At 41.9% G+C, this 72089-nt stretch overlaps 1 protein-coding gene across 1 annotated transcript; it reads right to left on the reverse strand.

The window, feature by feature from the left end:
- Positions 1 to 17998: 17998 nt before the first annotated feature.
- utp11 (UTP11 small subunit processome component) lies at positions 17999 to 34290 on the reverse strand. Its single transcript, XM_052036606.1, has 8 exons — positions 34130 to 34290; positions 31355 to 31416; positions 30232 to 30334; positions 29049 to 29162; positions 23983 to 24076; positions 22083 to 22213; positions 21285 to 21395; positions 17999 to 20047 (listed from the first exon to the last, which is right to left on the reverse strand). The coding sequence occupies exons 1-8, from the start codon at positions 34190 to 34192 to the stop codon at positions 19964 to 19966; spliced, it is 762 nt and encodes a 253-aa protein (XP_051892566.1). The 5' UTR covers positions 34193 to 34290; the 3' UTR covers positions 17999 to 19963.
- Between the last annotated feature and the right edge of the window lie 37799 nt (positions 34291 to 72089).

Consider the following 72089-nt stretch of genomic DNA (forward strand, 5'->3'; position numbering starts at 1 on the left):
CCATCAGAAAGCTTATAGGAGATAATATTCTCTTATCGTGATTTTATCATCATAAGATAAATGTCCATTTCATTGACTAACAACATTCATTGTGCTAAACTGTCAGATTATGGATGAGACTTCTGCTTATAGGGTGGAACAAGATCCACGGAAGTTAGTCATAATGATTTGTTGAGTTAGCCCAGGATTTATCCTTCATTCTTGTTCATTCAATTTATGCCTCTGTCTCCTCTTTGTAGGCTGACCCACATTGATAGTGTAATGTGGAACTGCAGATTCTAATGGTGTAGCAGGCAGAGTGAGGTCTACTTATTGTGTTTTGAAGTTGGTTGCTTTGCTACAATTCTTCCATTATCATATCATGATCAAACATGAATCAGCAAACGTGTTCTTAAAGGGAGCACCGTAGGCTGCTGATCCTATACCCATGTGATTACAGGTAAGTATGTTACTCTTCCATTCCTTACAGGCCTTTTGCTGATAAAGTCCCAACATCGAAGTTCAGTCTCAGCCAAGTGGATTCTGTGAATAACATCATCAGTTTAATGACAAACTGGTCAATGGATATTCTACAACTCAGCGACATGTCTTGTAGGATTCATAACTTTTAAACCCTGGGATTATATAAGAATTATTGAGATTTTCGAAGCTTTTGTTAGATCTTTGATTTATTTCCTTGTATGATTAAACTAGTTTACAAAACCTGCCACAAACCTGAGTGTAAAAAAACATTGTTTCTGTTCATTTTGTGGTTTACTTCAGCGTCGTTAAATGCCCTAATATGGGTGGCTTTGGGCACTTGTTTGAAACCACTGTGTCTTTCCTTTTAACGAGATAGTTTGAAACAATTCATGATGAGTGGTGGAGATAACAGACACATAACTATTATTACTGTCACTTAAGCAGAGCAAGGGTTGTGTTGAATATTGTCTCTTCACCTCTTTTCATCATGAACTGAGAGGAAACAAATCTGCTTTCCAATGACTGACAAAGAGGATCCCAAACTTAGTGGTAGTAAAAATTCAATTATTTTAATCTTGCAGTGTTTTCTCATTTCTCAGAGAAATCTCACTGTAGAAGAAACTTTAGTGTGATATATCAGGAATGGATTGAATTTGGTATCTCAGATAAATATTTACCACAGAGGAGAATAGGGTAACAATAAATTGAATTGGAATCATGATTCAGAATCATTCTTTTCACCTGTTTGGTTCTTTAAATGTTATAGGAAAAAAATTCCCTGACAGTTGGTTCAGTGGAATGAAGTTAGTAAACACAGCTTCCTGCACCAGGTGGAGCTGAGCATTTTCAGGTAGAGGAAAACCGGTGTCCATCAGCGATCAGAGACACTTGTGCAGATGTCAAGAGGTGGGGAACCTGGCACTGGTTCTGATCTGTCATGTGATAAATATCCTGCTGCCATTGATTTGCCTCCACCTTAAGAATAAGGAATTAGCTTGGCCATCAAACCGATTCTAATGCAGAACAGGACTCTAAATAACACAGTCAGGATTTCACTCATTCTGATCCCATAACCAGTGTGTTTATTTATCGACCCAGGTTCAATTCCGGCCACTGTCTGTAAGGAGTTTGTACGTTCTCCCCATGACAGCATGGGTTTCCTCAGGGTCTCCGATTTCCTCCCACATTCCAAAGACATACGGATTAGGAAGTTGTGGCCATGCTATGTTGGCACCGGAAGCGTGCCGACACTTGCGGGCTGCCCCTGGAACACTCCACGCAAAAGATGCATTTCACTGTGTGTTTCAATGTACATGTGACTAATAAAGATATCTTATCTTATCATGGAATGTAATCCCAAACATGTCAGAATCCCAGAACCTAATCTAATAACAAATTATGTTTACTAAGGTATTTTCCCATATGTACATAAGAACATCAGAAATAGAAGCAGGAGTTGACCACATAGGCCCACAAGCCCACTCTGCCATTCATTAGAGATATGTGCTTCAAACTTATTTTGCTCCCAATCCTCCTATCCAGTATCCAAAAAGCTATCGATCTCAGCCCTGACCCTGCTCAATCACTGATCAGCCACAGCCCTCAGATGGAGAAATTCCAGAATTACAACCGCCTGTTTAAAGTAATTCCTCTTCATCCCAGCGGCTCCAGGTTGGATTGGGGCAATGAAGGTAACAGTGATGGGAAGAGTATAGTTGAAGCTGTAGAAGGAAACAGCTCAGATGGTAGCCAGCCCTCCCTCTCCCCTGCCCCGATAAGTGGAACAGATCAACGCATGGGTTCAATAGACTCTTAAATACAAATACACCTTTTTTTTCTGATCAAGATATGCACTGAACATTGTACATGGTGTACATAATGGGGAAGGACATGGTGAGCATAGCTTCTATCCTGACTTTATGCTGTTACCCACCTCAGGCAACAGAAGCAATCATTTATTCCTAACTGGCCACAGTAACAGTGGTACAGTTGAGGTATATTCTCTTGGACTGTCAGAACCAGAAGAAAGATAATTCGGGTGCAAAATAAAAGAGTACAACTTAATACTGAATGAACATTGGCACAATTTTGTAGACATTATTTCAGTTTCTAATTGCACAGGGCAGACTGTTTGAGCTTTAAGGTTGAGTGTTTTCTGTTCTTCACTTTCATCACATTTTCTGTTCCCACAAATATTTTGAAAAGTAAAAAGTGAAACATCTACACCCGTTAGGAACCCTTGAAGGCTTCAGTCTGCACTTTATCAAAAAATACGGCATGCACACTTCAAGCAGCCATAAGCTTGCCAACACATTTCTTTCAATATAAAGCTGCAAACAGAGCTTAAATTCCTTTGGTTTGGAGAATAAAATCGGAATGTATCAGGGCAGTGTGTTGACGGGAAAATGGTACTTAAGACCTGCAGCAGAATGTGAAGTGTCCTTTGTATATTCCAGCAGCTTCCTGTATTCAGTCTGGATGTTCGCCAAATTCCTCTGCACCCACGATCTTCATTAACCATGTCAGTCATTTTCCTCCAATCCCAAGGAGTAATTCAAGGGCAGCTTCGTGCTTTTCAGTTCTGCTTGTATGTGTGTATTCATTAAATAAAGTTGATTAACTGGTCCTTTAAACAGCCTAGTACAGTTCTGGCACTGCTAATTAATTGGAAAAGGGCTTTTTGAGCTTCTGAACTGATTTTGTATGTACAAAGACTTGTTAGGTTTTCTACACAACTGCCCTTCATCTCCCAGAGCTTTGGGGAGGGGGGGGGAAGGGGGGGGGGAAATGAAACATCAGATAAGTTGTGTGTTCTGATCGATAACCAGTTATATGGGTCATGGTGGGGGTCGGGGGAAAACCAAGTCAAACTTGACCACAGTGGTTCTCCTTCCTTCTCTTCATCCAAGATCTCCCCTCATCCACCAGTGTGAGTTCAGAAATGGAAATGTTTGTCAATGACTGCTCAATATTCAGTTCCATTCAACAAATTTCAAACAACAATTTTCATGACATATGTCAGCGATAATAAACCTGATTCTGATTCATTCATTATTCCTCAATTAGTGAAGCAACCCATGTTTGCATCGAGCAAGACATGGACTGATAAATGGCATGTAGTAGTTGCTGTACGCCAGTGACAGAATTACCATTCCAGCAAGAACAAGTCAAACAATCTCCCATTGATACGCAACATTATTACTATTGCCAGATACATCATCAATATCCTGAGGGACCTATTGATCAGAAACTCATATGGGTTCCATCAAGGACAAAACATATTTCTTGATTGACACTCAATCCACCATCCTAAGGATTGATTCCTTTCTCCACTCCATGACTGCAGTGTCCACCACTCTACAATATTCACAACAACAACTCATCAAAGCTTCTTCAAAACCACCAACCAAATTCATGACTTCTACCACCTGGAAAAACAAGGGCAACGGGTACAAGGTAAGACCCGCATCCATCTGTTTCATACACTATCCTGACTTGGAAAAGTACTGCCACTTCTCAGTTGTCATTGAATCTAAATTGTGGAGCTCCTTGACAGCACTGGGGAATACTGCCACCACCAGGACTCAGGAAGGCAGATCAACATCACTTCCTCAAGGGCAATTAGGGATGCAATAAATCCTGTCCTTCCTGCTGATGCTTACACCCCAAAATGAATATAGAAGTAGCTGATGGGACCTACGCACCATATCTGCAGTTATATCTGAAGAATGGTTTGATAGATAAATATTGGGGTTCTCTGAACCATTTCCCAGCAAAAGTCAAATCTTCTGGGAGGAAAAGCAGGTTGTGTGACACCATTCCACTCCGACCAATCAACCTCACAAATCTTGCACTTAGTTGAGTCATTATTTGTGGGACTTGGATGGTGCTGGACCTAGGTGCTTTGTTTTCTGATTCTTCTCCCATGACATTCTGATATTCACAATTGCCATAGTCCAATAGCAGAAGTCACTATCTGAAAGATCCAATGACTATTAACTAAGAACAGCACAAGAGAATGTGTCAGGAGCACATTCATGACGGAAGCACCATTTCAAAGCATGAGAACGATATTGTAAATTACTTCATGATTAAAGTGAGAAACAGATACATGAAATATATCTTGAATAAATTACTTGTAATTAGGAATATAATTTGCAATTTAAAGGATTTCAAATTACTTTCTGAGCAAGGCAGCCTTCACAGAAACTATTATTTTCAAGATTACAAATTTGAAAAAAATTATACTTTCCAATAATTACATTGATTTAAGGTGAATAGCGAAAATACCAGTGGGGTTATGTGGAGAATTTTTTTTACACAGCAAGTTGTTATGATCTGGAATGCAGTGTTGGAAGGAGCTGTGGAAGCAGATTCAACAGTAACATTCAAAAGGGAATTGGATACATACTTGGAAAAGGAAAATTTTGAGCACCAAGGGGAAAGAACAAGGGTGTGGGTCTTAATTCCATGGCTCTTTCAGCTGGCATTGGTACAACGGGAGGCAAAGCCTCCTTTGGTACTGGATGATTCTATGAGAGATTACAGCTTTTCCACATAACTCAGTAAGGAAGTGGAACAAGCGATGTGGCTTTAAGCCACTGAAGGTAGAAAGTGTGTGTGTGTGTGTGTGTGTGTGTGTGTGTGTGTGTGTGTGTGTGTGTGTGTGTGTGTGTGTGTGTGTTAGCTAGACTGGCTCCCACAGTCGACCACTGAAAAATGTCAAGTTCAGTTGTCTGCCCCCTCTGCACCTCCCACACCTCAACCACTCCATCTTGGCAAAGTTAACACTTGGCAATATCAGGTGGAGAAAAGTTTGCCTGTAGCCTGGCAAAAGTCACTGTTGAGTTTTACGCAGGGTGAGATACTGGAAAGTTGGTATCACCTGTGCAAACAAAACCCAGTATAAATCAGCATCTTCATGTGAGGAGAGAAATAATAACAAAAAATTCTGTGACATTCACCGAGTCAGACAGCACCCATGGAAAGGAAAGAGAAGCAATATTTCTGTTCAGTGACCTTTCTTCAGAGTTGGAGGACGGAGAGTCAGATAAGAGAAAGCAGTTTTTTTGTGCTTCCTAAACTTTAGTTGTTACGGTGTGGTCACCAAAATGTATATATGTTATGCTCAGTGCATCTTAAAATATTTATATCATGCCATTTTTAATGTGAACCAGGACTACACATTCAATCTGTGCAGGTCAGTTGTATCAATCTTTATTTTGGTAACAGCTCATTGTAGATTCAATTGCTGTGATGCATTCAGAGATGTTACAACGCTCCCACCTAATTACATAGCTGAAGACAAGCAGCCATTCATTTCAACCAGCAACACAAGAGTTTAGGGAATTATTTGTTTTAAATGAATGAAGTGTCAAAGACATTGTTCTAAAGCAGGCTTTCAGTAAGTGTGTATAGAATTTCCCATTACAAACAATACTTTAGCCCTGGAATAGGTTTTGGGAAACTTGTCTCAATGTGGATCTATTTAAATGTTGCTCAGTGTTCTTTGTTCAGCTATGGGTTACAGTCAAAGAACTCAAATCTAAGTTTGACATTGGAAATCACAAAAATTTGCAAACTCCTTTCTGAGTGAGTTTCAGTAACCTCCCCAAGCTCTCCTACTTTGCCTTGTCATCCACTCCTCTGGGGCTTTGAGTTATTATTTCTTCCCCCTTTGGGAAGTCTTCAATGTTAAACTGGTACATTAGTGCAAGTGGTTTTAATTCTGATAGAATTGAGTTCCACACCCTCACTCTGCCAATTCATTAAGTTTGCAAAGTCTTCTTTTAAGAACACTTTCTTCTACTGGGAGTACAAGCTTAATGGAAATTGATTTATATTTTTGTCTCTGATATTCATCAGTATCAGACTTTAATGTTTAGTACAGCATGTTGTGTCAGGGATCTATGCTCTGGTATAAAAGTGTTCGTTGTAACAGAGAATGAATGTGAATTAGAGACTTGTGCAGAAGATGATTGCAACACACCATACCTGGCAAACTTTACACACTTGTAATGTTCAATAAACATTAAATGCTTGTGAGGTATACAAGGTGGGCTGGACCTTAGTTCAGTATGTTAACATTTTGATCAGCAAATCCTTGGTCAAAGTAAAGCAAGGACAGCAAAACAATAATTTAGAAACCATGGCTCCTGTAACTTGTCAGGTTTGGCTTTCTGCCACAGTTGTTCATTCTCACCCAAAAACCTGTCAGGGTTTCATTAGCAACTGAAGTATAATTTATTATAATACAGCTTTTAATTTTCTTGGTTTCCTTTCCAGTTCCTACACAGCATGAAGTATACCATTCAAAATATCTATTAAAATCTGCATAAAGTTATTAGCCATCAGGAAGGATTTTTTTCAGAGGAACCCTATTACCTATTGATCCACTAATCTATTGCAAGGTTTGTGAATCTTGTTTTGCTTGTGCTCATCTTGTTATCCCTTGTTGATAATCCCCACCATTTGGATTTCTTATCCAGACCCATAATCACACAAACATACACATAAAGAAGGAGTTCCATGCATAAAACATTGGTTGTGCCTCTATCAAGACATCTCTAAGCATGTTACAGCTAATGAAGTATGTTTAGAGTGTGTTATTGCTATAAAGTACCAAATAAGGTGGCCAATTTTTTGCTCAGCAAGATCCCACAAACAGGAAAAACTGGATAATGTTTTAATGATATTGAGAGAGGGATAAGTATTCTTTAGAACACTGGAATAAATCTAATCTTTTAAAATAATGCCATGGGATTGTCGGATCTGGTTACTTTCGAATCCACAGGTTCTTTCAGGAGTCCAGGAGTGAGTTGAAAACAACTTGGTGCTTCACAAAGTTTTATTGGAAAAGTTTAAAACAAAGAAACAGTCACAGAGCACATGGCACTGGCTTTGATGAGCCGAGATGAAGGGAACAAAAAATGACCTTGGGCCAGGGGGAGGAGAGCAAGAGAGGGATTAACAAAAAGCAACACCTTTTATACCTGAGATAAGAAATGCTCTTTAGCTAACAATAGTCCAATCAGGAAACCTATTAGATACTTGTGGCCAAACCAACCAATGAAAAAACCACATATTCACCTGATGGACGAAGCAATAAACTAGTAAGCGGCCATTCCTTGTGCAGTCACTTGAGGTGTATTAAACACTATACATGTTAAAAAACGAATTAAAACAGTCGAATCCAACAAGATCTTTGATGTTCATTCATGTGAACAGACAGGCTCAGCTTAATGTCTCATCTGACCACGTGAACTTCCGATGGTGCAGCATTCCCTCAGCAATGTACTGGAATGTCAACCTCGGTACTGTTAAAGCAGTTTATCCAAGGAAAAAAAACTGCATGATATTTTTGTGCTTGTTTGTCTGTGAGGGAAACAAGACAAATCAAGAGCGTGGTGATTCCAGCCTCATGTGGGAAGTCTCTTGCTTCACCTTATTGCTACAGGAATTTCTACTGATATTGGTATTGGTTTATTATTGTCAATTGTACCGAGGTTCAGTGAAGAACTTGTACCAATACCAATTGTACAGATCAATTCATTACACAGTGAAGTTACATTAAGTGTGCATTGAGGTAGCACAGGTAAAAACAATGACAGTACAGAGCAAAGTGACACAGCTACAGAGAAAGTGCAGTGCAGGTCACCAGCCCTGTAAGAAGATTTAAAAGAACATTATTAGTAATAGTAAGTGACATAGAATTTAAATTTAAAAGTGTAGAACAATTATAGTAAAGGTAATGAGTAGATCTGTAGAGAGCAGCTTGCGGTGAGTCGCCACGCTAGTTTGGCTTCCTGAAAGGAATCAAGAGATTGTAATTTCTGAGATATCCTCCAGTTCAAGTTGTTTGCCTTTTATTATGCATCATCTTGTCCAGTAAGTACTTTAAGAAAGAAGTTTAAGTGGTATGGGCAAAGAAAGACATCAGCCCGATTCGCCTGTGCTAGAAACTGAAAATGTATCATTGTAGTTCAGGAAGAATTTATTATGTGAGCTCTTTTAAGATTTTGGCTTGATTTTAATTTCCGATGCAGTTGCAGTTCCTATGGAGTTAAGCATGCTGGCATTATAAGGGATTATCAGGCTGTATTGAACCTTTGGGGAGGGAAAGAAGCAAAACAGTGCCAGATGCTCCAACTTTGAGAAAGTTACTTAACCAGAGTTGTACCTGTCATGATATGTCACATTTTCCCAGTGGTGAAAAAACTTGAGTTTTCAATCAATATATCAGCAATTCCAATCGAATGGTTTATATTTCTTAATTTTTTTTGTATTTTTAACCTTCCAATGTATGCATTGCATACATTGTGCAAACAATACATCTTTGCTCACGTTGCAACAAAGCAAACATACAAGTGTGCATTTGCAAGAAGTAAACATACAGGATGCATTGTGCTGCGATAATGCTTTACATTTCCTGTTCAATATGTGAGTGTTCCCTTAAGTCCCCTGCCTGAACAGAGTTGTTCATTTTTATTAGATGCAATATTCAATTAGATATAACTCTGGAACTATTGGAAAGAATGGTACAAATTGGTGTGATAACCTACTGAATGTCATCCTGGGATTAAATTGCAGGTACAGTAGTGTAGCGGTTAGCGTAATGCTATTACAGCGCCAGTGACCTGGGTTCAATTCCGGCCACTGTCTGTAAGGAGTTTGTGCATTCTCCCCGTGTTTCTGCCTCCAGTTTCCTCCCACACTCCAAAGACGTACAGGTTAGGAAGTTGTGGGCATGCTATGTTGGCACCGGAAGCGTGGCGACACTTGTGGGCTGCCCCCGAATGCTACACAAAAGATGTATTTCACTGTGTGTTTCGATGTACATGTGACTAATAAAGAAATCTAAATCTAATTCTTTACACTGAGCTCCCCTGTTACAAGAAAGGCTAATAACCCAGGAAGGAAGTGAAAATTGAAGCATCATCCCAAACTGGTCTTGTGCAAGTATCATAGAATCATAGAAGCATGTACAGCACAAAGTGGTACCTTCGGGCCTACCTCATCCATGCCTTGTCCATTGATTGTGATTAAAGACAATGCAGCAATAACAGAAAACGTAATTATGCCAGTTCTTGTGTTATGCTGGCTTCTTGTTTGCCAAAGAGAACGTGGAGACCTTTCCTAAATCTGTTCTATTTGGTTTCTTTCTTACCCTCCTCAACTTCCTCCTTGCATGACCATTAATTGCCCGTGAACTGGGATTCTCCTCAGGTTGCTCAACTGGCTGCACCAGATTTGCATTCCTGGTCCAATACTGTAAGTCACAGCTGATAATGAACTTGTGTTTTTCGGAAGGGCTACAATCATAATAGAAGGAATTCAACTCTTGAGTGGGTTATGGATTTTCCAGACAAGGAGTTTCAGGCTGGAATTATTAACTCCGTTTCTCTTTCCACAAATGCTGCTTGATCTGCTGAATGTTTCCAGCAATTTTCTGGTTTTGTTATGGATTTTTCACTTTGTTATATACAACACTCATTATTAGGAATGTGCAGGCTTTATTTTGTAATCTTTAAAGAAAAGACAAATATAGTCTGAAAATTAAAAATGCAACTTAGTAATGAAAACCATTAACCTCAAACTGATGATGTTCCTGAATCAAATATGCATTGAGCATTCTGGTCAGCATTTCCTGCAAGGTATCTTTGAAAGGGTAGACATTAAAAATACATCTATAGGCAAACAAATAAGATGGTGGAAGATATCTGCTGTTTTTCTATTGAATAGTACTGCTCTATATTTGGTGTTAATTATTAGGTAATATTAGTTTGATGAGAAACCACTAAGATGCACAGGGGATAAAGGTTTGAGCGTGGGGTGGAAACCCTCCCTTTACCTTCACGTTTATCCGCTTCAATCTGTTAAAAGTTTTCTTACAATCGGCTGACTTCCTATCGTTCCAAAATCACTGACTGCTTGCCAGTGAGTCACATTGCTTGACCCAGCTGTCCCCGACATAATCCGGGGAATCCAGCCCCCAACACGGTGGTGTGGCTGAGTTTGACCTGCTGCACTCACATAAAGGCTTTGTCAGACAGTGAAGCCTTGTCCCTCGGCTCACCAGCTGCCAGTGTTGTCTTTTAAATGAATATAAACACCAAAGACATTTGATAAAATATGGTGTCTTAACAAATAATAATTTTTAAAATTACTAAAGCCCTAAAAAAACTTTAGATGAGTAAAAACACTGAAACTAACAAATAAGTTATAAAAAATAGCTCAATTTACCTGTCTCCTGGCCAGTACTTCCTCCCATTCATTTCAAGTCATCATCTATGGTCATACCAGGCTTAACCATAAAGAGTGCACTGAAGGACTTCTGGCAGAGTGGAAGATTTTGCCACTGGCACAGGCCCAGTGCAGCACTGAAAACCAGGACTTCTGTAGGGAAATGCGGTTAAGACCCTGGCATCAGAGCCGTATGGAATTTCAATGCCAATATGATAATTAGAAATATTGAGGGTAACCAGTAGCCAACTTTGGGATTTCTGAAGTAATTACAGAGCTTGCCTTCATATTTGCTGTTCTCTTTCTGGTTCTGATTTAGAAATAGCATCGCATATAGTGGCACAGATATCTGAAGAAAAGTATTGCTCAGATCTCCAGTTATCGCTGCCATTGCATCATCCTGGTCATTTTCTATTTTGAACAAACTGCAAGAAGTTTTTGGATGTAAAAAATATGACAACTATATGAACCACATATACCTGTTTCCACTTGGAAGCATTTATTTCTACTTTTGGGAAAAGTCTGTGCTGATAATGCCCCTGTGACAAAATGTTAATAGTTTCCATAAAAATGTAAACCATTGTTGACACATTTCAGTGGTCATGTATACACCCTGTCTACATCAATATTAACTTATAAGGTTTCAGTTAGCTAAAAAGTATTCTTAATTGCTGCATTTCCAAAATAATTGGAACAGGAGGAAGTCGGAGTAATATGGAAAATAAGTGCATCAAATGGCAAGAAAGAAAATGTGAAAAACCGATAAAATTGAAGAAAAAATAAAGGCAAATTCAGACAAAAATGGAGTTTATTGAAACATTTTTACATTAAGAAATTACTTTAAATAATATGGTTAATATCATGATGAGCTTCCCCTAATACTCCATTATCTTTAAACGGACAAACTTATGGAGGCTAGAATTTCTCTGGATTTGCCATTAACCTATTGGCATTACAGACTGGATGATGTATTTCAAAACCATAAGAGTTTATTTTACAACTAAAAACTTCACAGGATCCAACTCTCTACCAATCCAAATCCTTGAAAAGGTAATGAATTCTGCGCATGTGGGTCTGACTACACGACATTGGTACAAACACTAACGGATCAAAGAGTTTGCGTTAATGTAAGCCAGTAAAAATGGACTAGAGGTGTAGGTTATAGTTTAGAGCTTTTCCTCTGGTTCAAAGATAACACAAGATGCATTCTGCAGGAATAATAGTCACACACACAAAAGATGACTTATAAGAAGTATGCAGCCTTGTGACCTGGCTCGTGCAGACTTCAGCTGTTTACTGCAATGAGTGTGGGTTGTAATAAGACATACCACATTATCTCTTAATACATGTGACAATTATACTGAAAAGAGAGGCATTTTGATTTGAGAAAATTGAAAGAATGAGGGCTTGTTTTGAAATATTATGTGCTGGACCCTTGTGTAGGTGGATGGCAGTGGACTAGAAGGAAACATTATCTCTTGAGGCAAGTTCAAATTCATTACTGTACATAAAGCCAAACACGCACAGGCTGAAGCTTTCATTACATTATTCTTTACTTCTTTAACTTATTGTACAACAATTGCACAAAGAGAACTCTCTTGTTCTCTGTATTCCAGCCAATGACCCATTTTTTTGTTTGAGATCAGGGTTACAAAGTTCAGACTGGCATGTACACTGCAAATTAGATCCTTACCCAACCAGCTGCCTCCAAAGTGCTAAACACTAAGCCACATTTTATTAACATATCCCAGGACATTGCATACACAGAGCAACATTCAGGAATGCATGTTTCAAAGTGCGTTCCAGCTTTCAACTTGATTGTAACTGGGGCATTATAGGGACTGTAGGATGATGATGTTAATAGAAGCTTACACACAAAGATTTGGATGCTCCTCATTGAAAAGCTTTAAGAAAACTGTAGATGTCGGAAATCTGAAATAAAACAGAAAATGCTAGAAATTCTCAGAGGGTCTGGCAGCATCTGTGGAGGAAGAAACAGAGGTAATGTTTCAGGTCTATGACCCTTCATCAAAACTCTTAATGTTCTGCTTGACCTGCTGCATTTTCCAACACTTCCTGTTTTCACTTTGGATGCTTCTACATGGAAGAGATGAAGATAAAGTTTTCCCCACATTACCTTCCAGCATGCTGTACTCCACTCTGTTACAACAGCACTACATCTATATTGGGGTTCTCTCTTCTTGCTGCTGTAATTGAGATGGTGCTACAATTCCACCTATGCTCCACTCTGATATTTGTTCTGCATTGCAAGATATTTGTAAAACATGTAATCTCTTTTTAATAATTATTTAAGTATACTTTCCAAATACAATAACACTGAATGACTACTATTATCAGGAAAGTAATAGAAATAAAATGATACAAGTCCTTTGTTCATTCCTTTACTGAACGGAGAGATCATTCTCTGAATACCTTGTCCACTACCATCATAATTTTAAACAAGCACTTAACCTCTTATATTCAGGGAATATAACCCAAGTTTCTTTCAACACAGGTTAGTTTTTTAGACAGGCAACCTTGCAGTTAATCATCAATTTATTTTTGGCTCCCAGCTTAGAACAGCCTTGATTAGGTGATCTCTCAATAACTAATAAAAAGCTTGAAGATAGAACATAGAATAGCACAGGAACAGGCTCATTGGCTAACTGTTTGTGCCAACCATGTTGCCAGTCTAACTAATCCCGACTGCCTGCACATGGTTTATATCCCTCCATTCCTTGCCTCTTCATGTATCTGTCTAAATCCCTCTTAAACATTGCTACCTTATCTACTTCTGCCACCTCCCCTGGCAGTGTCTTCCAGGCACCTACCACTCTGTGTAAAAAAAACTTGCCTCACAAATCTTTAAATTTCCCCCTTCCCATCTTAAACCTATGCCCTCTAGTATTTGACATTTCCACCCTGAGAAAAGGACTGATTATCTATCCTCTCATAATCTTATATTCTTCTCTCAGGTCGCCCCTCAGCCTCCAATGTTTCAGAGAAAACTATCCATGCTTGGCCAACCTCTCCTTATGACTAATACACTGCAAGCTGAGCAACATTCTTGAACCTCTTCAGCACCCTTTCCAGAGCCTCCACATCATTCCTATAGAGTGTCGACCAGAACTGCACACAATACTCCAAGTGTGGCCTAACCAACATTCTGCACATGATTTGCCAACGTTTATACTCAATGCCCTGACCGATGAAGGCAAGCATGCTGTACGCCTTCTTTACCACCCTATCCACTTGTGTTGCCACTTACATGGAGATATGGATTTATACCCCAAGATCCCTCGTTCACCGATGCTCCTGAGGGTCCTGTCATTTACTTTCTACTTTCCTCTTGCATTTGACCCCTTTTGGTCAAATAATGGCAGGAGTATTCCAATTTTCTATACTTTCTTGGCTCACTCATAGCACTCATGGCATAATCATCATTCAGAATCTTAAATGCTTCAATAAGATGACCTCTCAATAAGTATAGGTATAACCTACTCAGCCAATTAAGCTATCTTCACATTTTAGGATATGGGAGGAAACCAGAACACCCAGGGGAATGAAACATCTACCAACTAACTGAGTCACAGATACAGCATGGAATTAGGGTCTTTGGCCTACTGAGTCTGAATGGATCATCAAGCACCCATTTTAACACTAACTATCAACTGCCCCCAGGTTCCACCACTCATCTACACATTAGGGCAATTCACAGCGTCCAATTACCTGTCCAACTTACATATTTTTAGGACCAGAGCATCCAGAGGAAACACGCAAGGTCACAGGGAGAATATGCAAACTCCACACACAGTATCAGAGATAAGGATTGAACCTGAGTTTCTGGAGCTGAAAGACAGCAGCTAGTTGTGTCACTGTGCCATCCCAAAGGTCCCTGCAATTGCCATGATGGTGGAAATCAGATCCTGCAGCCTCTCACAGATGAATAGTCTGCTGACATTCAGTGAACGATGAAATAATGCCTCAGCGTGTCTTCAGTGAAAATCACACGTGGGAAATCCTTGTCATTTTCACATTCTCTTCTCAAGCTGGAATGAAATGTTGTTTTCATTGTCCAATATAATTCATCTCATTTTGAAATAGCAAACTTACTGCCACCAGCTCACCTGTGTCGTCTGCTTACAATGATAATCAATTCAACACACTACATTCTGGTTAAACCATCACATTTATCAAAATAATTACACAAAGAGCTGCTAAATGATGAATTACTAAGTGTGGGAGGTCCTTCATTGGCTGTTCTATTCAGTTACATAACAGATCTTGGTCCACACAGGTAAATGAGTCACTAACTATCTGTTAACCTGCTTGTCTAACCACATTGCAAGTGCAGGTCAGTAAGGATTAAAGGGCATTTAACTCAAATCTTTAATTGTAGATTTTAAAACTACACTTCAATTCTAATCACCCTAAAGACTAACAAAAGCAGGCAAGAAATTAAGATGTTTTACTTTGTTAGTTGGTTCAGAACTAATCATAAGTGATGACCTTTGCAACTTGCAACTTTTGTCAGGAGGAATGCTACACCTGTGTATCTGCAGGAAAGATTTGCGAGGATGTTGCCAGGACTAGAGCGCTTGAGTTATAGGGAGAGATTGGCCAGGCTGGGTTTTTATTCCTTGGAGCGTAGGAGAATGAGGGGTGACCTTATAGAGGTTTATAAGATCATGAGGGACATAAATAAGGTGGATGGTAGTGGTCTTTTCCCTAGGGTAGGGGAGACCAAAACTAGGAGGCATAAATTTGGGGTGAGAGGGGAAAGATTTAAGGGGGACCTGAGGGGAAACGTTTTCACAGAGGGGGTAAGTATATGGAACGATCTGCCAGAGGAAGTGGTTGAGGCAGGTACAATAGTATCATTTAAGAAGCACTTGGATAGGTACATGCAGGAGTGGGGCTTAGAGGGATATGGGCCAAATGTAGGAAATTGGGACTAGATGGGTGGGCACTGTGGTCGGCATGGACTCATTGGGCCGAAGGGCCTGTATCCGCGCTGTATTGCTCTAGGACTCTATAAATCTTCATTGATTACTTAGCATTTTCTAAAGTGGAAAATGTTGGTGACCAGCTCAAACTTTGTATTTATAAATAAAAGAACAAGTAATGTAAAATGAAGTCTGCTTTAATGAGGTTTGCTTAGTTCTGCAGTCTTGTCTCCGCAGTCACACATCAGTTGGCTGCGTTTCCGCCCCATACAGCTATGTGCAAGTGCCGCCAGCATCACACCAATCATCTCTGCAATCAGTGCTTTTAATTAGGTTAATTAATTTGTATCAAGCCTCCTGGGGATGAGGTTCAGTGATGCTGACGAGGCAGACAAAACAGATCTTCCTTGGGCTCTAATGAAGACTCTAGCTGTTCCAGAATGACGGTGAATAATAAATCAGCGATCTTCAGGTAAGGGACACAGGTGGTTACTGCTTGGGTAATCAAACCCATTTAGAATGCAGTGTGGGAGTACCAAGTTTGTCTGAAAGCCAACAAAAATCCAGCACTGCATCCAGAAATTCATATGGTGCACATTTAAATATTGATAGCAGGAACTTTCATAGAAGAGCAAGAAAATTTATTACACAATGATGTTCAAAATAAACCAAGATGATGGCAATGATTTTCACAGTACTGGCATCAAACCTTACGTGACTATAATGATGTGACTGAGTACATCCCCAACATTAACCATGACCGTGCCTTCAATTCTCTTTCACCAGTGTGTTTGGAATCAGCAGCTAATGATTATGGGATTCAAATTTGAATCGGAACATTAGAGCACTGTGTGTCATCATTAGAGTTTGTTCTTATTTGGCCAATTTCTGTCTGTCTTCTATAAAGCTACTGCTGTGTTGGAGTTGGTTCCGGTGGGTGTTGGCAGATATCCAACTACAAGATGCAAGGGGAATGGAACCAACAGCCAAGTCTAATCCTGTTGTCACAAAACAACTTTCAACAGGGGTCAACGGATTGTATTAAAAATAGTATTTGTCATCCCTTCTCCCCCTAATAATGTAGTACTTATTAGTTGGGCTGAAATCAAGCTAATTGATATCTGGCAGTTCTGGAGGGAATGGTTGTCAAGACATTCACAGCTCAGTTCATTTCAGACTTCCACAAATACCAGGCAAAATGCAGAACCCCAAAAAGACCTGGAGGTCTCAGGTGTTTGCACCTGACCTCCCAGTCAGGTCCAGCAGTGGAGGAACGGTGTGCTGGAGAGATGCACTCCACATCCACCTCCTCAGTTTGAAGCAAGCATTGACTAGCATTCAGAGAAGCTCCATTCATTTGAGTGGGACTGAGTTCAGTAAGTGCAGGCAAGTGATTTACTTATTTTCATTTTAAAGTTTTTACTCGTCTTAGTATTTTTAAAAGTATTAAGTTTAAATTTATTGATATGTTTAGTATAATCTTTTTGAGCAGCTTTAAGATCAGAGACATCTAGAAACAGTTCAGGACGTTCTCAGTCATTAATAGTACCCTACTTGCTGCTAGGAGCCCGCTCTGCCTCATGATTTTTATTTGAAAATATGAGATGAATGCATATTGCTAAAATTACATCTGAATTCAATACCTGTAGTTTTGCTTTACTTTCTAGTGACTTAGAAATGGTCACAGATTTTTTTAATATCTAATAGAGAGAAGGATAAGGATTTTAAGGAGGAAGGTGGATTTTAAAGCCAAAAAGAATTTTGGGTTTAACTCTAATGCTATTAAGAGATTTGCTGCCAAGACTGTTTTCAAGGTAATGCAAGAAAGGTATAAAAAAAGATAGAAGAGGGTTAGCCAGGGCTAACATTTTAAATCTCGTTTTGCAGTTACTAATAATAAGGTTGATATTAGCAGATTTAGCCCATTTAGGCAAGGCTATTTATTTTTATTACAAGATTTTAGTGCATCTGAGATTTCAAATGCGACTGATGGTTTTAAAAAGGATAGTGGCTGGCTCAGTCAGTCTGAATCTAGCTGAGGTCCGCAAAATGTTAGCCAGTATGTATAGCTCTTGGGCGAAGATGCATAAGATTCTTTCTCTTATGAAGCACAGTCGGACAGTCCTAATTCCCAAGTCTGACGACGCTGAAAATTTGAAATCAACTGACAACTGGTGACCAATCACTATTGGATCGACTCCATCAAGACTATTTACCAAAATTCCAGCCAAAAGGCTAATGAATTCGGTTGTCCTGAATAATCGTCAGAAAGGATTTGTTGCGGTCACCCCCGGTTGTAATGAGAATATTGCGATATTGAACAATTCAATAAATGAGGCCAAGAGGAATCATAAAAAGCAGGCAGTTGTTTTATTCACCTTTCTAAGGTTCTTGACTGTTGGCCGTAAGCTTATTATTAAAGCTTTTTGTTGGATGTGGGTTGATGCCCATTTCTTGGAGCTAAAAGATGACATGTCTACAAATTCTGACACTCATATTGAGAATGGAAAAGCCAGGACCGGACCCATTCCTGTGTTAAGGGGGGTAAAGCAGGGTGACCCACTTTCCTTTTTCTTATTTAATATCATGATGGACATTCTTTTATGTTCATTAGATAGGGATGGGTCCAGGTTCCATCTCAGTATGGAAAATACTTGCTGCTTTTGCCTATGATGTGGTCCTTGTTAGTGATTCTCACAAGGGCATGTCCAAAAATCTCAAGGTATTAGAGAGTATTAGAGGTGTTACAGAAAATCAGCCTTGAGGTGAATCTCAATAAGACTGCCAGATTTTTTTATGACTTTTAAGAACAGGTTTTGTTTTTAATTCCATCAATAACTGGCTCTACAACAAATGTAAGATTAGTTTTATCAGCCCCGGTGATTGGGAAAAATACCTTGGCACTAGGATCGATCCATGGATCGGTTGTTTAATGAGTGGAGTAGTAAACTCGAGGGATGGGGTAGGGCTTTAGGGCTAGGCTTAAGCCTACCCAAAAGGTAGAGCTTTTTAAAACCTTCGCCATCCCTTGATTTTACTACTCCCTGACTTTAAATGAAGCCCCTCAGAATGTCTTTGTTGAACTGGATGAAGCAATTAGAAACTTCATTAAGCAGCATCTACACCTCCCCAAGAGCGTGATAAATGATTTGTTTTATCCTAGGATCAGGTATCTTGGTTTATCGATCCCCATACTGGACACTCAGATTCCCCTGTCTATTATAAGGAAGTACATCAATTGTAAGATATCAGTTGACAAGATAGTGAGGCTAAGCTTCCAATTTGCAGGTAGTGATATGGATAGTTATTGAGAAATACTGGAAACTGGGTTGACTCAACGCCACGTGCTACTTAGAGGATGGTGTCAAGAACGATGCCAGCAAAGTCGAGGTCAGTGTAGGGAGGAACAACTGGAGTTATGTTGACTTCGACCGCTGGAGCAGGCTGAGTCATCAAGGGATTGGGATTCACTGTTACAAGAATGAACCCCAATCCCATAGCTCGATAAGGGGTTTCTACACCCCTTAAACAGTCAGAACATATTACAGCCCTGCTCCTGGGTCAAACTCATACCCGGTAAGGAATACGCTGGTCTTGGCCAGACCATACATAGATAGGATGTGTAGGAGATGTGGGTTGGCTAGGGAAACTTTGAGCCATGTGCTACGTATGTGTCTTGCAGTGAAACAGCCGTGGATATGTAGACATAATAAGGTTTTAGATATTTTATGTTATAGAGGTATAGCTGTGGGTTTTACTGTTTTTAAAGAGCAAAGGTTTTTAGATCGAGATGGACACAACTGGAATCTGGACACTGTTTTTGTTAAGGAAGGAAGAGCAGCAGGTGGTGGGCATTTCCATCCACTTTGAAAACAACTCCAGTTCCAGGTGCCGTTTTTAATTGAGAAATTGAACAATTGCCATCATTTGGAATTGACCATGAAGGACAATTTAGGTATTGCTGCAGTCGAATTCCTTGGTTTAATTATTGGCGCCAGGGGGACGTAGTTCTCAGAAAACTCGAAGGTCCTGGATTTTTTTTTGGCATCCACAGGTATAAAACTTATTTCACGGACTATGTTTGCTGCTAATAAGAACCATTAACATTTTAAGATTTTTACGGACTGTTAGGTTTATATTTTTAAGGTTGCGTTTTTGGTATATTTATAGTATCAGTTCATTTAACATTACAATGATAAGAGCCAACCATTAAATATTAGATGTCATAAAAAGGCAATATTGGGAAAAACAATATTTGCAGAAAATCTTCTGGAAAAGGGTATGCAAAATTTGAACTGCTTGTTGAAGATACGTCAGCGTTTTCTCTTGAATTCAAACTTGTAAATGGCCGGAGAGTCCACTGTTTCTTTCTGTACTTTCACCTTCTTCGTCTTGTCCTGTGAAGAGATCATTTTCATTCAGGTAAACATAATGATTAAAAATTGCATCTCTACAAAAGTGCCACTGGTCATTTTATTATATTAATACAATTTCTAAACATTTCTATTTAGGGGTTCTTTAAAAGGAAAATCTCTAATAGCAAGCTAACTAAAGGTTGCAGTGAAATATCATCCACAGAAAGTTTACACAATGAATTAGCCAGCGAACTTTCAGAGTGAAAAAGAGCACAGCAATTTGCCTGCTGAAACATTGGTAGAAACTCTATCTTTCATTCACATTGTGTATACAAAAAGAATTCTAGATTTTTAAAAGTAGATGCAGTCTGTTAAAAAATCTGATCGATATTCTAGAAAGGGCTGGTTTTACACCGTATCAATAACCGTATTGATCCATAAATTCCATGCAGAAGGAGACAGGTTTTTTTCATTTTTTTGTGGTTATTAAGCTGATAGCAGCAAAGAAAATATTTCCCAGATAAAGAGAGATGCAGTTGCAAAATAAGGTTTCTGATAAGATGCCCTACCCAGCAGGACAGAGAAACACTCCAGGATATCCAAACCCATAGTCCCCAAACCCCAATAGCCTGGTCCTTCAAACACAAAAAACCTGGTCACATTTGGGCTCATTCTATTTATTCAATTGCCATGGTTGAATACTGTGGATGTGGGCAGTAGGTATGGATTGTTTTATCAGTGCTGCCGTCTCCTTGATGAATAATTAATCAAGGTCCATTGGTCTCGGTGATCAAGTAAAACGCAAATTAATGGACATGTGAGCTAAGCTTTATTATGACCACCAGACTCCACGTAGGCAAAACAGATGTTTATACATCCCAGCCCTAGCGCAAAGGATCTCCTTCCTTGTAGTCTTTCAGGCCAAATTCTGGCTTTGACACATGATTGGATCCATTTGTTCAGAAATTATAAATATATTGGAGCATTAGTCAAAAGCAGACTTATAATTCATTCTGTTTCCATCCTTAGCTTTAATGTTGCCATGCCTTTTCTGGTTAAGGGATGAGTTAGAGCTAGTGTAGGAAAGGAGGACTTACCCACCCAAGCTTCCAAGGATGACTGCAACTTATTTCAATTAACTCTAATGGAGTTCACTTTTGTATAAGTGGCCTCTAATTGAACAAACAATACATTATCTTTATTTCAAAATTATAGAAGTGGTCATTTTGAATAGTGGCTATTTCACCTACGAAATCCACTATGAATGCTGTACACTTACCATTAGGTCTTTTCGCGTCTGAATTTTCTGGGTTATCACAAACATTTTCCTCTCTCTCTCAATGTGTTGTTTCAGAAGGGAGTACTGGTGCTTTCTCTGTCGAGCAAGTTTCTGAAAGAGCAAATTACAAGTCATTGTGAAGAAGGGGGGCAATCATTGTATGGGTGCCCAATTTGGAACAGGGAAAAAGAGAGGAAAACTTGAATTCGGATTGATTTCTGTTTTTCCCTGTACACGTCAAAAGGATCCTGTTGTAGCAACAAGCAGTCATTTTTTCACAGTGCACCAACTTGTTTGGAGGAAAATCTAATAATTGATGCTACAAATACTTTAATGCTGCTTTTCACAGCAAACAAAAGGTTTTCTCCAACACAAGCAGGCTGCTTAAGTTAAGATTTCAAGTGGCAGTCAAATTGGGCATTATTTTGGTGCTGAGACAATCACCTTTCTAGAACATCAACTCTGCTTTGGTATGGTGGTGACATTGCTTCCATTTTAGAAAAGCACAGGCTGATGCAAGATGGTGTTGCAGCGTGGCGACTCGTTGCAAGCTGCTCTCTGCCATTATAATCATTCTACTCTTTTAAATCTATATTCTATGAAGAATTTAAATCCAAATTCTATTCAGAATTACTAATAATGTTCTGTTATAGTTTTTCCCTTGTACTACTTCTACGTATTGATGTGATGAAATGATCTGTATGGATGGCATGCAAAACAAAGTTTTTCACTGTACCTTGGTGCAAGTGACAATAATAAACCATTTTATCAATTTAAGCAAATGAGAATTCTCATTACCTCCAGAGCATCGGGATGAGTGGCTCCTTTGATTTTCTCCTTCTGTAATGTTTCAATAGTTGGTCGGTTGTACACTCGGTCCACCAACTCTGGTACAGTATTGAGGCGCTTTGCCAAGTCAAATTCTCTCACTGTGCACAAATTTAAATAGGAAAAATTTTCAGACATTATGATGGAGCTAAATTTAATTACAGTGAAATCAAAATGCATCAAATCACGTCACTCCACTAATACACATCACAAGCAACTGGAAAAGTCGGTCATAAAATTCTTTTTCCTTGTCAAGACTAGAATGGTTCAAAACAAATTAAGGTATAATTATGAATGACTTTAATATACCAACGAGGGAAACAAGTGGAATGTTACAATTCACTGTGATACAGGGGAGATTGTGTTAGGAGGAAAGGAAAGATGACGCAGGCAATGTGCGCCTTTTAAAAATAAAAGTAAAATTCTCAGTAAAACTTCATCAATCTTCATAGTAGAGGAAGAGGACATTAGACCAGATATTCTAGGGCAACTGACGATGTAATCGTGGTAAAGCAAGTCAGAAAACAGTCTGAGAGGAAAAAGACTGACAAATCCCTGGGACCCAATGGTATCCATGCCAGGGTTTTAAAGGAAGTAGGTGAAGAAACTTCAGGTGTTTGAATATATCTGAAGACCATACCTCAACTCAGGGATTCACAAATTATTAGAAAATTGCAGATTTATTAAGACAAGAAATCAAGCAAAGAAGAGTATGGATAGGTTACTGGAAGATTTTGTAATCCTCAAGGCCAGAATAATCAAGAAATTTTACTCAATTAGACAGCCAACATGAATCTGTAAAGACTAATATGTTGATAAATTAGTAGGTTAAAAAAACAAATTGAATATTTTAGTGTATGGATATACATTGTATTGATATTTTAGATGATTCAATTCCTGTAGAAATATACAGAAGTTAATAATTGGCAAATAAATGCCTTGGCAATGTAGTGCATGCGGCATCCATCAGAAAATTGAAATTACACCCAAAGTTTGGAAAAAAGCCATACTTTACTTGTATTTTCAAGTATTGGCCTTCCCAAGCCAAGTGACCACGGGGCTAGACTAGAAATCATGTATCTACTTCACACAAGAACACCATGCAGTATTCTCTTTCAATTCAAGTAAGACATTACATAGAAACAGAAAATAACAAATGCCCCCCTGTTCCATCTTAAGAGCAGCAGTCCTTATTAGTTTCTAATATTGCTAGTCATCTCACTCCTGATTTTGTAAGTATAGAGTTCTACAGCATACAAACAGAGCCTTTGGCCCTTTGAGTCCACACCAACCATCAAGCACCTATTTTTTCACTAATCTGCCCCTCACCCATTTTATTCTTCCCACATTTTCTTTACCCACCCCCTCCCCCAGAATCTACTGCTTACCTACATACTATGGACAACTTACAGTGGCCAATTAATCTACAAACCTGCACATTTTTTTTTGAATGGAGGAGGACACTGGGATACCTGGAGGAAACCCAAACAGTCACGGTCAGCCGCACACTGACAACATCGGAGGCCAGGATTGAATCTGGGTTGCTGGAGCTGTGAGGCAGCAGCTCTATTAGCTATGCCACTGTGCTGCCCACCCTCAACTGAACATATCCACTTTGTTCAAAACACTTATTTTTTGAGGAATGAAAGGCATTTTCGACTTTCAAAGCATAATATTCTCTCATATAAAATATTTTGAACTTATTTCAAAATAGAATTAGGATAGTGTGCTTAGGATGAAATAGAAATAATTCAAAGATTGTACATGACTTAATAAAATGCTCTACAATTAAGTTAAACCATTGCTAAGTTCTAGAAACAAATTGCAAAAATCATGCACTGATCATACAGTAGGAAACATAATACAGCACCTTCCTTTTTAGAATTGCAGAAGAAGATGTGTTTACTAGGGGACTTTCCATCAGCATCTAAAAAATGGAGTTCAGACTTGAGCTGTTCAATTTTCTGTGAATGCAATGAAAAGTCACAAAGTCAAATTGGTGCAGCTGAGATCAAAACCCAAAACAGAAGGATGAATATTTCCATCATTAATTTCTCCAGGAAAAAATATTATTGAAATATGAAAAATAGCATGCAATTCCACATGATGCACTAAAGTGCAGATATGTTTTGCCTGTCTCCAAAGCTGCAAAATTTAATTACTATAAATCCTGAGGTGAATTTTGGCCGAAATTTGGTGAGTGCTTAAATTCCTGGGATCTAGTACGAAATAAGGTTTTATTGCAGCAGACCCATGTGGGATAACAACATGAACTCGTAGAGCCTCTCTAATGAAGTATTCCAAACAGGTGTGAATTTACTTGTATTATTAAAGAACAGGAACCAAGTCCTGGAAGCAAGAGATATAGCAGACTAAAAGGCTGTTCAAAAATTGTTTGAAGGCACAGGGCAAAGTGCAAGGTGGTATGGTTTAGGTGATCAATTAATGTTTGAAACTGAGCCAGATTAAATTAGTAGCAATGATGTTTCAAAGAGACAATCTGCTGGAGGAACTCAGTGAGTCAAACAGCATCTGTGGGAGGAAAGGAACTGTTGACGTTTCGGGTCAAAACCCTGCAACAGGACTAATGCAGAGTTTCCACCTGAAACATCGATAATTCCTTTCCTCCCACAGATGCTGCTTGACCCGCTGAGTTCCCCCAGCAGATTGTTTGTTGTTCCAGATTCTGGCATCTGCAGTCTCTTTTGTCTCCATGTGACAAAGAGAACTCAGGTAAACTAGAGCCCAGGGTTGGAGGACTGAAACGTGCAGAAGAATACAAAATTGGAAGTCATTGTAAAGTTAGGGTTGAATTTTATGGATTTGAAGATTGGGCTAGGAATTCTAAATTTAAAGAGTTCAGCAATAGGATGCCAGTGTGGGCCATTAAGAAGAGACAGGGTGTAATTTACACAATTGAGGATGACAATTCAAAGATATTTGAGGTGAAGAATCGAAGGTGACAATGTTACCAGTAATTTCCTAAAATGGGTGGAATTCTGAAAATGAGGCACTTTGGTACAGGATAGATAGGAAGTTGGGAGTAAGATTTAGCTCCAAGTCAAACAGGATTCCATAATTTTGCCCTGCTTGGTTCAGCGTCAGTGAGCGAGGGATAGTGGCCAATCAATCTACAAGCCTGCACATTTTTTTTGAATGTTGGAGGACACTGGGGTACCTGGAGGAAACCCACGCAGTCACAGGGAGAATGTGTAAACTCCACACAGACAGCATCGGAGGTCAGGATTCAATCTGGGTTGCTGGAGCTAAAGCAGCAGATCTATTAGCTACGCCACTATGCTGTCCACCATAAAGCCTTGTAAACGGGATAAAGCAAAGTTTATGCTGGAACTCCATGGTGGCTTTAGTCTTCTTGACATTCATTGGCAGGGAATTTTGACCCATCCATGGCTTCATACCCAAGTCAGTCCAAATGCAAGGAGGTGGTAAAGGAGTAAATTGATACAATTAGATACAACTGATGCATAAACAGAAGAGGTGTCAACTAATAATGTCGGCTAGATTGAGGGAGAGTTGGAAAATGGATCAAGACAGCAGAATTTGACATTGAAAAGGTGGGCTTACAGAGACCAAGAGGAATTAAGACAGAAGCTGCAGATTGATGGGAACAGTACGAGCAAGCAAGACACCAAATTGGCAGTGGAGAAGCAGTATAATTCAGGAAAGGTTACAGCAGGGATGGTTAACTGGATGGGCCCAAATGAAACAGAAGAAATCCAAGAGTTAGGCACATTTTAATCCACTGTGTAAAGAACATTTTGTTGATCAAAAGCCTCAACACTGGGACAGAGAATGCAGCAGAGAATGTCTGGCTACAATTGGGCCATATTGGACTACAATTTATTGGACCAAATTATACTTGACACAACAGGCCTTATTTTATGAGTAAAGCTACAGACAGCATTAGCTCTTTAGCTGTGGGCAAGACATGACCTCACCATTGGTTTTGTTTCTCTTTGGACCTGGAGGAGCTCACTACCCCTGCTAAAATCAGCACTGAGTGTGGCCTATAACAATTTAATTGGCATATCTTAAAAATACCTCCTGCCATTTATTCATCATTATTTTATCCTAAACATTTGAAATTGAAAATTCTTAAACAGGATTGCAGATTATTTAAAACCAAATTAAATGACTATTTCAAATATCCATTGTTCATGGTCAATGGTGTGATCATTTGGTTTGACACAATGGTGGCTGCTAATTTTGAGGGGGGAGGGGCAAATAAACATTAAGCAAAATAATACATGGAATCAAAAGGCATGTAAAAGGTCCCTTGTTGGCACCTCAGCTTGAAAATAAACTAAGCAAGCAACAAATTTTCCGGCTCAATATGGGAAAAGGACAGTACACACTAGTAAGCAATACATCCTTGGTGTTTCGACTAAATTAGTAATAGACAGCCGAGTACTGACTGTTGCAGACAGCATATGAAAAGGATACAAAAAGTAAAAACATTTTCTCACATTCTGCACAGAGTGTGACAAGCCAGAACCTGTATGACTCAGAGGATGAACCCCGAACAAAATCCACATGGTCCTATTATTTGTTATAATGAATGTTGATTAAATGCTTCGGTAATAAACTACCATCTTTATCTTGCAATGTAATTCATTATTGAAGTCCTCTACTGACACAATGCAGCTTCCATAAAACTTTCTCTATTCTTAATTTACCTAATTATTACTTTCCATGATCCTCTTGATTTGGGAATTGTTCCTTTGAATTGGAAAATGTAACGTGTCGCTCCAATATTTAAGAAAAGGAAGAAAAGGAAACAAGGGAATTACAGGCCAGTTAGCCTAACATCTGCTGTCGGATAATTACTAGTGTCTATAATTAGAGATAGAGTGATGTACAACTTGAAAATTCCCAGTTGACCAAGGCAGAGACGGTATGGATTGTAAAGACTACATCTTGGCTGTTGAAGATAATCACATTTTTTTTTTGAAGAGGTGACTGAAGTCAGGGTAATATCTATGGTCTTCATTTACAAAAACTTCCAGGAGAGTTTTCAGAGTCTCCTGTAACAGGACTCTTAGGAAAGGTTGGAAGGTCCAAAAATGGAAGATATTTTAATGACCTGGGTTGGAAATAGCAAGTTTATTGGACAGGGACTCAAAATGACGGTGAAGTCCTGCATGTATACAATGGGAAAGAAGGCCATGCATCCATTATTGCCAATAATACAAAGACTGGCAACACTGCGATGCAGATAGAATCACTACACAGCAGATAATATATTGAAGTAGATCTTCCACTGCAGTGATCATTGGACACCTACCCTTGGGCCATACTCTTTCTTCCAGTATGACCTAGCTGCAGACTTCTACAGGCAGCCTGGCTCTCAGCACAGTGCTAGGATCGTTGCGGTGTATGCACCCAGCTGCACTTGCAGAACAACTTTCACAGCTGGTGGGACCCCACCCCAGATTTCAAGCATCTGCAGCTTTTTTTAACATATGTATATTACAGATAAATGATAATTTTTTAACAGCAGAATATTTTATGTGGTCTACTCTTGCACTCATGTTCCTGTTTACCAATTACATGAAAAATAAATAAAAGGCAGCAACTATGGATAAATGTGAACATTTTGGAATTCAGTGTCTTGACTTTGTTCTGCCATATCAAAGAGCACCATCTGCTGTTTTGAATTTCAACTATAAATGAAAATCAAAAAAGCTGCATATAAAAATAAAAACACAAAATTCTGGGAGTACTCAACAGATCCAGCAGCACCTGTGGAAAGAGAAAGAGTTAACATTTCAGGTCCGAGACCCTTCTTCAGAACTGTGAAAGAAAGAAAACAAGTTAGTTTTCAGTAGCAGATAAGGTCGGGGAGGATGGATAGAACAAAGGGAATGTCTCCGATAGAGGGCAGGAGTTGCAAAACTTCTTCCCACTATCCAGGAACCCAAACAGTCTTTCCACGTGAAACAGTGATTCACTTGCATTTCTTCAATGTGGTCTCCTCTACATCGGAGAAACAAAATGCTAATTGGGTGATCGCTTTGTGGAGCATCCGAGTTCCGTCCACAGGAGTGACCTGGAGCGTCTGGTTGCCTGCCACTAATTCCCCTTCCCACTATGAGGCACCACGCAAGCTTGGGGAACCATATCTCATCACCCGCCTAGACATACTGTAGCCTTTTGGGCCAGTATCCAATTCTCCAACTTTAGAGGTAACCCTCTTTCTCTTTAGAACTGGCCATTTCTGCCTGTCATCCATCTGTGATTTTGGATCAATACTTCTCATTCTATTTGTATACAATTTGGCCTGCTTGAAATATCCCACAGCCTTGCTTTCAGCAACACATGGCACAGGCAAAGAAGCATAAGGTAATTCTAACTACCACATTAACTAATCAGCCTCACCATATCAGATATTCCCTTTGTTCTACTCATTCCTCCCCCTTCTCTGCTGCTAAAAACTAACTTATTTTCTCTAAGTTCTGTCAAAGGGTCCCAGACCTGAAACATTACTTGTTTTACTTTCCACAGAGGCTGCCTGATCTGCTCAGTGTTTCCAGCATTTTACGTTGAATCTCAGTCCTTTCATCACAGTGGAAAATTCAATGGAAGATGTTTTAGTGCCACCATGTGGTCATTCCATGACTGCTGCGATTTAGGAAACATTCCCTGAAAGTTATGTTGAACTGAGAAATATCAGCTGGTTGACAATTAACTGTCTGTATTATGACCATAATAAGACTGATACAAAAGGTATGGCTTCCCCTTCTCATCAAGAGGAAAAGGTGGCACATTCCATAACTGCAAATATCAGAAAAGATTCATGCCGAAAAACACTAACAAATTCCTTACTATAATATAGACAGATCCCATTGAATTGATGGCAAAGACATTCTCAACCATTGTCAAAGCATCAAAATACCCCAAAAAATATAAGTTCACCTTTGTCTCAATAGCACGTTTCATTTCTACATATTTAATATCTTGTGTTCTCATAATCTTCAGCTGCTCTTCTGTTGCTTCCTCTCTAGGCTGCTTGATGATGTGAACTCCATCCTAAACACACAAGAAACATTTCTAAAGATGTGCACAGAAGCAACATAAAATATTTGCCTGCACCTTCTCTTCCACAATTCTGAAGGTGCTTGGCAAGGTATATCCTTGAATGGGGTATTCAAAACTCAGAGAACACAATGAAAAATCTGGCTTAAAGAGATTGTGGAATTTTGAAGTTCTCTACCAGAGGATTGTCAATGCTCAGTCATAGAGTAGGTACTAGGATCCCGATCACACTGCAATAATATAGAGCAATTATACCTTCGTTCAGGAATTCAAGCAGCTTTCATTTGTGTACATGTAAAATAAATTTAGTTAGGGAATGTAACGTTTACTAGATGGCACACATATTACACCAAGCAGTATGGGTCAGGGATTATGAACATCAACCAACATCAAATTTATCTCTGCTGAGTGAACACCTATATATTCACTTGGAAAAAGATAATTTTATATTTGTTTGTATCATAATCTGTTCGTTTTTTTCCTCAGTAAAACTAATGGAATCATAAGAATCATATAATTAATTGATTTTGGACCAGCTGGAATTGCATGAACCGAAGGCAACATCATACACATTTAATCTGGTCGTAAATGTGAGGATTGGAGGGGATGTCCAAAATAGTACATTTGGTTCATAGGCAATTTGATTTTGTGGGCCAACTATGATCTATACTTAAAAACCTATATAGTAATTTATTCAAATAAGTTACTTTGAAACAACAAGTTTTCTTCAACTCTAAGGGGCTCTTTCCAACGATAAAAATATTTATCAAAGATAAAAATCCAAATATAAAAATATGATAGTAAAAATGAATGCCAGATTAGGGAACTGAAAGTGCTTACAATCACCTCATTAGACACAAGATTCATTTCTCAGGATCAAGTTTATGAACTATATCTTTTTGCATTAACAGAAACTCCAAATCATTGGCATTATTTATACTTCTGGAAATGAGATTAACTGACGAAAACCTTAAGAAAGTTTACCTTAATAGCACAAGCCAAGTTATCCTGGGTTCATCTCTTTTAAAGAAACCCCACTTACAGTACCTTAAAAAAAACTCACCTGGAGTTTGTTCCTGGTCATTCGAAAGTAGAACTCATCTGGATTTTTATCTAATGCCTTTTGGCGTAGTGCCTTTAGGACGTTTTGTTTGCGATGGTAGTTTCTAAGAAGCACAGCAATAAAGTACCAGGATTACTTCAAGAAAATCTTAGAATTGCAAAACAATTAAATGTATAAGACCAATCTAGATAAAATATTTGTATATATTCAGGTTCCTTAGGTGGTCATATTCTTGAAGAGAATTGGAAAGAACTCAATCAGCCAGTTGGTGTCGTCTTGTGCAGTAGTAGTTACATTGTGGAGTAACCACATGTAACAAACAAAATAGAGAGAATATCACACCAATCTCTTTCTGACAAAAGCCCACACAAGATATATTCAACTGGACTAATGGACACATTATCACAGCATTTTGAGTAACTTGCAAAGGAACAAGGATAACATCTATAAGCAAATATATTCAAATACTTAAGTTTAAAATCCTGAAAACCAATTACAGGTATAACAAATAAAACTGAAAAAGCAAGAAATACTAGGTCAGGCTGTACCCATGGAGGAAGAATGAGTTAATGTCTTAGTTCTGCATCAGCACTGCAAAGTTGAGAGAACAGCACATTTTAAGTTGCTGAAGACGAGGAGATGTGGAGAGAATACACAGAATGTCAATGATGGGCTGGAGATTAAGGTTGTTCAGGTGACACAATGGTTTCTGAGCCATTTAATTAATAGCAAAATGAGGGCAGTTAGAAAGAAAACAAAAGAATATTTTGTTTCCCCCTTATGCTTTCATTCTGCTTTCTTGTTGACAAAAAGTCTTTGACCTGAAACATTGACTCTGTTTCCCTTTCCACAGATGTTGTTTATCATGCTGAGTGTTTCCTATAAATTCTGTATTTATTTCAGACTTCCAGCATCTGCAGTGTTTTAATTTTCATTTACTGATTAAAGGTCACTCAACCTGAAATGGCCATACTTGCTACAGATACTGCCCAACATGCTGAGTCTTTTCAGCATTTTCTATTTTTATGCCACATTTCCAGCTTCTGCAGTTTTTAATTTTTAATTATGACAGTTCTTTAATTCAAGCCAAGTGATTTGGATTTATGGTTCTTGAGGCACTCACTGTGCGCGGAGCTGGTAATCTTTCTTCTTCTCCAAGAAACCCAGGTGCTTTCGAGATCCAAGCTGTAAAAATAAGTTAAATGTTACTAAAATGTAGGAATGACTGTAAAATTGTGAAAACCTTTGCTTTAAATACAACAACTTTCCAGGAACTGCATACATCAATGGAAATGATACACTACCACTAATGGGCAAAGTAATGCCATATAATTCATGTATTATTCCACTGCTAAGTTTGGACTATTTGCCGAACAGTTAACTGTAAATGTAACTGTTGATTAATCTGTCAGAATTTCCAGTTTGCAAAGTACTTGTAAATATCACATTTCAGGTTAGTGACTGAATTTATTTAAAAATAAAAGATTGTATTATATATGCATGGTGCCAAACATGAGGGGTAGGAATTAACTGCATATTTACATCCAGAGATGAATGTAATATGTACATACTTCTATGGCATCAGCACGTCATATCAAAACTGAAAGGCTTCCACAACATAGGTTCTTGTGTACTGTCTCTGATGTGAATGAATATTGGTTTGAAAGCTTCATTTTCATACTTAACATAGGATTGCTCAATTGCTTACACCAATTTCCACTGATGCTAATTAATATTGATGTAAGTAGATATGTAGGTCCCAGAACATGCCAAAAAAATTGGCAAGAAATTTAGGCATAAATTGATAATAGATGCACGAGTATTGATTATTTTGGGCATACCATTCCAGTAACACCTTTATAAGGATATGGATTTTTACACAAGCAGACAGTGGCAAACACTGATGAATGAAGTAGAAGAATTAACACCCATCAATATAATCACACATACAAATCAGATTAGTAAAGGAACTTCCACTCCAATGCATCAATTGTGGGGAAAAATTTAACATTTGCATCTACCCCACTGCCATCCTTCCAGTCTCCAAATAACTGCCAAATTCAGAAATACTGAGTAGTTAAAAGATTATATTCACATCAAAAATTCTATATCTCAGCACTTAGTGGCTGTAATGCTTGCCCGAACCCACCCAACATCAGCTCTCACAGGCAGCATCTCCACACCAAGTCATGAAGCAATTCATTGCTGAGCAAAAGCCAGCGGAGGGCAGGGGTTCCTGGCACAGCAGTGGTGTGTGTGTGTGTACACTTAATTTCACCCCAAAAGAAAAAAAGATTTCTTATGACACCTTTCGCACCTCTTTTAGAATACCTTAGAGCACTTTACAACTAATGGATAACCTCTGAAATCTCAACACTGGGCTACAACGTCTCAAAACAGGCGCTGAGAACCTTGCATTTATTCGTGGGGAGCATGCAGAAGCCCAGCAAAAACAATGGAAGGAGTGCACCACTGGGTGAGGGAGGAAGCGATGAGGTGGGAGGAAGCGGAGAGGGAGAGGGGGAGAGGGAGGAGAGGAGGTGGGGGAGGGGAGGGGAGGAGGGGAGGGGAGGGGAGGGGAGGAGGGGAGGGGGGAGGGGAGGGGAGGAGGGGAGGGAGGGGAGGGGAGGGAGGGGGGAGGGGAGGGGAGGGGAGGGAGGGGGGAGGGGAGGGGAGGGAGGGGGTAGGGGGAGGGGTGTGGAGGGGAGGGGGGAGTGGGAGGGGAGTGGGAGAGGGAGGGGGGAGGGGAGGGGGAGGGACGGGAGGGGAGGGAGGGGGGGGAGGGGAGGGCGGGGGGTGGGGGAGTGGGGGAGGGGGAGGGGGGCGGGGAGGGGGGAGGGGGAGGGGGGAGGGGGAGGGGGGGAGGGGAGAGGGGGAGAGAGAGGAGGGGAGGTGGGGGAGGGGAGGAGGGGAGGTGGGGGAGGGGAGGAGGGGAGGTGGGGGAGGGGAGGAGGGGAGGGGAGGAGGGGGGGAGGAGGGGAGGAGGGAGGGGAGGAGGGGGGGAGGAGGGGAGAAGAGGGAGGGGGGCAGGAGGGGAGAAGAGGGAGGGGGGGGGAGGGAGGGGGGAGGGGAGGGGGGGAGGGGAGGGGAGGGAGGGGGGAGGGGAGGGGGGAGGGGAAGGGGGAGGGAGGGAGGGGGGAGGGGAGGGGGGGAGGGGAGGGGGGAGGGGAGGGGAGGGAGGGGGGAGGGGAGAGGGGAGGGGGGAGGGGAGGGGGGAGGGGAGGGGGGAGGGAAGGGGGGAGGGGAGGGGGGAAGGGAGGGAGGGAAGGGGGGAGGGGAGGGGGGAAGGGAGGGAGGGAGGGGGAAGGGAGGGAGGGAGGGGGGAAGGGAGGGAGGGAGGGGGGAGGGGAGGGGGAGGGGGAGGGAGGGGAGAGGGGAGGGGGAGGGGAGGGGGGAGGGGGAGGGAGGGGAGGGGGGAGGGGGGGAGGGGAGGAGGGGGAGGGGAGGGAAGGGGGGAGGGGGAGGGGAGGAGGGGGAGGGGAGGAGGGGGAGGGGAGGAGGGGGAGGGGAGGAGGGGAGGAGGGGGAGGGGAGGAGGGGAGGGGAGGAGGGGGGGAGGAGGGGAGGGGAGGAGGGGGGGGAGGGGGGGAGGGAGGGGGAGGGAGGGGGGAGGGGAGGGGGGGAGGGGAGGGGAGGGGGGAGGGGAGGGGAGGGGGGAGGGGAGGGGGGAGGGGGGGAGGGAAGGGGGGAGGGGAGGGGGGAAGGGGGAGGGGAGGGAAAGGGGGGAGGGGAGGGGGGAAGGGGGAGGGGAGGGGAGGGGAGGGAAGGGGGGAGGGGGAGGGGAGGAGGGGGCAGGAGGCTCATCAAAGGCACGGCCATTATTGGTCGTAGTTCATTCGCTGCCCCTTTAACGACCCCCCATGGACAGGCCCCCCCCGGACCCGGACGCCCCCCCCCACCTGACTCCGCTCCCGGTGCTCCCGCTGCACCGATTTCTGCGCCTTCCGGAAAGCGGCCGCCATCGTGTCCCCGGGCGCCGGTCTCCAGCCACAACCGGCCGCATCCGGGTCAGGGGTGACGGCCCGCCGCCCGGAGCTTCCGGCCCCCTGCGCCCTCCCGCGGTGCCCGCCTGTGACTGCAGCCCCAACCGCCGCATCCGGGCACCCGAAGGCTGAGCTGGGGGGCGGAGCCTACGGTGGATCCTTGCTGCCCCCTGGCGGAGATCAGGCGCCGCCCAGCGGCTGGGCTGGGAGCAGCCGGCAGGTCGCTCAGCGGCTGTGGGGAGGGAACCGGCAGCCGCTGTTTCACATTAACAACAGAAAACTGAAACAAAAATTCACAAAGTCAGAGTGAGGACATGTTTTAAGGTGAGGAGAGGACCAAAGGGAAATTGGAGAGGCAGGCAGGATTTAAATGACAGACCCATGAGATGCTGCAGGCACTGGAATCTGGAGCAACACACACAAAGTGCTGGAGGAAACTCAGCAGGTCAGGCAGCGTCCATGGAGGGAAATGAAATGTTTCAGGTCGAGACCCTTCATCAGGACAACAACGGCTATGGAGGTTCTGACACTGAGTTCATTTAATAAAGAGATTGATATTTTTCTGGACGGCAATGTATGGGGTGTTACGTGCCAGCAACAGTAGAAACACACAAGTGTTAGAAACTATTAATAACTACTTGTAATAATAGGAAAAGTAAAAATGTCAGATATTAAACATTAACGCCAAAAACTAAACTCAAAGTCTGTGTGTGGCAAATTCCCAAACTCCAAGTCCAGGAGTAGCTCTCAAAGTTCAGTTCAGCAAGTCATAAGGTGAAATGTGAGCAAAGGCTTTTGCAAAACCACCGTTGACTGAGGAGAAAATGTAGAGAGAGAATAAAGAGAGAATTTACAAAATATAAATGTTCCACGACGGAACCCATACAACACCTCAGTCACTGATGATCTCCACTGCTTTGTTCCGAAGTATCTGCCACCCTAAAAGGCATTCGAGACGTGGCCATCCACAGAGCTACCTGTTTCCTTCTACAGGTTAACGACAAAGTGGACTCTACTGGATCACCCCAAAAATCCATATGTGGATTGTAGTGACAGACACAGTTATTGTTCTTCATCCATTGATACAGAGACCAGCAGTCAGTGTCTCTCTCTCTTTCCCTCTCTCTCTGACTCACTCAACAGTCAGCACGTTGTTATCTTGTTACAGTGATGACACCCCACACACACTACTCTCTACTGTACTATATTTTAAAGGGACAGTCACCAAATAGCAACCTAATCCGTATCAGGGGGAATATTTGGCCACCATTGGAGCTTCCAAATCACAAACAAAATGAGAGTGATTTCACAAAGGAAACATGTTCGCATTTTAGAAGATGCATTAAGACAGTGATGTGGAAGGGATCAACAGCAGCTGCAAGATGCCACATTTTCTCATGCACAAGGCTCCATGCATCAAACACGATAGAAAAGGTCTCACAAATGTAGTAGCACACAAAGGCATTTCCTCTGCTCACTCTGCCACAGAGGGAAGGCAGGGGCGCATAGTCCAGCATTGGCGAGGTTGCTTTCAAATCTGGGACTTCTCCAGTGAGTTGCAAAGGGTAGCAGGAGTGCCCGGAGCTTCGCAGTGAACCACAGGTCGAGAGTCTGTCTTGTTTTCCCTCACAAATCTCTCATAACAGTTAGAAAGGACCCTGAGGCAGTGAGTGAAGGCTTACAGGCAGTGGACCAGTCGCTTCTCACCAAGAACCTCAAGTGACTAGGAAATGGGTGAGTTTGACATCTGCATATTGCTTCCAATTATTTGGTAAGTTGGAAAAAGGATTTAAGTGTTTTTGCTTTAAAGTAATGTAAAATAATTTCCAGGCAATGAACTATTTATGGCATTAAACAATATTGTGGGACATGTGAATGCTGATTGTAAAAGTCCCCTAAGGATGGAGATCTTGAATTGCAAGGTTCACTAGTGTTGTCTGGTTTCCCATGTAATGCTGCATTGTGCCAATTTCAGCAAGTTCCTGAGGCTGCCAGCATTTAGCCTTGCAGGTTCAACTTCTGAAAGCAACTTTTAAAGAATATATGACAGTACATGCACCAGTCTTGCAGCCACATGAGTGTTGCCACTGAATAATTGGATGCTGCAGTGATGATGGGGGTTGGGAGAATGCTCCAAGGGGTCAGTGCACCTGGGAATGACTGGTGGGCAATAGTGTCCACAGGAGCCATGCTCTTTCTCAAAGAGACCCCTTGGGTTGACCGTCAGGCACAACTGGCAGGTAATTGTCAGAAGGTCTCTGTTTCTATACAATGAGATAAACTCTTGACCTCACAGTCTACCTTGTTTGACCTTGATGATATGATGATATATCTTTATTAGTCACATGTACATTGAAACACACAGTGAAATGCATCTTTTGCGCAGAGTATTCTAAGGGGCAGCCCGCAAGTGTCGCCATGCTTCCAGCACCAATATAGCATGCCCACAACTTCCTAACCTGTACGTCCTTGGAACGTGGGGGGAAACTGGAGCACCCGGAGGAAACCCACGCAGATATGGGGAGAACGTACAAACTCCTTACAGACAGCGGTCAGGATTGAACCCAGGTCGCTGGCGCTGTAATAGTGTTACGCTAACTACTACACTACTGTGCCCCTTATTGTCTACCTTCAATGCACTTCCCTGTAGCTGTGACACTTTATTCTGTATTCTGTTATTGTTTTTACCCTGTACTGCCTCAATGCACTGTGTAATGAATTGATCTGTACGAAAGGTACGCAAGAGAAGTTTTTCACTGTACCTCGGTACAAGTGACAATAATAAACCAATACCTTTACCAATCTACCTCGTTATGACCTTGCAGCTTATTGTCTATCTACAATGCTCTTCCCTGTAGCTGTGACATTTTACTCTGTGTTCTGTTATTGTTTTTTTTACCCTGTACTACCTCAATGCACTGTGTAATGAATTGATCTGAGCCAACGGTATTCAAGACAAGTTTTTCACTGTGCCTCGGTACAAGTGACAATAATAAACCAATACCAATAAGGAGTAATTATACCAGGGTGCAGACCACACTCTGTAGTGTGAGGAAGGTTACATTGCAGGTAAATCCCTGCTCTGCCTGTTCCTGCTATTTGAAGGAAAAGTAAATGAGCTCTCCTCTTGTTGAGTATGGGGCTAGGATCTCCTTATCGCAGGAGTGAGCGGTAAATTGTGAGGTGTGGCAGCAATCTGCAGCAACCTGGAATGATCCTGAGACTGGGAAGCTGAAGGTCACTCTGACCTTGAACTCCACGGACTAAGCGGACCATGTGCACCTGTGAGGTTGCTTTTGACTTCTCAGAAGGTCACGGAGCTCACTGAGAACAAAGAACGCAGAATGAGCATTGTTCCTATCAATATCTTGGTTTGGGATGAAATCAGGGTTAATACGGACAGTAAAACAGGACTGTCATCTTTCAGATTGGCGGCATGTAAAAATCATACAGGAGATGAGTTTTGGGTGTTACACTGATGAGTTTTGGGTGTTACACTGATGTTGATGTCAACTGGGTGATTTTTACATTGAAAAATAGCTGCTATCAATTAAAATTCTGCAAAAAAGAAAAGCAAAGGATTGTACTTCCTGACAGGGTTAAGACACTCCTGCACGATATTGCTCTAAGCTAACTTCCAACTGTAGTTTGTAGTTGCGTGAAGAAGCTTCTAGGCCCGTATAGTTTCCTTATACATGTCTCTGTGATGCTTATATCTTATATATCAAGAAATACGTAAACTTATTTAAATTGGAAGATCTATGGACTTCATTGGAGCCAAGCTTGCAGAGATGAGCCAACCAGGATCTGATATTCTCACATGTGGTTTACAATAATAAACAAGAACAGGTTTCTCAATGCATTGCGGAAATGCTCATGAGGGGATGGAAAGATCCCTCATTTTGTTGAGGAGAAGTGAAAAGCAGTTTCAGGTGCAAACAGCAGTATTTGCGCTGTTTACAGTTGCGTGGTCGCAGATGTGAGGAGCTGCTCAAGCTAGACACACTCGCAAAGCTTTTCGGGTTCCCCGCATCATGCAAGATGCTACACAAACCAAAGTTACTAAATTGTAGTTGGAGCCTCAGATTTAGCAAAATATGGAAATTCCCAGGTTTGATACCACTGACGCTCTAACTGACCAAAGGTAACTCAACACAAATTGGAATATACTGAAATGTTCAAAAATATGAACCCCAGTCAATCACACGAAGCACTTTATATTGGCATTGACGTCTTGTACTCCCTCAGCATCAGCAAACATAGAACACTACAGCACAGTGCAGGACCTTTGGCCCACGATGTTGTGCCAACATTTTATCCTGCTCTAATATCTATCTAACCCTTCCCTCCCACATATCCCTCCATTTCTCTATCATTCATGTAGCTATCTAAGAGTCTCTTAAACGTCCCTAATGTATCTGCCTCCACCATCTCTGCTGGCAGTGCGTTCCACGCACCCACCACTCTCTGTATAAAAAAACTTGCCTCTGACATCTCCCTTATATTTTCCTGCAATCACCTTAAAATTATGTCCCCTCGTGTTAACCATTTTCGCCCCGGGAAAAAGTCTCTGACTGTCCACTCGGTCTATGCCTCTTATCATCTTGTACACATCTATCAATTCACCTCTCATCCTCCTTCTCTCCAAAGAGAAAAGCCCTGGCTCATTCAACCTATCCTCATAAGACATGCTCTCCAATCCAGGCAGCATCCTGGTAAATCTCGTCTGTACCCTCTCTAAAGCTTCCACATCCTATAATGAGGCGAACAATGTGCTGATGCTCCCAGCGATGAATTTCATGCTACCTGGGTTATTTTCACTTTTGGTCTGGATTGACTTTGTAAAAACAAGCAAAAGGCACAGCAGCGATGCAGCAGGTTAATGTGGTGTCAGGGAAGTTCCTCACATGCAGAATTACTGAAGTAGTTTGATGGTGGCTCATTCGTCACATCTCCCTCAACTTTCAGCAGCCGGATGGACGGGGGCAGTGGCATCCACTGGGGAGTAACTCTTTGGAATTAGAACTGGTTTATTATTGTCACAGTGAAAAACTTGTCATGCATACCGTTCATACAGATCAATTCATTACACAGTGCATTGAGGTAGTACAAGTTAAAACAATAACAGAATGCAGAATAAAGTGTAACAGCTACAGTGAAAGTACAGGGCAGGCAGACAATAAGGTGCAAAATCATAACAAGCTAGATCATGAGGTCAAGAGTCCATCTATCGTACTAGAGAACTGTTCAATTGTCTTACAACAGTGGGATAGAAGCTGTCCTTGAGCCTGGTGGTATGCGCTTTCAGGCTTTTGTATCTTCTGCCGAAGGGAGGGGGAAGAAGACAGAATGTCCGGGGTGGGTGGGGTCTTTGATTATGCTGGTTGCGAGAAGTTTAGGAAGAGTCCAAGGAGGGGAGGCTGGTTTCTGTGATGTGCTGAGTTGTATCCACAACTCTCTGCAGTTTCTTGCAGTCACGGGCAGAGCAGTTGCCGTACCAAGTCATAATGCATCCAGATAGGATGTTTTCTACGGTGCATCCATAAAAGTTGGTGCGTGTCAAAGGGGACATGCCTTTCCTCTCAGGCAGGAGAGTTTAGGATATAACTGCAACAAAGGCTGGCAGTTTCTATAACACTGATAAAATAGGAGCCAGAGACAGGCTGAACCGAGGAGCTTCTTCATCAGTGCGGCTCAGTCTTAGGCCATTAGACTATAACCATGAAGTATAGGAGCAGAATTAGGCCATTCGTCCCATCCAGTCTGCTCCACCATTCAATCATGGCTGATTTTTCCTTGGGCTGAACTTAAGTGCCAGCAGTCAAAATCAGAATCAGATTTATCATCACTGACTTATATGACATGAAATTTATTGTTGCAGCGGTACAGTGCAAAGGCATGAAATTACTATAAATTGTAAAAATAACTAATTAGTTCAAAACTAAGAGAATAATGAGGTAGTGTTCATGGGTTCATGGACCATTCAAAAATAAGAGAATAATGAGGTAGTGTTCATGGGTTCATGGACCATTCAGAAATCTGATGACGGGGAGGGGAAGAAGCTGTTTCTGAATTATTGGGTGTGAGTCTTCAGGCTCCTGTACCTGCTCCCTGATGGTAGTAACAAGAAGAGGGCACGTCCCGGATGGTGAGGGTCCTTAGTGATGGATGCCACCTTCTTGAGGCACCGCCTCTTGAAGATGTCCTTGATTGTGGGGAGGGTTGTGCCCATGATGGAGCTGGCTGAGTCAGTGCAGAACGTTACAGTAAACACCAGTTGTAACCTTGCAGGTTATTGGGGTTATTTTTTTTAATGGTTCAGTTGTCTTAAGGTCAGCTAAATTCAAAATTTCCCAAGGCACCCTTTGATTGATATACATTCACGAGTCAGCATCTTAATTTTGGTGCACTATGGTTCAATGGGTATCATCTGCAAAATGCTTCTTCAGAGCTTCAAGAGCACCTCCTAATTCCGCGACCTTCGCCACCTAGAAGAGCAAGACAGCAAAGACATTGGAATATTATCAAATGCACGTTACTCTCCAGGTCACACACCATCATGATGTGTAAATAGAAGTCCTCACCACGGGATTTAACTCTTGGAACTTTCTATCTGACAGCGCTGTGGGAGTTTCTTCAGCAGAAGAAATGCAAGAGGTTCATCTTCTCAAGGGCAATTGGGAATGGGCAGTTAACTGCTAGCCTTTTCAGAGATGGTCACTCATCGAGGAAATGACGGGCAGTTGGCTCTCATCTCCAATATTGCATGACCTTTTGAACCTGTCAATGGACATCATGCATGCACCAGCAGCGTTGTGTTCATGGTTTGAGCAGAACTCTGTTGGAAAGATTCCACATGTGCCTAGCAACCTGCCCTGCTTGTGTGTGTTTATGCAGGTGATACCACTCTTGCATGTAAATGCACACTTTCTCGGATTGGATACTATTTCCAGAAGGGTTAGCTGAACTATAAGAAGAATGGAAGGTATCTGTCAGATTTTCTGAATGATCCTCATTGACAGAATGACTTTGAAGATTGTAATCAAAACCCTAAGCTTTGTACATTAGTCAATACTTGTTCAAGTAGCAACTTACATTTATCATGCAGGACCCTTTATATATGACAATAGTCCATAATGGTTAAAGGAGGGGAAGGGTTGGTGGATATAGAGCAAAGAAGAGCTTATATTTTTAACCATTGTGTAGCCATTGTTATTTTGTGTGTAAATACAACACTTACATGTGGAAAGTCCTGGAAATAGTCCATGAGAAATGGCTATAAGTTAGCAGGAAACTCCTTCCTTATGATGACGTCTTGGTCTCAGCACAGTAGTCAGGGACCAGCACAGTGCAGAAACTAAAATCTTTCCTTCACAGAGGGAGAGAATTGAAGAACACTTCTGTGCTCCTCCTTGAATACTTCTGTGCTCCTCCTAATGATTGTTTATGGTGAGGCATTGCCAGAATCATGGAACAGGCTCTTCCAAACGCAGATGTTAAATCGCCCACAGGAACCAAGTGGAAAGTTCTTTTAGGTTGAATTGGCTGAACAACTTCAGTGGTGGGAAACTCTATGAACCCTTGATTTCTGACAAGTGGACAATGGAATAAATTGACTTAAAAGTAAATAAATCGTTTTGCATTACTGACCACATTTTGTTTGAAACAAAGGCAAAGTGTGTGTTCACAGCAAGCCATTGGTCAGGTATAAGATCAAGGGTTAGATCATTGTCTACAAATTCTACTGCACCCACTTCGTGCTCTAGACCGAACTCTGGGTTCTCCCTTCCCAAAGCTAGGAGTGTTTGACTGGTTGTGGGTATAGAGGTGATTGCATTTGGTCGGGGGAATGGAAGTGGTGGTGGGTAGACCAAGACGGGTTCAGAAGGGGATTGGTGATGAAAAGACAGGAGCTTACTTCTCACATGTCCTAGGATATAGAAGGAGGCCATTCAGGGCATTAGGTCTGTGCTGGCTCTTCAAGCGAACCCACCAATCCCATTCCCCTGTCTCCTGTTCTCTGTCACATGCCCATCAATTTCCCCCTTGATCCTCCTACTACTCACCTACACTGGGAGTAATTTACCGTGGCTAATTAACCTAACCACCAGCACACCTCTGGGCTCTGGGAGGAAGCCACAGCATCCAGGGGAAATGTGCAAGCTCCACACAGGCAGCACCAGAGATCAGGATCAGACCCAGGTGCCTTGATTCGAGCGGCAGCAGCACCATCCTCTGCACAAATGTGCTGTTTTTATTGGTGGGATCAGGTTTGGGATTGAGTGCACTGGGTCTGCAGCAAACTAGGAGGAGGGGCGGGCAGTGGGAGGTAATCACTGTTTTGTGGGTGAGGGGTGAACTATAGATCTTGGGGAATATCCCAGGCCTAGGGAGCCACGGATCAGTGGATTCAGTGGGGGGTATCTGACATAAAGGAAGTAGCAGCATTTCCCTACGTGCATAGGATGAGGAGCAGCTACAGACCCATCGTGGACATCCTGTAGAGGAGTGAATAATCGGCCAGAGTGCCTGCTTCAAAGCACTCTCCTGTAATCCCATTCCAAAGCTTTTGCTTATGGAGGTTGGATGAGGAAAAAGATTGGCTCAACTGCAGAGCACTCATGGACAAGAAGTCCTGCAACACTCACCGTCTACTCTCAGAGCAGGGGGAAGTTCCCCCAGAGTCCTGACCAATACTTATCCTTCACTCAACAGGATATAGACACATCTCGTCCTTGTCGCCCTGCTGAAGCTCCCTTGTTTCCCACATCATTGCAGTGACCACACCTCAGAAACATTGCATTCTTCTGAGGCAAATTGAAAGGCTGGCGATAGGCAGTTGATGAGAACAGGTCTTTCTTCCGAGGCACACATCAAAGATGAGCCTCAAGCAGTTTGCAGGAGGGCAGTTGGTGTCTGTTGGATCAGCGCCCAGCCACGAGTTAATGGGCTGGCTCAGATCAGTGGAGGGCTGCGCAGCTCAAGGATGAATGTAAGTCATTTCCCTTCCCAGTGCGTGACTCAGTTGGGTGCCATGTTGGTAAGACCAGGTGGTCCCACGAGCGCCCAATGAAAGGCACAGGACAATGTGGTATGTTCCCCTGCACTGCTTGAAAAGAGGTGTTGCGTGGAGAATGGCGTCAGGGGAATTTGTGACAGGGTGTCGAGGTAGGCTGATGCTGGGAAATGCCAGGACAAATTTTCAGAGTAATGTAGAACAACCCGGAAATGGTCATTATTATGTTTTCCTCTGGAAATGCTGATTTTCAGTTGCACATTGATGAAATAAAAACGTTTCGTGATTGAATTTCTGAAAAAAATTAAAGTGACTGGCAAACAGTGTAATGCTTAAGAGCACCAATAGGTGTCAATGTTGCATCTCTCAATATGTCTCCCAAAAAATCCAAGGGTCAAAAAGCTGAAACCAACCTTTTGTCAATCCTTTATAAAGCATTTGCATTCGGGTGAAAGTCTACATTCCCTGAGGATCAGGGATTGGCATCTGAATAATATTTCTGATGATTCGGTGTAAATTCAGTTGGTATAAATTCTTCACTGCGCACTGATTGGTGAAGTGGAAAACAGAACCAAAAGGATGTTTCTCCTTTAGTCTTTGCATTTTGTGTGTGTTTATCCTTGAGTCTTGTAACTTTCCATTTGTTTTCCTAAGCAGTCTGCCATTGCTTCCAGAAGTTCCTTGCTGGTTTGCTCGATCTTGATTGCAGTCTCAGAGGCTGACACTTCTCTGTGCCTAAATAAAAACAGAAAATGTTGTAAACACTGAGCACATCAGGCAGAGTCTATGGAGAGAGAAACATAGTTATCCCTGCAGGTCGACAATCCATTGTCAGAATGAAGAATTCTGCCAAAGGGTCTTTGACGTGAATCATTGGCCGTGTTTCTCTTTTCACAGATGCCGTCAGGCCTGTTGAGTGTTTTCAATTTTTATTTCAGATTTCCAGCATTTTGTTTTGATTTTCACTTTCTTGGCCACGTAAGGCACAGTAACATAGGAATACATGTAAATGGAGTTCTATTTCAATGTATTACTGCTGCCTCGAACAGGTCAGTGTATTTATCCAGTGTTATGTCGAGCATAAGGGTCCCAGGGTTCAATAACCAGATGGCACCTGGTTATGTGACTCTAGCCAGGACAGTGGCTACTGGCATGAAATTAGTTACCAAGGAACAAGTTTTGCTTAAGAGGCTCCAAAGTTTGAATCTGAAAGAGCATGGAATTTTTGTTTCCAAATTAGAATTGATCCTGACATGATATTCTGACTTTTAAAAAAAGTAGGAACACTCTACTGTGTGACCAGGATGAAGAGATACAACAGGGACTACCTTCAGTGAAGCAAATCATCTGTCAGAGTGCCCATTCCAAGTCAACCCCCACCCCCCCCAACCTTATAATCCTGCTGTAAAGACTTTGCCTGTGGAAGTTGGGCAAGGAAAGAGACTTGGCTCAATTCTCTGTGAATATACCAGCAACACTCACTGTCTACTCTCAGAGAACTGGAGGTTATCCCTGGTGTCCTGGCCAATGTTTAATCTTCACTCAGCATCATCAAAACTGATGCAAATAGGCAGATTGTTGCTGAAGTGCTGAGCTGTTGTGACAATTAGATGCTCAAAATGTTGATCTGCTCATTACTAAATTGCTGTTGGTGGGACTTAGCTATATGTGCATTTACTCCTGTGTTTCCCACTTCACAACAGTGACCACCCCTCAAAAATACTGCATTGGCTGTACAGCAAATTGCAAAGGATATAAATGGTGGCTGATCAGAGCAAATCTTCTTCTACACACGTGAAACATGAGCTTCAAACAATCTGCAGGAGGGCAGCTGCTACTTGTTGGATCTGGCAATGCGTTAATGAACTGGACCGTTCTCCTTCATATTCAAGAGCCTATAACTTTAATGGCCCGAAACCATGAGCTGTAGAAAGCTGAGATGGAACAAAACAAGCAAATATCTTCAGGAGAAAAGATTATAGAAAAAGTACTAGCAATCAAAGCATGAGATTGCAGAAGAGAGCTAATTGACCTACAAAGATAGGTTTTAAAGTTTACTACAAATCTGGTGGGTTTTGTGGATACTTTGATTTGTTCCCTAGACTCATTGCTTTCCTTCCCTGATCTTTCTTTGTCTCCACTAATTGGAGATAGCAGTCCACCAAGTGTGTTTAAGAACAACTTTATGAGCCATTAAAGGGATTTTATCAATTCAACAACTTTGCTGTCACTGAATAAGTGAATAGTTATAAAACTAATCTCAGTACATTATAATTTACATTTATAAATTAAACTACCTACTCTTCATTGGTTGTTCAGTTCATTGAGACATTCTAGTGATATGACAGAAAACAATGTAAATGCAAAATTTGATTTCAAATCAGATACATCATATTATAAATTGAATAATTCATAAGTTCACATTCAAGCAGGCAGACTTTCCATCAAGCTAAAGTACTGGACTATTATGAGAATTAGATGTTCAAAAATTAAGGAAACATTGAGCTACTTTACATCTTTACTCTGTTATTGAACATCTTTATTTGCAAGGAGGCCATTTGACTCATTGGGTCAGGGCCAGCTCCCTGGGGAGCAATCCCATTTGTCCCATTCCCCTGTATTTCTCTGTACCCCTGCAGCTTATTCTCTGTCATTTATGACCATCAATTCCCCTTTGACTCCCTCTGACATTAACCCAAAATAAATATTAATTACTGTCGCCAATTAATGAAGAGTCATAGAGCGGTACAGCACAACAACAAGCCCTTTGGCCCGCAGAGTTTGTGTCAACCATCAATCACATTAATCCCATTTTCTGCTCTTTCCACAATCTCGTTAACTCCCCCCAGATTCTAGACACCTACACACTGGGGACAATTTACTGTGGCCAATTAACCTGCCAACCTGCGTATCTTTAGGATGTAGGAGGAAACCGTGTGGTTACAAGGAAAACATGCAAACTCCACACAGACGGCACCTGAGGTCAGCATTGAACCTGGGTCTCTGGCGCTGTAAGGTAGCGGCTGAACTAGCTCTGCTACTTTGCTGTGACCTACCAGCACATCATTGGTTTGTGGGAAGAAACCAGGGTACCTGGGGTAAGCCCAGGCGGTCACAGAGATAATGGGCAAACTCTGCACTTATTGCACCTGTAGTCAGGTTTGAACCTATAGCTGTGAAGCAGCAACACTAACTGCTACACTAATGTAAATAATGTAAAAACATCTTCCACTCACTGCAGTTTCTAGAAATATCCCACTTTTATTGGAAGTTCCTGTAGAAGTTTGTGTTACTGCTTTTTAAACAAACCAGTCTAGAAACTCAATCACACAAATCTATTTGTAGTAGCATTATATGATTGAAAATGTATTATGCATGGAGTGAAATGTGCTGATAATGATTTTTGGGTAATTCATATCATTCCAGAAACTTTATCGTTTGGGGATATTGTTGAGGAAAATATCTGCATTGACTTGTGGAGAGACTGTCATGGATTAGTCCTGAGATTGCCATCTTCCCACTGTGCAGTGCCAGACCGGGAACCCACTAACATGAGTCCCACGGATATCTCTGTTCCGTCCCTCCCAACCAACTGTGTCATTCACTCAACCCCTCCATTAGATTTGTTCAAGGTCAGGATCATGAACTGGATGAATCCCGGCTCTTGCATGGAAAATGAATTCCAAATATGGAAGTTCATCTTAAGGCTATTTGACTGGACCTGCCTTGATCCCTGAAGCTCTGATGGGATCAGATTCTTTTCCCACCGGTGGAACTCAGAAGTTCAGCTCTGTCACGGTTCCCACGGGGAAGCAGGTTGTGACTGGATTTTTGGACCATTTTTATTAAGGACTTTCCATTCCAAACGCTGCCCTTTATCCGACGATAGTGCAGCACTTCCAGCGTTTTCCGACTTTAAATTCATCCTTTTGCATGTTCTTTAATTTTATGTTCTTTTTCAAATACTCAACAAACACACAAAAAAGAGAGACTGAACCATTCATAAAATATTGGAAAATTATTTATAATAATTTATGATAGTAATAAAAAGTTTGAAAAGCTGAGTTCTCTAATTTCAGGTGACCAGCTCACCCCCGTCTCATTCTCCTTCTGATTTACCCAGGTCCTCCTACACACACCCAACTCCACCCCAGTCCCCTCATCCCCAGTTTCTTTCCCCTCCCCCACCTACTCCATCTACCCACCACCTACACCCTCCTCCCACTGGGTCCCTCCTTCCACTGTCCCCATCTGCCCTCCCCACCTCCCTTATTCGATTCCGTGCTCCACCTTCCTCTCCTATCAGATTCCATCACCTGCAGCCCTTTGAAGCCTCCATCTGTCACCTCCCAGCCTCTGTTGCTATTTCCACCCTTCCTCCCCCACCTGACTCCATCTACCAATCACCACCCCCCCCCCCTCACCTGGATCCACCTATCGCTTGCTCCACCCTTCCGCCTCACCTCGTTATACTGGCTATCTCCTCTCGAATCTTTCAGTCCAGATGAAGGATCACAATCCGAAATGTCTGCTGTCCATTTCCCTCTGATGCTCCCTGACCCATTGAGTTCCTCCAGCCGTTTTTGCTAATAAGAAGTTTCACTTGCCACACAATCAGAGCTGTAACCATAAAGTTCAGTCACTGTCAGATACCTGTTTTAGTACAAATGATTTGAATTCTGAGCTTTACTTTCAAGTGTCAAAAAACTTGACAACTTCAATCAATGAACCCTTTGCCCCTTCATCCATTACCCCAACTCCCAGCACACACACACGTACACACACACGTACACACACAAACATGCACACACACACACACACACACACACACAAACATGAACACACACACACACACACACAGGTACACACACAAACATGCACACACACGCACACACACAGGTACACATACACATGCACACACACACAGGTACACACACAAACATGCACACACACACACACAGGTACACACACACACACATACACACACAAACATGCACACAGACACACACAGGTACACACACAAACATGCACACACACACACACACACAGGTACACACACACAGAGGTACACATACACACACAGGTACATACACAAACATGCACACACACACACACAAACATGAACACACACACACAGGTACACACACAAACATGCACACACACACACAAACATGAACACACACACACAGGTACACACACAAACATGCACACACACACACAAACATGAACACACACACAGGTACACACACAAACATGCACACACACACACACACACAAACATGCACACAAACACACACACACAGGTACACACACAAACATGCACACACACACACAAACATGAACGCACACACACACACAGGTACACACACAAACATGCACACACACACAAACATGAACACACACACACAGGTACACACACAAACATGCACACAAACACACACACACAGGTACACACACAAACATGTGCACACACACACAAAGGTACACACACACATGCACACACACACACACACACACAGGTACACACACAAACATGCACACACACACACAGGTACACACACAGAGGTACACATGCGCACACACACACAGGTACACACACATGCACACACACACACACAGGTACACATACACACGCACGCACACACACACATAGGTACACACACAAACATGCACACACACACACAAACATGAACACACACACACAGGTACACACACAAACATGCACACACACACACAAACATGAACACACACACAGGTACACACACAAACATGCACACACACACACACACACACAAACATGCACACAAACACACACACACAGGTACACACACAAACATGCACACACACACACAAACATGAACGCACACACACACACAGGTACACACACAAACATGCACACACACACAAACATGAACACACACACACAGGTACACACACAAACATGCACACAAACACACACACACACACACACAGGTACACACACAAACATGTGCACACACACACAAAGGTACACACACACATGCACACACACACACACACACACACAGGTACACACACAAACATGCACACACACACACAGGTACACACACAGAGGTACACATGCGCACACACACACAGGTACACACACATGCACACACACACACACAGGTACACATACACACGCACGCACACACACACACAGGTACACACACATGCACACACACACAGAGGTACACACGCACGCACACACACACACACACACACACACAAACTCTGAGAGATGCAACAAATGGGAAAATTTGGACACTAAACAGAGTTTTAAAAAAATGGCTGGAAATGTTAACTTGAAACTGGTCCACCCAGGGAACCATTAGTCCCCTATTTCAGTGGCATTGACTGCGGTCACTGCTGGTGTATGCATTAAAGTTATACCAAAAAGAATGAAAATCAGTAATATAAATGTCCAGCATTTGAACCACTCCTTTGAGGCATTTCACTATCTTAAAAAGTCGATGTAAATGTAAGTGATTATTTAAAATTCTGGATTTTATCCTGGAACAACAACTTCCTCCTGGAACAACAACTATTGATCTCCTGCAGCAATTGATGCCATTGAAACTAGTTGAATATTTTAATATAAAGCCACTGATAGTTATCACAGGTGGCAAAGTGGTGCCACTGCATCACAGGGCCAAAGACCTGGGCTCAATCCTGACCTCGGGTGCTGTCTGTGTGGAGTTTGCACATGCTCCCTGTGACTGTGTGGGTTTCTTCCAGGTACTCCAATTTCCTCCCATATTCCGAAGACATGTGGATTTGTAGTTTAATTGGCTGCTGTAAATTGCCCTGAGTGTGTTGTTGAGTGGGAGGATCTGGAGGGAGTTGATGAGAATGTAAGGAGAATAAAGAAAGGGTTAATGTAGGATCAGTGGAAATGGGTGGTTGATGTTTGGTGTGGATACAGTGAGCCAGAGGACCTGTTTCCATGTTGTATCTCTCTATGACTCTGTGTTGTTCACTGCCTAAAGAATATGAGGTCTCTGTAATATGACTGAGCTGTAATCACTCCCAGCAATTTATAATTCTCAATATAATCTGAATCCCTCAATTATACGTAAGCATTGTAATCACTTTCAGCTATTCAGTAACATTAAAGTGTCAGATTTACAAACCAAGCGTTGAATTTTAAACACTTCATTTTGTAAGATAGATAAATAAATTGCATTGAAATATAAATTACATTTAATGTCTGGTGTAATAGGAGCTGCATCAAAAATCTTTCGTGATAGAAATCAATTAAAGCCAGATGGTGAAATTTGCTTAAAAGGCTCCATTAGTTCCCATGATAATTTATCAGAACAAATGACTGTGCAGAATTCAGATGGAACTTTAGTTTAGACAAACATGGGTTCAGTAATGCTTGGACATATAATCTAATCCCACTAATCATTCAATAGTCGAGCAAGTTTTGCCCTGTTGACAGTTTTCCTTCTTGTGGGACATAACAGCAAAGCTCTCTTGTTTGTTTAGATGGATATTAAAAGACCTTTTTGCGGTATTTTAAGCTTTCAACTAGTTTTCTGGCAAACATTTCTCCCTACCAAAAACAAAGTAAATCAATTGGACATTCAATTTGGGCTTTTGTAAGATATTGCTGTTTTCAAACAGGTTGCTACGTTTGCGTACGTGAATACATTTCTAGTTAATTCATTGCATGTGTAACACTTTGGGATGATCTTGAAAAAGATATGAACTAGTTTATTGGCTGAACAGTGTAGTCCTCCATGTTGGAGTGTGTTGAGCACTTGTGAAAGAAAAGACGTTGCAAAAGTATCAATGTTTATAAACCTATGTTACCTATGTGAACCGAAAATATATAATTATTCCTGTCATTCATTTTCTCTGTCCATCCTTGTGTGAGACCACTGCTCCACAAATAAACAAATCAAACAGTTGGCAAGAGTTGCCTTTGGAAGTTTCCCTCAAAATTATTTTAATCTCATTATTCATTAGATTTTCAAATCATTTTAAAAAACACATCAAAGATATATAAATCATTGATGAAAAATACCCAGAAACTGACACAAATGCTCACCAGTTACACACCATCTGAGGAGGGAGAAACAGAATTAACATTTAAGGTTATCAACCATTCATCAAGATTAGAATAAGCTGGTCATATACAGTACTGGGACGAGAAGGTTGCCCTAACATGAGCCGCTAAAGAAATTAGATCTGTAATCTTTGAAGTTTGGAAGAATGAAGGGTGATCTTATTGAAGAATATAAAATCTTTAGGGGACATGACTGGGTAGATCTTGAGATGTTTCCACCAGAACATCCCAAAGTGCTTCAAGTGCAAAAAATTTCCAAGAAATGTAGCCATGTATGCAAATGGATCAACCTGTTTGAAAATTGCATTATAAAAAACCCGAACGAAGGGATATGGTTACAAGATTAGGGAGCAATGATTTAAAACTGAGGTGCATAGGATCTTCTCACAGCAGATGGTGAATCTCTGGAATTTTCTACCCCTGAAGACTCAGTCATTGGGGGTATTTAAGGAGAAGCTAGATACATTTTTGAAAGGTCAGGGAACTGGGCACTACGGGGAACTGGCCAAAGAACAGATGAGGCCTGGGATAGATTAGCTATGATCATATTGAACGGCGGGGCAGGCTTGAGGGGCTGGGTAGCCTACTCCTGCTCCTATTTCGTTATGTCCTTAAGGTACATGCAAGGGAAAGAGCAAAAGGAGTTTGTACGTTCTCCCCATGTCTGCATGGGTTTCCTCCGGGTGCTCCCGTTTCCTCCCACATTCCAAGGATGTTTGGGTTAGGAAGCTGTCGGCATACTATGTTGGCGTCGGAAGCGTGGCGACACTTGCGGGCTGCCCCCAGAACACTCTACGCAAAAAGATGTATTTCATTGTGTGTTTCGATGTACATGTGACCAATAAAGAAATCTTATCTTCAAAGGGGAAATCAGTGTTAAGGTAGAAGGCAGGAAAAGGGAAGTTAAATAGAGAAAAAAAATTGCAAGGGAAAAAGAGGTAGAAGGTGAGCAAGAGAAATAAAGTGGGTCCAGAGGAGGTGTAAATGGAAATAATAAAGTCATTACTTGAAATTGTTGAACTCGATGTTGAACCCAGAGGGCTACAATGTGCCTGGCGAAGCAATAGGTTACTGTTCCTCAGGTTCAGATTGTGTTTCATTGGAACTGTGTATGAAGCCAATGACAGAGAGATCACCGTGGAAGTAAGAAGGAGAACTCATATGAAAAACAACTGGAATCACAGGGCCCCACCATTAGACTGAACAGACGTGTTTTGTAATGGGAGAATGAGTCATAAGTAAATCTCCTGAAATTTTTGGCATAAATTACATTCTCCTCTTTCTCTACAGCAAAATCCAAATTTGTTTCCTTTCAACTTGTTTGATGCAGATGTCCCTTTGTCTCAGTTACCTCAATTCACAACTGAAATATCCCAGAATCTTTCATCATTTGTGCTCTGTCTGTGGTTAGTGACCAGCCTCCTTAATCTCAAGAGATGCTGCTTCATTCATCTACATCAAGATGAAAGATCTGTTGACTTGCAGTAGATATGTTTCATCAATGATTCTATTCCTTATATGGAAGTGTTCTGAATCCCTTTTATTTTTCCTTTGCTTTCTAATTTAAGAGTTAACTTTTTTGCAATGAGAGAAGGTTGTAGTCTTTACTTCTCTGCTGTTTGAAATATTTGCTCTTTCATTTTACTGAACATCTAGATGGGAAGTCACGTTGAAGGGTTGTGACACTTGCTCTTAATGTTGCTGGAAAGCACCCAGTCACTCAAAATACCCAGCGTTAGTACACTCTGAAATCTTTGTCTTACTTTTCCCAGACTATTTTTATGAAACAGCAAACACAATTCTTGTTGTTCCTTGTGTATCTATTTTATGTATCTGACAGGGTATCTGGAATCTTTCCACTTAAAAGTATCGAGGATTTGGTTCATTGTGATTCTTAAACTAAGTTCAGTTTTCAACGTCATTTAATATTTCATTCTTTTTTACCATTACAACTGGCACCTTAAGTAAAGCAGAATAACTCCAGGTGTTCCATAGAAAAGTTATCATCAATATTTGACATCAGCTGTCTGGTGCACTAAATCATGTGTTCTTTGTGATTGGATTTCTAGGTCAGTACCTCTGTTTCCTTCTCTACAGATGCTGTTTGACATGCTAAGTATATCCAGCATTTTCTACTTGTATTTCAGACTTAGAGGATCTGCTGTATATTGCTTTTGCATTGGAGGACACAGGAATCACCACAAGGATCTTTCAAACAACTGCACAAGCACAGTAGCTTTAATGTTGCTGCCATTATTATGGAAACCACCTAACAACACAGCTCCAGGAACTTCAAGCATTGCCAATAGCAGTGAGATAAAGGAAATCCACACAGGAGGATAGCAGGTGTTTAGCACGGCACCGTGACAGCCTTCTGTGTGAGGCGTTACTTTCTCATAGCCAAACGCCCTGTTTCTGATGATATACACTCACAAATTCCCATGGTGCAGTAATCTGACACTCCTTGCACTCAGCCCCCTCCAGTATCCCACTACACCTGTAAGTGAATCACATTAACTCAAATTGCTACTTTTCTCTATTGGTGGGATAAAATGGGTGTCATATGGATCAGGTGCAATATCAGATCTACTGTACCAGGCAATCTTAGGCAGTGATGGTTCAGAGAAGGCTTCGCATTGTGTGCTGGGGAAGAAAAATATTGGCTTCAGATCCCGCATCTGAGCACAATGAAATGACTTATGCCGAAAGTAAGAATGTATGAGTTTTAGCTTACAATGAGGCTGAGCTTAACTTTGGCAGAAGAGCTGCTTTATTGAGGAATGTGGTGATTACTGAAACATTCATGGGAAAAGTACTTGTGAAAGTGAGGGAAAGAAGGAAGAAGCTGGCGAGAGTCACAAGGATAACTAATATTTCTGTGCTGTTTTGGATTGTGATGAGATTTATGACTGTGCACCGGAAACAAAGCACAGGAAATATTTGAAAGCTGCAGAAGAACACTTATAACCTTTTCTGATAAATCTGACCAGTAACTGAATGGCCTGACATGCATACTGGCTCTGAATGAAACTTAGGAAAAATTTCCAACCACTTTTCCTGCAGCAAATCATTAGCTTCCTTAAAATTCAGAGGTCAACTGAATTCTCATTTAAAACATTAACGTTCAGTTTATTAAATTCACTCGTGGGATGTGGTCACTGTAACCAATTCATGTTAGTTTCTGGCCAATTGTGACCAGTCCCCACTCCAGGATGATGTGGAGAACTCACCAATATTGATGCCATTGAATGTCAAGCGGGGTTAGTTACTTATCACTTACCAGTTCATGTCTGAATGCTCGCCTGGTTTTCATGCATGTGGGCCTGGCTGACTTTATCTTCTGAAAGAATGCAAAAGAAACTTAACACCATGGAGTGATGAGTTCACATCCTCATTTCTGGCCTACTGATATGGGAAAGGTTGCCTTTAGTACACTAGCACAACCTTTGGTCATCTGAACAAAAGTATTTGCAGCCATGATCCCTTTCCCTCAGCAGAGGTATTTTAAGCTGGTGGGCATAGGTTTACGGGAAGGTATAAGCAATATAGAGAGGATCTGAGGAAGAACTTTTTCACCCAGAAGGTGTTTGGAATCTGGAACGCACTATCTGAGTGGGTGATAGAGGTAGGTACTCTCACAACATCTAAGGTGCATTTACATGAGTGCTTGAATTTCCAAGACATAGAAGACTACGGATCACGTGCTGGTAAATGAGAATAATATCGATGGGTACCTGATAGTTGGCATGGACATGGTAGACTGAAGGGCCTGTTTCTGTGCTGTATGACTCTGACTCTATGAACCGCTGAAGATGGTTGACCTAGGATAGGGTCCTGAGGAACTGCTGCAACATTGCCTTTGGGCTGAGATTATTGATATTGGTATTGGTTTATTATGATCACATGAACTGAGATACAGTGAAAATCTTTTGTTTTGCATGCCATCCACTCAGATCATGCCTTACATAATTACATTGAGGTAGTAAAAAGAAAACAGAATGCAGAATATAGTGTTTATGTTAGAGAAAGTACAGTGCAGGTAGACAACTAAAGTGCAAGGGCCATGGCGAGGTAGACTGGGAGATCAAGAGTTCAATTCGTCCTTTAATGTATGAGAAGTCCATTCAAGAGTCTTATGACAGCGTACTAGAAGCTGTCCTTGAGTCTGCTGGTTCATGTTCTCAGGTTTGTGTATCTGCTGCCTGACGGGAGAGGGGAGAAGAGAGAATGACCAGGTTGGGAGGGGTCCTTGATTATGTTAGCTGCTTTTAAAAGGCAACAGGAAGTGTAGAAGGAGTCAATGGAGGGGAGGTTGGTTTTACATGATGGATTGGACTGTGCAATTTCTTGCTGTCCTGGGCAGAGCAGTTGCCAAACCAAGCTGTGTGCATCTGGATAGGATACTTCCCTAGATGGTGCATCTCTAAAAATTGGTGAAAGCCATTTCAAAATCATAACTGTTTTCCTTGTGCTTGATCTGTTCAAAATCCATCCCAATTATTGTGGGTTTGAGTGGACAGACATCAATCATAGCACTAGTTTGAATAGAAGCAAGAGAGTTACCCTAGCATCCTGCCGTGTATTTGTACCTCAATCAACACAAAATAAAATATCTGATTGTTGCGAGACTTTTATGGTAGCTCATTGTGCCCACATTGGCTGCTGTCTTTCCTGCATCAGTGAGTGCACCAAAAAACTATTTCATTGCCTGTAAAGCACTTTGAGATAATCCAAGGCCATGTATGTATCAGAGTCTTTATTTTCTTTTTCTTATGTCTCCCAGTGCATAGAACTGTGTTATAGTTCAAATGCTTATTTTAAGAAGTTGGAGTTAAATAAATGAGCAGTTTCTTTCATGGGTTGAAATGTGCTTGACCCAACCCGTGCCTGACACCCACCTCCGCTGATTCCTGCAGCTACGCTAACTTTCCACAGCCCCACCAGTCCAATTGAGCTGAACATCTCACTGCTGCAACTCTTCCAACAAGTGGAGCAGCCAGCGAGTGATCACTAGGCCTCAGGTGGCTGATTCCAAGACCCTGTTCCAAACATGCTGATGGCCTTTGACACCTTGCGCTGTCGAAGGCCTTTACAACTCTTTCTAAATTCCCCTGAGAAGCAGATTTAAATTATTAAAAAGTACCTCTTAACATTAAAAGATAATAACAATTGTAAAACATTTAACTGATAAAAATTTGTTTTTAAAAATCATTCATTTTTTAATAAAAGAAAACTCTCTGCCTTCTCTGTCCAGGTTGGTGACCCCATTCAAATGGGGATATGTTTTGTCCACAAGCAATGGCTGACTTAAAGCTCAGGGGCTGGATATGAAGGATATCCAGCTCTCACCTCTGTATGATTGAACTCCAGCAGAGATGCGGGAGTCAGATGTGCCAGTATCTGACCTCCAGCACATTATGTACTTCTGTGATGCGATACAGAGGCACAGAACTCAGAAATGCCAGTGATGTTCATAGGCGATTCTCTCTGGAACTGTCAGCTAAGGGGAGACATGATTATTGCCATCGTCCAACAACCACGGTTTTGAGATCCAGTAGTAAATTCATAATTGCCCGCTCTGACTATTTTTCATTAACAACCATTAATGTTGACTGGTAGAAAGTCTCTGGCACAATCAAGCTCATCCTACTGTTTTCCATTTGATAAGATAAGATATCTTTATTAGTCACATGTACATCGAAACACAGTGAAATGCATCTTTTGCGTAGAGTGTACTGGGGGTAGCCTGCAAGTGTCACCACGCTTCCGGTGCCAACATAGCATGCCCAGAACTTCCTAACTCGTACGTCTTTGGAATGTGGGAGGAAACCAGAGCACCCGGAGGAAACCCACGCAGACACGGGGAGAACGTACAAACTCCTTACAGACAGTGGCCGGAATTGAACACGGGTCGCTGGCGCTGTAGTAGCGTTACGCTGACCGCTACACTACCGTGCCTGCCCATGAGTGCTTCAGGAGAGAAGGTAACACCAAACAGTGTAATTTTGAAGAAGTAACAAGCAATATTTACCAATGATTTTTGCCTGACACTGACAGAAGTAATAAAATTGGAGGGAAATCTTTGCCAGTGCGTGAGTCAGTCAGTCAGACAGGTGTCAAAGATATTTTGCAGGAAGGGTTAATGGATGATATCATGTGGATCCAAATGGCCAAGATGGATCACACCTATTCTTTGTAGATTTATTTATATGCCTTAACATTGTGACACATTTCTTTCTGTGACCACAGTGACTGTAATTATGTATGAAAATGCTGCAGCTATTCTGTGTCATCCACATCCCTCCAGCTACAAGGTGACAAATTGCCAGCTATCTTTTTTTATATTTCAAAAATAAACTTTATTCATATATATATAAAAAGGTAAAATGCAGTGCAAAAACTTTTTAGATTCTTAGTCTCATTTGATGAATACATTTAGTAGTGTTAACACTGTTTAAAATAAAACATAGCACCAAACATAGTAAGTTCACAGATGATGCGAAAATTGGTGGCGATGACAGAAGGATAGACTTTGGCCACAGAATGACTGACGAGTTGGTATGAATGGCAGTGAAATGGCAGATGCAATTTTAAGCTGAACAATTTGAGGTGATGCACAGTGGGAGGATTAATAAGGCAAGGAAATACAAGGAGTTGTAGGATCTCCTCGGAGGTAGTGAGGAACAGAGGGGCTTTGGTGTACATATCCAAGCAGCTTTGGTAGATAGTGTGGTTAAGAAGACATACAGGGTACTTGCCTTCATTAGCTGGGACATTGACTATAAGAGCAGGGAGATTATGGTATAATTATATAAAAGATTAATCATGCCACATCTGGAATACTGTGTGCAGTCCTTGTTGCCATATTTTAGGAAGTTGCACTGGAGGAGTTGCAGTGTGTTGCCTGGCGTGGAACATTTAATCTATGAAGAGAGACTGGATAGTGTGGGTTTGTTTTCCTTGAAGTGGGGAAGGCTAAGGGGGGACCTGACTGAGGTATACAAAATTATGATGGGTGTAAGGTAGAGTAGGAAGTGAGTTAGCAGACGAGTCTATAACCAGTGGGTAAAGATTTAAGGTAAGAGGTAGGAGACTTAGAGGGGACTTAAAGAAGATTTTTTTCACGCAGATGAACAACCCAAGTTTGTTCACGCAGATGGTGGTTGAAACCTGGAACTCACTGCCTAAGGTGGTGGTAGAGGCGGGTACTCTCATAATATAACAAGTTTTTAGATGAGTTCTTGAAACACTTTGGCATGGAAGGCTGCAGGTCAAGTGCTGGAAATGGGATTAGTATTGATAGGTACTTAATGGCTGGCACGGAGATTGTAAGCTGAAGGGCTTGTTTCCGTGCTGTGTGACTCTATGACTCTATAAGAATGGGCATTAACTTAGAAGCAAAATTACCTCTGATTTAGCTGATGCAATTCATTTGTGGGTGACTGCTCCCCTAAAACTGAAGCCATCAGCCTGAATAGAAACATACTTTATGGGGTCAGTTTTCACATGAATCATTTCAGCTGGTGAGTTGGCAAAATGCAGCCTCAATAAAATAAAACCTGCAGTCTTCCAACAGAAAATAATTGGTGGAAATTGGGAGGTGGTATTGATTAGTTGGTACCGAACTTCAACGGCTGCTTTGCAGAGCAGAATTGATGATTGTATTTTCAACAGGAAGGTCCAGAAGTCATTGAGTGGAGTCAGTGTGATGGGCAGAGAGCAGCAGAGACATTCTGGGATGAGAATTCATGCAGGTGTAAGGGAATAGTAAGATCCCACATGGGCTCACAGAAAGCTTTAAAAGCACTTTCTCAAATTGTGAAGGAGTAACTACATTTAAGGGCTGTTTACAAAAATTGCATGCAGTTCATGTGAGTCCTGCGCAGGAGCCAGATTCACAGGTACTAATGTTGGCCTCTGTTGGAGGGATCCCTGTAAACTTATTTCCCATTCCGCTGTACAGGGTTAGATAACAGCATGAATGGAGCACTGTATTTATCATTGTGATTTGGCCTTGCTACTGCACTGCTATCAGTCCTGCACATTCCCAAACCCTACTGAAAAAACTACTGGTAGGAAGACTTGAATCTGCCACAGTAGAGCCCCACAAGGTTGCATCCTCAGGCCCCTACTCTTCTCCCTATACGCTCACAACTGCGTGGCCCAATTCTGCTCTAACTCCATCTGCAAGTTTGCAGGTGATACCTCCATTGTGGCCATATCTAAAATAATGATGTTTCAGAGTACAGGAAGGAGATAGAGAGCTTAGTGACATGGTGTCATGACAACCCTCAATGTCAGCAAAACAAAAGAGCTGGTCATTGACTTCAGGAAGGGGGGTTGGGGAGCGGTGCACATGCTCCTGTTTATATTAATGGTGCTGAGGTTGAGAGGGTTGAGACCTTCAGGTTCCTCAGAGTGAACATCACCAATAGCCTGTCCTGGTCCAACCACATTGATGCCACAGCCAAGGAAGCTCACTAGTGCCTCTATTTCCTCAGGAGTCTAAAGAAATTTGGCATGTCCCCTTTGACCCTCACCAAATGTTATCCATGCACCATAGAAAGCATCCTATTTGGATGCATCATGGCTTGGTATGACAACTGCTCTGCCTGTGACCACAAGAAACTACAGAGACTTCTGGACACAGCTCAGCACATCACGGAAACCAGCCTCCCCTCCATGGACTCTTGTCTATACTTCTCACTGCTTCGGTAAAGAAACCAGCATAGTCAAAGACCTGACCCAACCTGGACATTCTCTCTCCTCACCCCTCCCGTCGGGCAGAAGATGCAAAAGCCATGAATCACATACCACCAGGCTCAAGGACAGCTTCTATCCCACTGTTATAAGATTATTGAACAGTTCCCTAGTATGGTGAGATGGGCTCTTGACCTCACAATCTACCTTGTTATGACCTTGCACCTTATTGTCTACCTGCACTGCACTTTCTCTGTTACTGTGACATTTTATTCTGCATCTTGTTATTGGTTTACCTTGTTCTACCTCAATGCACTGTGTAATGAATTGATCTGTATGAACAGTATGCAAGATAAGTTTTTCACTGTACCTCAGTACAAGTGACAATAATAAACCAATTTACCAAAAGACTGCCATTTTGTGAGTGAGTAAAATAAAGACCTACTAATTGTCACCATTAAAGCCAGTGTCATCCACTGGCTGGTGTTTGGATGAGCGCTGAAAGCAGAATCCACATGTGGTTTATCATTTGGGTCAGACGCTTTGAAAGAGGATGGAACACAGCCTATGAGCAAGACTTTTCTTTCTTGAATGTGAGGTCAGATGGTCAGCATGGTGCTAGGCTCCTGCTAATGCCAGGATGAATTAGCTTTTCCCTCAGGACAGCCAATTGCTGTGTGTTGCTTTGTCACTTGAGATCTTTGTGCCATTTTGGCTCTCAGTACCATGGTATGTTTACTAACCTGCACTGGAAATAACATAAGGCTGCTCATTAATATGAGGAACTATATCCAATAGGACCTGGTGCTATCAGGAGAGCACTGGAGGAATCTATATTGACAAGAAAGAGAGGGTGAGATGACAGAAAGAGAGAGAGACAGAGAGAGTGTAGAAAACATAATTAATGCAAAGACAAATGGTTAATTTTTTCCTTATGCAGTTTCAAACTTAATTTTTCAATTATTTGGATCCATCCAAGGTACACTGCAGGATAAATTACCTTATGGTCAGACTTCAACAAGACCTCTGTGGTTGTCAAGTAACACTGACATTAACAAAGAGAATGTGGAAGGTGTCTCTTTTCATCTAATTGGTGTGTGCATATTAAAGTAAAATGGATGGGTCCTGCTGATAATCCCTCATCAGATAAAACTGCTGTGAAAGTAATACGACTGAGGTAGCTTTGAGCATTTTCAGACCACTATCCGTTGTTAATTCCATTAGCTTCTCAGTGGAAGTCACAATTTTACCAGCTCCTACTTGGGCATGGATTGTGTGCACAAAAGGAGGACACAATTTTCCTTTCCTTCTGTAGTTTAAAGACTTTGCACACTTCATCTCGGCATAATGGTCTCCAGATTAAGAACCAAGCCACACATGTTCATTATCAATAAGATTGCATATCTCTGTAATATCACTTGTTACCATCTCCTGCTGAAATCCTCACTTGTGTCTTTGTTACCTCCAGAATTGCCTATTCCAACACTCTTCTGGCTGGTTTCCCTTGTACTCACTGCAAACTTAGAGTCATAGAGTTATACAGCACGGAAACAGACCATTCGGCCCAACTTGTCCATGCCGAGCAAGGTGTCTTCCTGAGCTGGTCCCATTTGCCTGCATTTAGCCCATATTCCTCTAAACCTTTCCAATCCATGTACCTGGAAAAATGTTGTAGTTGTACCTGCATCTACCACTTCCTCTGACATCTCATTTCATATACCCACCATCATCTGTGTGAAAAACTTGCTCCTCAGGTCCCTTTTAAATCTTTCCTCTTTTACCTTAAACCTATGCCTTCTCGGTTTAGTCTCCCCTACCTCTGGAAAAAGACCGTGACAATCCATTTTATCTATGCCCCTCATAATTAGGTCACACCTCAGCTTCCTTCACTCCAGAGGAAACAGTCACAGCTTATCCAGTCTCTCCCTATAACTCAAGCCTTCCAGTTCTGGCAACATCCATTGAAAGGCGTCCCAAACTCTGCTGTCCTTGTCCACACTTGCACTAAGTCCCATTTATCCTTCTTTTCAGGCAATCCCTCAGGGTCGAGGAGGACTTTTTCCACTCCAGTTCTGTGGATTCTGAGGTGACTGGTGAGGCCACTGTAGGACCCACAGACTCTGTCATAAATGGGGAAGAAGGTGCCTGATTGGTGAGCAGTCTGATTGGTAGTTCATAAAGTGATTGGAATGCTCCTTCTACTATTTCTGCAGGACCTCTGTGCACTCCCAATGCATAGACTTGAGGTTCATGCCATTATAAGTGCTCCTTATCCATTCTGAACAGCCATGGGCAGGGATTCTCAGGAATTAGTGGGGACGTTGCATGTTTTGAGGAGGTTTTGAGAACATTTTGAATCTTTTTCCTCTGTTGCCCTGTTAAACACATTCTGTGACAGTGTTTCGAGAGTCTGTTGGTGGGATGTAAGTGATGTAGCCTGCCCAATGGAACCAACTGAGCGCACTTAGGGCCTCAGTGCTGGGGATCTTGGCCTGGGAGAGGACACTGATGTTAGTTCACTTATCCTTCTTGAGGATAAGGAGTTTGTGCAGGCAGCATTGCTGATGTATTTCCAGTACTTGCAGGTAGTCTATCTCAGTAGACCATGAGCTTTGTGCTAGGTTTGAGATCTTGATCTTGAAACATTCTTTTCCTCAGGTGGTCAAAGGCTGTGCCAGATGCACTGAAGGCTAAAGTGAATTTCATCATTGACGTCTGCCTTCGCTGAAAGGTGGCTCCTGAGATATGGTTCACGTTTTCCAAAGTCTTGCTGTCCACCTTTATTGCAGAGAAATTTGTACAGTGGAGGCAAGGTACAAGACCTGTCCTTTCACATGTTCACTGAACATGTCAGTGATGACTTTGTGTTCAGCCTTCAAACTTGCATATACACAACCTTCATCTGCTTACTACAGCTCAACCAGTAAGATTGAGGTGTGCTTGGTTCTGGAGTGTAGGTGACTGTAGTGTGAAAGGTCATGGCTGTCATGTGACAGTGACAACACTGACCCCTCTGATCGGATGACAGCATTGCTCATTGGGTCGGAAGCGACACCACTGTCAATCAAGGTTTGGCTCCACCCCTGCCCCTCTGTGCACACCTGAACTATTGGCCTGTTTAAGCACCTTTGTCCTTGCTGGCATCAAGCCATTGGACCTTTTGAATTACCTGAGCTGGACCACCCCCCAGCCCTCCAGCACTATAAAGAGTGCCGCATGTGCCTGGTCCTCTCTCTTTGTTTCTCTGAGGGACGTGGAGGTAAGCTGTGCACTACTTAAAGGTAATTAGTTAAGGATTCCCGGGACCAAAAAGCCGACGCTTGTCCAGAGTCAGGGGGTTCAGGCACCATATTGCGTTTTCCCTGATCATTTGTAACTAGTTCACCGTGTGTGTGCGTGTGTGTGCGTGTGTGTGCATGTGTGTGCGAGTGTGTGAGTGTGTGTGTGTGTGTGTGTGCGAGTGTGTGTGTGTGTGTGTGTGTGTGTGTGTGTGTGCGAGTGTGCATCCATTCCCATTCATTCTGTTCCCACATTTGTCTTACTGAATAAATCCTTTTTCAAGATCCAAAGATTGTGCCCGGAGTCCTCTGCCTTTGAGACCCGAAAGAACCTTTTCTCACAACAGTGACATAGGTTGAACAGTTTTGTATTAATTCTCCAGTCCCATGGGAAGTTCCTTGGAGATGATGCATGGGTGAAAGTACCTTAAGTGTTTCTCTGGACTGGCTATAGAGCAAACTCATTGTTGACTACATTATTACCAGCTTATTTTCATGTCTGAGGTGTGATGCAGCATTGCAGACAGAAAGATGCTGCTTTGCTTAATACTGGTCCTCACTGAGGTTGGCTCAGTAATGCCCCCTTGGGTTAAGATCATGGCTTGCATGCCATCACGAAGCAAATGTAAAGTAGGGATGAATTTCAATGGGTAGCTAAGTTTGAGTAGTCTGCTCCACAGCCCTTCCAGGTGCTGGAATCAAAGGCATTGCTGGCATTGAAGAAGGCCATGTATAGTGGTTGGTGCTACTCCCTGGAGTTGCTGTGTTTTGAAGATCATATTCATTGTGCCTTTAGATGGAGGAGATTTACAAAGTGTTCCTTCCGGTAAGTGCTGATTACCTCTCTGTCATTGATAACTTCAGCTCTGTTCTTGGCTCTCAGTGAGGTGGGACCTTGCTGAGATGGATGGTTTTGATGGCCTTGATATGTCATGGCTGTCAGTGTCAGTCATAGTTGTCATGTTCTTTCCACCCACCACCTTTTCTTCAGGTCATAGGTTTTCTGTGGCAACTTCACTTTTTCCTTGAGGCATAGTCCAATCTAAAGGTTACAAATTAAAAATCCAGCACCAGTGAAGTATTTAACTGAAGAATTAGAACAATTGGCACTTAATTCTTAATAACAAATAGATGGCATTAGCCATCATTTGTGATAAAATTGTGCCCAATAGACAATTGCTCCAGGTGTATTCATACACGGTTCACATTAGCGTGCGTAACACTTTTCTGGCATCAAGTGTGCACAATGACATCACTATTCATCGAACACCCATTTCCGTCCTTATCTGCATTAATTGGAGCTTTTGGGTGTAACCTATGTCTACTGTTGAAGAATGACAATACAACTAGGAGTACAATGCACTACTTTGTTATAATTATTATTTAAAAGAGCACTCTGCTGACATTGGGAAATTGGACTGAGCAGCTTCAGGACTGACTGCAGGCTGCTCAAAGTCCCCAGAGTATGCTTAAATGAACAGCTTCTTCCTCCAGAATTTAACTGATAAGATACTCATTCCATGAACCCCTGTTATTGCTGATAGTGCTCCATTACTGCAGCTGTTGGTGTGGCAGTGACTGGCCATGTGGGATGAGTCAGGGATCTCCTGCAGGAGGCAAAGACATGCCTATCCCCAAAGAGCATACTCCCACTGAGTCTTCACATCCACTCCCTACCTGGATCTCCCTGATAAGTAATATATTCACACGCCCAGGTTTTCCAGGGCTGTCATTACAGAGATATGGGACACTCTGCGGGAGGATTTCAGTCACACTGTCATGGATTATTCCCTTCATCAAGGTCAAGATCAGACTGACTTTCAACTTCCTCTCCGTGGGATCTTTATGAGTGGCCACAGCAGAACTGGCCAACATCTCACAATTTACTCCTTGCAGCTGTATCAGAACACTTACTCAGGCTTTCTATTTTCAGAGAGATGATGTCATTTGCTTCGATTTAAGTGATGACCCAGTGACATCTCGAGCAGTGGGACTTGCCAGCATCGCTGTCTTCCCACGAATGCAGGCAGCCTTTCACTGCCCTCATGTGCCCATAAAGGTTCCCATTAATAATCCTGATCTTTTCCTAAACAAACAATTTCCATTCCCTCAATGTTTAGGTGGTTGTGAATCATCAGAAGAACTTTCTGATAATCAATGATGTGTTCCTGGGAAGGACACATGATTCTCTCAGGTGGCCAAATTGCTTAGAGGGATCTGGGCGCCAAGGGCTACCCTATACTTCACTGGCTTCTGTCACAACAGCACGACTAGTAGAGCTGCTGCCTTATAGCTCCAGCCCCTTGGGTTTATTCCGGACCTCGAGTGTTTTGCGTGTGGAATATGCATATTTTCCCTGTGACTGCGTGGGCTTTCTCTGGGTGGTCCGCAGTTTCCTCACACATCCTAAGACCAGGCAGTTTGGTCGGTGAGTTGGCTGTTGCAAGTTTCCCCTGGTGTATTCGAGAGTGGTAGAATCTGAGGGGAGTTGATGGGAATAGGTGCTTCATGGTCAGTGTGGACTTGGTGGGGGCAAAGGGCCTGTTTCCATGCTGTATCTCTCTAGGACTCTCTAACCAACTTACAGTGGCTGTGTGCCACCAAAATGAGAGCCAGACAAATACCAGGATTTAGAAAATGACATTGGTTTTCTAAAAATGAGATTCTGGTGCCTGCATCAATCCAGGAGTGCCTTGTATTATGTGCCCAGCAGCTGCAGAGATTTCATCAATGTCTGCTGTGCCTTGTCATCATTGAGACAAAAGCCAGTGCCAGAGAAAGAGCAGCATGCAGGCGTGGAGCCTGAGCAACGTGGGCACAGTCTAAAGAACCGCAGAAGCAAGAGAAGTCAAAGGACAGGGAAGGCAACCGGTGGCAAACCCCAGCAGAACATCACCAGCTTTCACTCCCACCACATCAGAAGCAGGTACTGCCTGTATGATCTATTAGAGTCTTCTTCAGAGCTCCTTTTCATAAGCAGCCAACCAAGTCATTGTCCATAATTCACCCACACACTAACACCAACACAGTCTACCAGTAACCAGCTGAGAGAGCCCATATGAATAATAATTCCACACATAATAATCCCTCACATTCTCCTTTGCACCACCTGCACTGATCAGAATATGTAAATAAATGAATCCCCCATCCAATTACCTAACTTGTGACTACAACTGTTTTCATTTGTGGGCAATTGACCTTGATGTATTCATGAGGACATGGAACTTATCACGGTGTTGGTCAAAGTACTGGGGATTCTCACACCTGGAGAAGATCATTGGAGCCATCACCTGCCAAGGTCTTTCCACGGTGACCCTGGGCAGTCTCCTGGTCCTCCTCGAATACCGGAGCTCCATCAGCCACGTCTTTCTCTGATGAGGACTCCTGAGTTTCACTGAGTGAAACTGGGATCTTTTCTCCCTCTCCGCTGCCGCCTATCTGTCTTGCTTGGTAGCTGTAGTACTGGTGTAAGGAATGTCATGGGGAGTGTGCCTTGTAAAGCTGATGCCCTTCTCAAAGTGGTGTTCAGGAAATTGTCAGAAGCTGCATTCAAATGAATTTGTTCCAAGTGTGGTACTGCTTTAGCACACAATTCTGGGTGTAAACTAACACAGCGCTATTTCCAACATGTTTATAGTCAATTTCATGATTTTCTTTGCAGGGAATTTGATAGGACAGTGGGAGCATGTGCAGCACAGATTGACAGCATCAGGAAAAAGGGGTGATACCAAATCTCTAACTATTTGTGTCCCTTTCCTTCCTCGTTCCACAGTTAGTCAGTCTATGGAAGTGTTAAAGAGCTTGCCATTTGCAGTATACGTCCCATTACTGCAGTATATTCTGTGGATTCATGGTGAGCAAACACATGACTCATTCCTAACTTCAACTCTGTTGCTGAAATTAAACTGTAAATAGTACACTCAGCTCTCGATTGAAACCAAATGTTACAATCTGCAGATACGTGCAGAAACTCCTGTTTTCTCCTGCATTTCACTTCACTGCTAACCTTTTAAGTAAAACAATACTCCATAGCTGTGCCTGAAATTTTTCAGAAAGAACTGAGCAGGATTTGTAGAGTTCAGCAAACTCAAAATTAAAGTGAAAGCACGTTTTGTGGGGTTAGGATCTAAATATCACATACCCAGTGCCAGATGTTTTTCATCTGGTTTCAATTGACTTGAGCAAATATCCCTAGTCTGTTAAAGTGGCTGTGAGAGAGGCTGCGTTCTTCTTAGACCTCTCCAATCTAGCAGCTCTTTGATGCAGCTCTTCTTGCTAGAACTTCAAATAGTTTCATGTAGCCAGCTGTCCCTTTGATTGCAATTTATCAAATCATTCCTAGCCCATGTAATCCCAGTCTGATGTCTGCCTCCTCCTTGAAATTTTCTTCCATCCAGAAATATCCCAACATGGCTGCCTTTTGTTAGAACTTGATAAGATCTCATCTTGCTCAAAAAAAATGTGATATATCCATGTGTTTATTGTATCCTTGCTCCTTATTCTATTCACTGCATTAAATTTCCGCTGAAGGTAAGCTGCTATTTCACTTATAAGGTCATTACTTTTCTAAACTATACTAATATGCTTAACTTTGCCAAGTTCTTAGCAGAGCAAATCTGATAGAGAGCTGCATCTGCTATGCTTTTGGCAATGAAAACCATTCATGTTAAGGAGGGCTCCCACTAGGATTTATAACAACTGCTGGGACTATAAAGAATCTTAAAAATTAAGTGTGTAACCAACATTTAAAGAAGCACTCCTTTCTGGCTCCAGTTCAATGCAAAATGAGAAGCTGAACGTTACAACTCTGGTCTATCACAGAATCAGTCTTTGACCTATGCTGAGGTGTCTGATCTCAGTCAGAACAATGATCTCAGGTCAGGGGGTGATTGAATAAACCTTTACACTTGATTGCTATGCCCTGATGGTAATGCAGGGGGTTGCACACATCAAATGAGGTCTGGCTCAGCTTGGATTGTGAAACGTTTGTGGCCAAGTACTCTGCTGACTCTCACTATCAAGGGCCACACAACACAAGACATCATTTGGATTTTTGACTTTACCACTTTGTTTAGATGTTTATCGATTTGCAATTGTTCTCAGCATAAGGAAACACTTCTATACATGTCCTAAGGCTACCTTTTGTACTTGTATCCTCAATGTATGCTTACTTTTTCATTCAAAGTAATGTTCCAGATTATTCCTTACTCATTCCATTTGTTCCTGCAAAATATACCTCTTGCAAGATCATCTTCTTTTAAAATCAGTAAAGCCCAAGGAAATTCACTCCTGATCCTTAGTTCTCAGTACTCTAGCAACTAACATCAGTGTATTGTACTTTGCCTCTGGAAATCATTCCACTGAAGTCAGTGGAATAAATTTTGGTGTTGGGGAACATTCACTAATGTTACCATAATGCACGTTAACCAATGCAGGACAGGTTTCTCCAATACTTTCCCATAAGGAAGCTAAAATTGGACATGGCCCATGAGGAATATAAAGGAAGCGAGAACAAACTTAAGCAGGAATCAGGAGGATTGAAAGGAGCCATGAAATATCCTTGGCGAGCAGGATTAAAGAGAATCCTAAAGCATTTTGTACAAACATTAAAAGCAAGAGGGTAGCCAGGGAGAGGATTGGACCACTTAAGGACAAAGGAAGGAATTTATGCCTGGAGCCAGAGGAAGTGCTAAATGTGCACTTCACATCAGTATTCACCAAGGAGAAGGGCATGGAAGATAGTGAAATCAGGAAAGTGTATGTTGATATTCTAAGGCATGTTGATAGAAAAGAGGAGGTGTTGTGCCTTTTGAAGAACGCTAAGGTAGATAAGTCCCCAGGGCCTGAGAGAATCTATCCAAGGTCATTGAAAGAGGCAAGAGAGGAGATTGATGGGACCTTGACAAAGATCTTTGTATCCTCTGTAGCTGCTGTGGAGGTCTCAGAGGACTGGAGAATAGCCAATACTGTTCTGTTGTTTAAGAAGGGCAATAGGGACAATCCTGGAAATTATAGGCCAGTAAGCCTTACATCAGTGGTTGGGAAGCTATTGGAGAGGATCCTGAGCAATAGGATTTATTTACATCTGGAAAAGCACAGACTTATTAGGGACAATCAGCATGGCTATGTGAGGGGGAGGTCATGTCTTACAAACAATTGAGTGTTTTTTGAGGAGGTGATGAAGATTATTGGTGAGGACAGGGCCACAGATGTTGTATACATGGACTTAAAGTATCTGACCAGGTCCCTCATGGTCGGCTGATCCAGAAGATTAAGGCACATGGGATCCATGGAGATTTGATAGATTGGATTCAAGATTGGCTTGACCATAGAAGACAGAGGGTAGTGCTGGAGGAGTGTCATTCTGCTTAGAAGTCTGGTGGTGTTCGGAAGGGATAAGTGCTGGGACCCTGTTGTTTGTGATATAAGGTTTGGACGAAAATGTTGATGGTCTGATTCATACGTTTGCAGATGACACAAAAATTGGTGGAATTGTGGATAATGAGGAAGTTGTCAAAGGTGTTATGGATTAGGTTACTATTTGGTGAATGTCCCTTTAAGACATAGTACAGTTGTGTGTGTGTGTGGCATTATTACGACAACAACAGGAGATAACAATGTGCTGACGTCTTGGTTTAGTCAGAAGGAGAGAGAGAGGAGAAAGAGAGACACTGCCTGCTGGTCTCTGTATCGATGGATGAAAAACAGTAACTGTGTCTGTCACTAACAATCCACGTATGGACTTTTGGAATAATCCAGTGGAGTCCACTTTGTCATTAACCTGTAGAAGGAAACAGGTATTTATGTGGACGGCCACGACTCAAATGCCTTTCGGGGTGGCAGATACTTCGAAACAAAGCAGTGGAGATCATCAGTGACTGAGGTGTCGTATGGGTTCCATCGTGGAACATTTGGAATTTGTAATTTCTCTATTCTCTCTCTACATTTTCTCTTCAGTCAACGGTGGTTTTGCAAAAGCCTTTGCTCATGTTTCACCTTATGGTTTGCTGAACTGAACTTTGAGAACTATCCCTGGACTTGGAGTTTGGGAATTTGCCACACACACACTTTGAGTTTAGTTTTGGGGTTAATGGTTAATACCTAACATTTTTACTTCTAACATTCCAACAGTTTTACTTTTATTTTTTTCTTATTATCATAAGTAGTTATTAATAAAATAGTTTCTAACACTTACACATGACCCGATGTGTTTCTTTTGTTGCTGGTATGGAACAAAGGATACAACAGGACATAGATCATTTGAAAAAATGGACGGAGAAATGGCAGATGGAGTTTAATCCGGTCAAGTGTGAGGTGTTGCACTTTGGGAGGTCAAATGTCAGTGGAAAGTATACAGTAAATTGTATGACCCATAGGAGCACTGATGTACAGGGGGATCTTGGGATGCCAGTCCATAGCTCCTTGAAAGTGGCAACACAAGTAGATAGGGCGATAAAGTAGGCGTAGAGCATGCTTGCCTTCATCGGTCGGGGCATTGAGTATGAAAGTTGGCATGTTGCAGCTGTATAAAACTTCGGTTAGACCACATTTGAAGTTTTGTGTGCATTTCTGGTCTCGCATTACAGAAAGGATGTGGAGGCTTTGGAGAGGATGCAGAAGAGGTTCACCAAGATGTCGCCTGGATTAGAGACTACTTACTGTAAGGATAAGGTGAGCATACTTGAATTGTTTTCTCTGGAGTGTCAGAGGCTGAGGGGCAACCTGATAGAAATTTATAAAATTATGAGAGGTGTAGATAGGGTAGACAGTCAGGGTCTTTTTCCCAGGGTGGAAATGTCTAAAATTAGGGGGCATAGATTTAAGGTGAGAGGAGGAAAACTTAAAAGAGAGATACAAGGCAAGTTTTTTATGTAGAGTGTAGTAGGTGCCCGGATCGTGCTGTCAGGAGAGGTGGTGGATGCAGATAAGAAAGCAATGTTTAAGAGGCATTTAAGCAGACACATGAACAGGCAGGGGATGGAGGGATATGGACCATGTGCAGGCAGATGGGATCATTTTAAATTGGCATCCTGTTTGGCACAGACATCGAGGCTGAAGGGCCTGTTCCTTTGCTGTACTGTTTTGTGTTCTATGTTCTAACTCAGACTCCTAACAATAGGGATCCTCAGGGTCAGGTCTGACCAGAGCGTGGTAAACTTCAATCACAGCTTTGACTGTCTGGCAAAGATAGATTTGCTGTCTCAGAGCTCCAACAGCCTGGGTTCAATCCTGACCTCTGATGCTGTCTCTTATTCTCCCTGTGACTGCATGGGCCCCCCCAGGACCTCTGGTTTCCTCCCACATTCTTAAGACATGCAAGTTGGCTGGTTAATTGGCCATTGTGTATGTTGCCCCCGTGGGGAATGGGATTACTTTGTGAGTCAGCATACACTCAATAGGCCGAAATGGTCTCCTTCTGTGTTATATGGAAATATGGGATGCCTTGTATCATCATGTGTTGCAGCACAGCAGAGGACGCATACAGCAGAGGAGGAATTTCTACTGCTGCGTCAATGAAGGCTCTGAATAATCAACGGAATGTATCGAAGTCCATTTCTGTTAGAACTTCCTGTCATAACAAAAGTGAGTAATATTTAATTGAATTAATCTCCTGCAAAATACTTGCGCTGAGATGTGATAGTTATTCATAGAATCACAGAGAATATAAAACACAGAAGGAGCCCATTTGGCCCATTGTGTTTCTGCCGATCAAAAAGGCAACTGACCCTAATCCTAACCTCCAGCACTTGATCTGTGGCCCTGATGATCATATTTCTTCATGTCCACGTA

Source organism: Pristis pectinata, chromosome 22 (assembly GCF_009764475.1).
Source record: "Pristis pectinata isolate sPriPec2 chromosome 22, sPriPec2.1.pri, whole genome shotgun sequence".
NCBI classification, from domain to species: domain Eukaryota; kingdom Metazoa; phylum Chordata; class Chondrichthyes; order Rhinopristiformes; family Pristidae; genus Pristis; species Pristis pectinata.

What these genes read in the sequence shown, in the direction of transcription:
- utp11 (XM_052036606.1), bottom strand. Translation starts at nt 34,192, where the DNA reads ATGGCGGCCGCTTTCCGGAAGGCGCAGAAATCGGTGCAGCGGGAGCAC. An exon ending in AACGTGCTATTGAGACAAAG is followed by an intron (nt 24,077 to 29,048) that starts GTGAACTTATAT and finishes TTGCATTCACAG; the next exon opens with AAAATTGAACAGCTCAAGTC. An exon ending in CTGCAATTCTAAAAAGGAAG is followed by an intron (nt 22,214 to 23,982) that starts GTGCTGTATTAT and finishes ATTTGTGCACAG; the next exon opens with TGAGAGAATTTGACTTGGCA.